The following is a 72,089-nucleotide window of genomic DNA, read 5'->3' on the forward strand; positions in this document are numbered from 1 at the left end:
ATGAGTACTCTGAGTATCCTGTTGTTTTTTATAGACCACATTATGCAAAGTTGTTGGGTTTTTCATCAAGTCTCCCTTTAAGAGGCTTATCAGAGTGAAACAAAATGCTGTAGGGTCTAGTAAAAATATGCACAAGTGCCAAAATGCTGTGTGTAAGCATTCATAAGAATAGCTCCTTTAGTTCAGATACTGAAATATTTGTTGATAATGAGGAAGAAGCTGTAAAACATCCATTCATGTTCTCAGACAGATTTTCCTTGAAGTCAGTAGGCATTTCAAAAGGGTCAGACTGTGTATGTATTTCTGTAAACTGATCCTTCAGTTTAAAAAAAAAAAAAGGAAATACGTAATACCAAAATAGCATTTAATGAATATTAGCCCATATCCATTTTTCTAATTAGTAATTTAGAACGTGTTCAAAAAGGATTTACTACAGACTTGTGTTTATACATCACTGTTAATATATGTCTTTTTTACTTGAAAGCCATTTTAAAAGAGAAAAAAGGCATGAAGAAAAAAAATGTCCTGTTGAACACTTATAGCTCTGTATGGGATTGTACAGACATCTTTGGCATAAAATTTCTAATAAACTGCCAAGTATGAGCTCAAGGTGTCTTGTCATACCCTGTGAAGTTAAAACACTTCTTGTACGCAGTGCCACGGACGGTAATGCAAAGAAGCAGTATTTCTCAGCCAAATCCAATTTTGTAATCCCCTTTAACTTGCTTGTTACATTTTGTATATTCAGGTATTAGTTCAGCTTTTCCATTAGTTTATATTAGTGCCTTGTGATGTAAACCCTGATGTGAAGCTAGCACTACAAATGAATACTGTCCCCTGATTTTCTGTGTATGACATGGTACAGATAACTTTATCCATAATAGACAGTATCTCTATTTTAAGGAGATAAGACCAGATGATAATTCTTTATATTGACACACAATGACTAGCTGGGTCAGGGTGAGTTTGCATAGTGGAATGAGCTCTCTAAAATTACGTCCAGTCACCTTCATAATGAGAAATGGCATAAATGTTTAATTCATTCATTTCTTTCCACTCAGAAGGTCAAAATGAACTGGTATCTTCATTTCTGTTTCTATTAGTTTTCAAATGAGTTTTACTTTTCCGTTTTCAAGTAATATTTAATTTGAAATATCAAAGGAACAAAATTAAACTCTACGTGTCTATACAAAGTTAAGAGAATGAATAAAAGATAAATTCAGTTCATTGTAAATTTCAATAACAACAGTCTTAATTTTAATGCAGCTTAACTATTTTAGAAGTCAGTTGATGGTCAAAGCCAATGTTACTGTAAAGCAGAATGAGTGAAAGCAGTCATCCTTGTGGTGACTGGGACTGATGATGACCTTTCTGCATTTATCATGTGATTAGAAAAGCAAAGAATTTTCTCCTTCCAAGGACAAGAAATCAGGTATATCAAGTTCTGTTCACAAAACCGGCGAAGGTTACAGCATGCTTTCACCTTATCTTAAACAAAAAAGAATATAAAGAACTGACTAATTAATTTCCAGTGCAAACAACTGATCTGAACTATAAATGACTGGGCTGTTTAAGGAGTAGGTAGACAATTTAAGAAGTTCTTTGAATTCTAGGACTTGACTGTGGCTTAAAGCCAGGCCTCCTTTGGAAGACCGGTGCTGCATTAGAGTTAGAATTCCTTCTGGACAGCATGTGCTGCAACAGGAGCTCTACCAACCTGCGAGATGGAACAGCATATCCCCATCTGTTGCTGGCCAGCTGTCCTCTACATCCCCCTCCTTTTCACGAGATCAGCCTGACAGCAGTAGTTACGCTCTCGAGCCATCGTGCAGCAGAGCCGCAAACGTGAAACAAAAGGGGAAGGTGCACGTCTTCGCAGTCGTTTGCCTGTCTAGAATTCAGTCCCTGGGTGTGTTGGGGTGTCTAGCTCTGGTCCAGAAAAAATACTTAGCGTGTGTTTGTGCCACTGAATCGCTGAGGAGTCTTTTCCTAGAGAGAAGCTTACAGGAGAGAGAGTGAGATTGTTTACTGAGATTTGTTATAGGGAATATTGTTGCAAGAATTGAGTGCTTTCCTGGTAACTATTGGTTTACAATGCTTAGTAGTTAGCAAACTATTTTATATTTCATTAAATTTACCATTGCCTTGTGTCAAGAGACTCTAAGGTCTAACTCCCACATTTGGGAATAGTAATTACTCTCCCTTTTTCAAAATGGTTAATTTTGCAATATGTTCAGGAAATACTCTGACAGTGACAGCAAAATGTGGCAGTCCACACAGTGTCTTCTGAAATCTAGACCTGTGAGAGAAGGGTAAAATACCGAGAAAACACCTCTTTAATGTTTGTTCTGAGAGAAAGGGATGGTGACATGACTGTTAGGATTATTTGAGGAGTAGGATTTCTAAGGGAAAGGTAGTGGTTTTTTGGTTGGTTGGTTGGTTGTTTTTTTTTCCCCCAGGTTTCAGGCATGGTTCAAAGTTTATTTAGGGAAGTAGAATGGTATACCATTCACTCTTTGTGGATTTGCCTTAAAAATATGCATCTTTAAAGAACCTACCTGATCATTTCTTTGAGTAGCTCCTCATCCTTGTATTGTGAGAAATAGCAAGTAATTGTTACCTGCTAACCTTCTCTACATCATTGAGTTTTTACAGCATCACAGACGTAGAGCAGCAAGAATATGTGATTGATATCATTACATCATCTTTAGATTGACTGGGGAGAGCCTATTTCACTTTATTCTGGGCGGCTATCTGTGGTGGCTGTATGAAGCGTCAATTCATTTTTCCATTCTCCCTCCCTGCTATCAGATTCATTAAAGCTGAAGCGCTTGCCCTGGTTGACAATAAACCTCAGGTATTTGTGAAAGAAGAGCGTGATAGAAATGGATATTGCAAAAAAGGGCCTGTTATCATCAGATAACATAGTGTGAACGTTTTTGGCTTGGTCTTTGTGTTTGTTTTGCAGCCTGCACTTCCTTGGGAATGCAGACATGGAGCCATGCCGGTGCAGCCTGGGTGCCCAGGTTGCTGGCGGAGGGGCAGCCCCTGGCAGGCTGTACGCAGCAGCCAGCGCTCCCAGAAGAAGTTAGGAGGTAACTCGCGCACACGCCTACGCTGCTGGCTAGCCCTTGCCTGAAGACATCGGAATTAGGGCCCCAGGAGAAGAAAAACTTAATCTACGTTGTAAATGGCAGGTTGATGTAACTTCAGCCTGAGGTCATTATAACTTCAGCTGATGGGCTGATGGTGGTGTGCAACTCCAGCGATCTGCGCTGGTAGTGCACTAGGTCGAGAGAAGGAGGTAGGAAAGCAAAACTACAACAGCTGATCTGTGGGAAAGTGTGTCTTTTTGAGCCCCTCAGGTTTTGTCCCTTTGCACAAAGGGGACGATGACGGGCGTGAAGTGAGGTGAGACCTTGAAACATGCAGTAGAAAGGCAAAAGGACTGAGGAGGTTTGTGGGATGAAGAGAGTATGATGTACGTGACCATACAACATGAAGAAAGCTCCATGAGAGGCAGCCAAAACCCCCTTCTTCTTGGTGTTCTCTGGATTAGGACAATTGAGATGGGGCTACAAGAAGGAGAATCAGCTCTTTTGGGGCATGGTTATCTGAGCTGAGCTACTCAAGCTGTGAGAGGGAAAGCCATCCCACTTCTCCCCACATATTTTTATAACAACCATTCGTCTTAAGAGTAGAAGTCAACATTTGAAAAGATCTGTTTGAATGAGGGTGAAATTACACCTGCAAATCAGAAGACTAAGCATAGTGTGAGGAGGAAGCGATTTTTCATTTTGTGCACCTTCATCCCCACAAAACAGGCACTTAAAAGAAAGATATTTAATAGTGAAATAAAGAAAAATGGAAAAAGGAGAAGAAATCCCACCTAATGACAAATCAGGGATCTTTAAAAAGTATTTTAACCAAATCTGGCATTACAGACACTTTAAATCACTAGTCATAAGTAGACCATCACTGTACTAAAATACTGGTATAATGAAACAACCATTTAAGTGCTTTTGGGTGTCTTTTTCTGTATCTTAACTGCCTTGAATTCATTATTTATTTTTTTGTGAGACTTTTCGGAGAGTATGAATTGAGTTTTAGTATCACTGTGATACATCAAATTACTGATATGTCCTCAATTTTTAATACCAAATGAGTAATTTTTAACTTGGAAATAAGAAAAGAGGTGAACAGGAATGTAACTCTATAGAGTAGGAATTTTTGCTTTAGTAATGAACTCTATTCACATATTATTAGGAAACTAATTTGTATCAATCAGTAAGAGATACACCATTGGAACAAACATTAGCATTTTTTGCTTAGTAATTCATCTCTGACTTATGAGGAAGACTTTCTATAATGTATGAAAATATTAAAGAGTTAATTACAGTCTATAAAAAAAGCCTTGTGGGATGCATTGCATCGTTCACACAAGACACATTGTTTTCTGTCCCTCAGTAAGTACTTTATTTGTTAAAAATGATCCCATGATATTAATTTCTGACTTGGCAAGAAAGATATAGATCAACAGTATGTACTAACATCTGGCTGCACAGTGCAGCTGAATTACTCATGCGATAGCAGGAAGAGAAAAAAATGGCATGCAAATATACATAATTTTAGGCTCAAGGGCCCAGTATTCTTGTGCAATACTGGTTAAACAGACTGACAAAGCAGACACAGTTTGAGATGTGTTAATATGGGAAAATGTAATTAGTTCCAAAATAAAAGTTACTGTAATTCAAGCAGTAGATACAAACTGAGGAAAATAGTGCTAGCCCTGCGTGCAATCAAATCATACTGTAAGGCTGATGATTTGATGGGTATTACAGAGTGGAAACAGAAGACATGAAGAGAAATTACAGAAGCAAATCCTTCACAAATAGAAGTATTATACATATCACAATGAAATATATCAATGACAGAAATGCAGCTTTGTTAGTTACTGCAACTGTCCTATCAGCTGAGTCGCCAAGTTGCTTTTGAAGACTGGGGTAACATTTGATATCTATTCTTGAGGAGCATTTCATTTCTACCAGAAAGGTGTCTGAAGGGCAATTTAACCTTAAGTTAATAGAAAAGTAGGTACGCATTAATTTCCTTATGCCACTAGGGAAATGTAGTTCTTTGGCTAAATATAATTCCCTCATCTCTCCTTCCCTGCTAACCATAATAAGGAAGAAGTTAAAACTGTTTTTCCTTGTCTGCCAATACTCAATGAAGAACAATTAATTTTCTTCTCTCCCAGTTATCACTTCAACCATCTTTCTTTCTCTCCCTCACTCCTTCTTGCACGTTCTATTTCTCTCTCCCTTCTCTTTCTCTTCATCTAAATACACACATTCATGTTGTCCTCATCCAACCATGATACTCCTAAAGCTGTTTTTCCAGATGCCACACAGCCCAGTGTGTGGGTGCCTGGTAATAGAAGCCAGTGTCATGAAGAGATGGATGTATTTATTGGCTTTTTATATGAGACATGAACAAGTGCAGACTATCCTGATGTCTGTATCCTGATGGCCACATGTACAGAACATCAGACAAAAAACATTGCTGATGAGTCTGGGGCTGATTTTAAACTGGTGAGCTAGATCTTGACCTCTGAGGTATCTCAGCGTGGTATCTTAAAGTGGCAGGTAAGGGAGAGGCGTACTTTCACACGAAGGCTTGCTTCCACTATGTCCTCACTGCTTATGAGGACAGTATCTGAACTTGCTTTCAGAGCATTGCTTGTTCATTTATTCATGGTGAGTATTACAATTTCTGAAATATGTTGACTCTGTAATGCACTGGAAAGAGGGTTTTTCTGAGCCTGTAGCATGAGTCAGAAGTGCCTAGCTACTGACATTTAGTCACTTCTTAATCTTTTTCTTCTGTTGCACAGTATGAACAGTACAAACATGATTCTGCCTGCTCAGAACTGGAAAGGTTTATCCAATGTAGAAGTGCTAGATTTCCAGAAGATTCTCCTATCTTCATAGACAGTATTTCTGGAAGGAGATGTCAGGGAAAAAATCTGACAGCATTACAAGTTACAAAAATTACTTTGCATTACTTTAATATTGCCCCAAAGTAACCTGTTGTTGTATCAGCATATTTCCTCTAAATATTTTATGCTGAATTTCATCTTCTAAACTCCTGTTCTTTTTTTTTATTTTATTTTTGTCTTGATTTCTCTTTCTTTCATCAAATTCAGACATCTATATATTAATAGCCAGAAGGGCCTTACCTATTTAAACAGATATGGGGATAAAATGCAATTTTGTTTCATGGAAGTCCCAAAGATGCATCTACCTTTTCCTGGTTTTGATCATCCTAACATCTTTATGAATAGAGAACCAACTTTCTTCTCTCCTATACCCTGTAAGTGAGGATGAAGTCCTTAAAGATAATAGATGAATGCTATCATGATATAATAATCAAATATCAATACATTCTTCTAGCCTAAAGCCTGCTTTACAAAATTCTCATTTCAGCGTCTCATATCATGTGCATACCTGTAATACTAATAAAAATTATTTTATTGCGGAATTAATGTAAGGTACAGACTAACAAACAGTCCTGGAAATACTTGAAAGAATAGCAGTAGGCCCAGCTTCAGGGAAGCAATTATTTACTGTGACTTTCCTTTCAACTTTTGTCACGTGTGATTTTCACAAGGTTTCTTTTATTACCCTGTGCAGTTGCCATAATAACAGCATGTCTGTTGTTGGAAACCTCAGGCTGTATTTGTCTCAGGCATGCCATGCAAGTAGGAAAATTGTATTTAAGCCTTGACATAGTATGGCATGACTTGGTTCATTTATCTGGATTCAGCCAGCTGAGGGTGGTTCAGCTTGTTACTCTGTTAGTATAAAATGTACTTCCTTGTCATTTTTGATGGATCATTAATTACCCCTGTCAGGTAGCAGCAAAAGGTTTTGTGGTTTAAGTCCTGCAACAAGTTTTGTAAAATGTAGGGTTATCTCTGAGGTGCGGTGTGTGGAATAAAACTAAAATAAGGCTGGTTTTGGTTTGGTTTGGTTTTATTCCTTTTGGCAACATTTCCAATGTTTGTCACTGTGTTTTAGTTGCCCTGTTGCTCACGTTTCATAAAATACTACCTATCATATGTAACATGCTTAGATTGGGTTTGCTACATATAAATCAATGTCTTGGATATGAAATACTCTGATCCTGTTCTTCATTTGCATTACCAAGGTGACGTTTCATATATTTCCTTAGAAAGAAAATTTTAGCTTTGAAATTGGAAAGTGAAGTGGACAGCATTGCTGCTTGATGAGTTCTGAATTAATAGATAATTTCTAAATAAGATTCTTTTGCCTTTTCATAAAAGGAAAGTATAAGGAATTAAAACAGAAAAAAGTGCAAAAATAATTCTTTCTAAATAGTATTTATTTCTTATATGACAAAGTGATGAAGAAAGGATGAATGATGGGAAATGACATTGCCAGAAGCAAATTAAAACACAGATGATAACGTGAAGTGTATAAATATTATCCAAACTATTAGAATAGATAGAGGAAGTGTTCATCTATGTATTTCACTGCAATTGGGTTATGTCTTAGTTCAGTACATCTAGAAGATATTTGTACCCTGATGTGCAGATCCTTGTTTCTCATCTGGAAATCTTTTCAAGTCAGAATTTTAGGACTTTTGGCAATTATGCAGAAATCTCAGAGATGTCTGTTGTGGATGCACAGTGGTCTCCTGCAGCTCGGTACCTGAGACTCACAGCTTCTTTGTCATACAAAGCAGATGCTCATATTTCTGCCCAGAAAATCTCAGGCAGAAATAAGCCAGGCCTAGGCAGCATTAATCTGAAATCTGGATATTCAACCCATAAAGAGTCAAAAGTCTTCTTTAAGCCTAAAGCTCCTGTAATGTTTGGGATCAGAGGATGGTGGGACCTATACAGATGCAGATGTGTTTGCTTTCAAAATACATTGAATTTTATTACTTTCTGTATGAGAAACTTGGTCAGTGCCTTGCATACACAGAACTAGGTTCCTGTTGCCTTATGCCCTAACTGTACTGTGTTACTTTGCACAGTGTAAGTTTTCTGCAGTTTCTGAAAATGAATCTTTTTTTTGTCAGAGTATGAGTTGATTACTCAGAAATTGAGATTCATTAAATAACTGGCCAATTTTAAAAATCATCCTGAGTCCTTCTTTAAAGCTTAACTGTTGAGAGCAATTCTTTTTTCTAGAGCAGCTTTTTTTTATTTGCATGCACAGGTGAGACAGACATGCTTCAAATAGAGCATGAATCTGGAGAATTTATTCCTAGGGTTTTAGAATCATATTGATTTTGTTTGTTTACTTATTTAAATCAATATCTTTTTCTTCAACTACTTTGGCATCAGTATTAAGATTTCATATGACTTTTGTCTCAGAGAAGCGTTGGGGGAAAAACGAATCCAAAGCCCCAATTTCATATAGATTTAATTCTTAGAAACTGCTATTAAAGGAATCTGTGAAAAGTTTGACATAATTTTGTTCCAGTAATAAAGACTGGTAAGGTTGGTTTCCCCCTCCTCCCCCTTTTTTCCCCCCTCTGGTGTATAAGACCTCTGAAATTGAAGGAAGAAAAAACTTTTATGGTAGATTTTCCTATCCTCTGAGCCTAGTTATAAACTCCTCTGTCTTTCCTCTCTAATTTGATTCAGGATCTGATTGTTCTAAGATAAAAAACAATTTTGTTGCTGTGTCTTCTTCATTGTAGTTGATCTTTGCTGTGCTCATACTACTCTGTTGGCCAGCAGTATTTTGGAAAAGAGGATCAAGCCCATGCACCTGTATTTTTTGCAGGAAGTAATGAATCTGATCATTGCAAAGAAACAACTGGGGGTATGCTGGATGCCAGGGAACAAGCTAAAGAGTAAGAAAACAGTTACAGAGAATAGAATTTTTTTTATATTTGCTCCTAAAACTAGTGTTTAATCAGACCACTTCATGAAGAAAGTATAAACTGTTGAATTTCCATGAAATTCTGTGTTGATAAATTCTATCAAATAAAACCCAGCAGTTTGGCCCCGATCTACATTTTTTCCGAAATCTGTTGAATGATTTCACAGTTGAAAGCTGTTGGGTGTGGCAGTTTTTCTCCAGAAATGCTGTGGCATTCTGTGCTGGTCAGCTGAGGCGAGAACAGCTATTGGAAAAAGTGCTGCAGGGTGATAGCAAGCCACAAATAGTTTTTTAAAATACCTGTGACTGTGCTGTACTGCACAAAAAAAAGATACCTTATTTATTTGTGTGAAAGCACAGAATTTTTCCCTGGCTTGACTAGGAAAGAACAGAAAGGAAGAGGCAACTGAAAGACCACAGAGAGAAGCAAACCCTACTGAGAGAGGAGAGCCGAGTCCTTTTCTAAGAGGTGCATATGGTTATACACGTTACCGAGCCTGCCCACATTTTCTTGCGTAATCCTTCTCACCTCCTTGCATGACTTAACTCGGAATATAGTACAGGCAGGCTCAGTGAGGGTGAACCAAAACCTCCCATCATGAGGCTAAAAGGTGACCTTGTTCTGCTGTGATGCCAAATATTTCATCTGAAATTTCAGCTGAGTCCTCCTGCAACATCCTTCAGTGTGAGCACAGGTATTAAAATATTGGAGAAATAAAAGACAGTTTAAATAAGATAAATGTGATGATGCAGAAGGCAGAATGGATGACAAATACAATCAAGGCTTCAAAAAATACTATGCATGCCATGCTAATCCCCCAGAATGATTTCCTGGTTTGTTTATGGCTACTTTTTCTTTTTTATGAGTAAATTCTACTTTGGCACAGAAAGTATGCTAATCTGCTCCTTTTTTCCATGTCTTTTAACAAGCACTTGCTCATGCTGCAAAATACAAACAGACAATAGGTTGGCTGTTGCTGAATGTGTGGACTTTGCATATATGATTTCAGCTTAGTGGCATGTAACAGCAAAGCCAGCACTGATTTTAATTTTTCCACTAAATCCTTACATTTCAGGATGACTACTGGGTTTCTTATGGATTGCTTCTTTCATTTGCAACAAATAAAAGGAAGAGGTTGTTGCTGCATTATGATTTCAAATTTTCAAAATCAAGATGTCATATTTTTCCAGTAGAAGAACTTGGACACTGGAATCTGTTGAATTCAGAATAATCAAAAAGATATGTTTCTTTGCCTACAAGAGAGAAATAATCTGAGATGAACTGTAGAGAAGCTGTTTCTATCATATAATCAGCAAATTAACACTGCTACTGGGCTTCACTCACTCTCAATTAAAAATGTGATTGGCATTGAAATTGCCAAGTTTATAGTGAAGACAAAGGGGAATATTTTTGCAAAGTCTGAAACATTAGCTTTAATCTTTTATGGTTTCTCATATCATTAAAAATTCTCCTCATCTGAAATGTTGACTTTAAAATGCTTTTTGTCTCTTTTTCAGCTAAAAAAAAGACTTGCTATTGTTTGCCCTGCAAAATATATACATCTATAAATCTTGAATGAGTGTGCTAGACCAAATAAGAAATTTGCATTTAAAAATCTTTTTTTTTTTTTTTTTGAAAGAGAGAGTGAGAACGAATATTTCTGAAATACCCTTTTTCCCATTGAGTTCAGGTTATTTGCATAAATAAACCTTTGATGCTTTTCTATGAATATGGGAAAATAAATAAATAAATAAATAAAAATATCAAATATTGTTTTGAAATTTGGGATGCCCCACTACCACTCTTATTTTGGAAAGTTTTGTGCAGAGCCTAATTTTTTTTCTGTCTCCCTTGATTGTTCCAGAGAAACTTCATGGTATCACAGCACTCAGAACACATAGATTCCACTGCTTACCTGCAGGTAGCCTGCCTGTTGTTTTGTAATCTTTGTATGGCACTCTGGGGGCAGTGCCACAGTGATAAATGCTTTAAAAATGCAGGTAGGTTAAATAGGTTTTGACATGGGCTTGTGCAAAAGGCAGTTCTAAAGGGCAAAAATAATACAGCGTTTAACACCTTGCCATTGAGAAGCATATATATTCTCTCACACTGAAGACTGAAAGAGGAAAGAAGAAACCGATAGACAATATATTCTACAACAGTCCCACTGACTGCTGAATTCCCTTAATGGACAAAATAAACGTGATAAAACTGATCGTATATAGGCACTTAAGTGGAGAGGTTTTCATGGCTGTAGAAAACAGTCTTGATTGCTGTTTTCATCAGAGACGTGTATTATTTGGTCAGTTCTCATCATCCCTCAATTCACTACAATAAAGTTTTATACGGAAAGGAGTATAAGCTTCATATGTAAGCTTGATATACAAGCTTCATATATCCATGATAATAAATGTAAGTTTATATATAAACTTCAGTAATCAAAACCTCAAAGAGCTGCTGCATGGTAGTGAAGCCCCTTAAATTTCTTTTCCTAGTTGAATCAGAGTGTTAACATTCTGTTTCTTGGCGTGGTCAGGAGTGCCCCAGCCTTGATTGTGCGGGATGCCTTACTCCCATCAGGGTCTGTTAAGTAAATAACATGCGGTCATTTGATAGGTCTGGACTGTTCTACAGTTTTAGAGGTTTACCTGGTCAATAGAGTGTCACACTGTTGGTTGTGTTAGGTGACACTGACACTTCCTTTTCAGGCACTTGCTCAATAAACAGAACATTACCTAACGTTCAAGTTAGTTTTCTATCCAAGAAAATTCTAGCCAATGTATTTTCCATTTCAGGGGAGTACTTCATTTGTGAGACTATTCAGGAGGACATTGTCAGTCTTGATAAAACTGTTCTATTTGGGAGGCAATAATCTCGTATTCCTTGGCTGCTGAAGATTTGGCTAACAAAATTTAGCCTAAGCAGGAGAAATTGCTGCTTTGGAGGTGGATATGTAGACGTTAGGTTTTCCTGAATTGATTGTCTTTCCACTACAGACACATTAGATGGCTGTAGCCAACAACCAGTTTGCCAAGCTCTTGAGCCTAAATATTTTGTTTGAAATAAAAATGGATGTATGCGTGTTCTTAAGCTCTTTGTTGAACTGAGACGTGAAAGACTTACCTAAAATTACAAGAAAAGTTTGATGCAGAATGAGAGAATGGGTCCATGTCACCTGAAATGTAAGTCATTGCCTTGACTGGAAGACTTTGATTCCATGTCAGGCATGGAGTTAAAAATAGTCAGGTGTATACTTACTATTATTGGTGCACTCATACAATAAATAATCATCATGAAAAATTCATCATTAAGAGGAAAGAATAAATACAGTGCAATCCACTAAACCCAAGAAATTGCAAAAAAAGGAGGGATTAAATGTATCACTCAACCTGACACATACCAATCAACCCATACAGAAGTGGAAGTATGCTCATGTACACCTTGAAAGACTTAATACATCTCTCTGTTTCATGTTTCCTGTCCTGGGTACATCATCCTATTTGTAAAATAAACATCATACTTCAGAAAGGCTGTGTATTTTTCACATTCATCTACTCAGCACTGATATCCAGAAGAAACGAAAATCTACAACCCGTTATTATATTCAAATTTATCTGTATGTCGCATTCTTCTGTGAACTGTAATATCCTGGAATGCACATAATAATACTATTTTGGATAGTGGTTTGTTGATAAAATACATCTTTCCTTGTAATTGATAAGGATAAAGACTCCATTTCGGATTGTATAGTAGCCATTTTATGCCAGTCCCATGGTGCAAATATGCCCTAGAGCCATCTTTGCTTTGCTTAAATAAGCACTTTATTTCAAGTGCTTTATTGGCAATTAACAATGATTTTGTAGTTACTTGGCAGCAAATGGTAGAGTAATATTACATTATTTCACATCAGAGCAGGTATGTATGATATAATTGAGCAAATAAACCAGCGCTTTGCTCTGTTAACAGACAACAGTAATCATTTTCAAGTAAGGCGTAGCTATGCATATCTTCATCATAAAGACTTGTAGATATGTAGTGTATGTGAAATATATAACTGTAATTTTTTTCCTTATGTAATTATGGAGGAGGCACAAGTACAACCTTATTGTCTAGCTCATGTCAACATTATTACTATTTCTAAGCCATTTTCACAATTTTGAATGATTTTTGGCATTATATAGTCATTATTCATAAAGGATATTGTCCTATTTCACTTTCTTAAGTTTTTAGAGAAAGATACTCTTTGTAATGTTTTTCTTTCAAACTGTGTTAACTTGTAAATAATTATGCTTTTATTATAATTTTTTTTAAAAAACCTAAATGATTCTAGAGTAGTTGTATTGAAGTATTTGTCTAATGGACCTTGGAGGTGTTCCTCATGCAGAAGCCAAAATACAATGAATTTCAGTGAGTGACATAAAAGCTCTGAAGAGGGTGAACGTGGGTGATTCAAGGCTCAGGTAATGGTCAGAGTAGCCTTTTACAACACTTACTTAGGAGCAGCCCGTAGCAATGAAATATGCAGATAGATAAAACATATTCTTCAAGAGGGTTTTTTCTTGATCTTTTAAGAAATCAGGATAAACAGGAGTGTTTATAAAAGCACAATTTATATTAGGTGATCCAGCCACTGGTCTGAAATAGATGTGCTATACATTAAGTAATGACTAATCACTCAGTCTTACCCTTGAGTCTACCAAAGTATTGCTTTAGTATCTGTTTTACATGTAATTTTATCCTATGTGCCTCAAAGGAGTTGAGTACTTTGTTTTATATGTTTTCTTATGGATCATAGAAGGCATGCAACTTTATAGGACAGGAGTGCCGGTTTGTTTATTTATTTACGCTTTCTTTTCTTACAGTGCTTCTGGTCACAATTTTGGTCAAATTGTCTTATTAAGAACTATATTGTACCTCTCTGGCTGCTCTAATAGTACAAATTCAGTGTAACCGAAGAAGTATTCCGAGTGCAGAGCTTCAATCTGTTTCTTTTATACCTAAGGACAATTCAAGAGTTACAGTACCTGTTCTATTTAAAAGAGGTTTAATCTTTTCTTTTTGTGGGACTGATTTTTTGTGCCAGCTTTCCAGTTCAGAATTAGTTGTCAAATCCAAATGAAGTTTGAGGGAGCTTTTTTTGTGGGAGATAGATTCATAAAAATCCACTTGTTAGAAACCACCACCTGCATGTGCAAATGTGGGGTGTGAGAAGTGTCAGAAGTACATAAAAGTTTGCTATCATTCAAAACCAGACTTTTGCATTCTGTTCTATTGCATTTCTGCTGGTTTACTGAATTGGCAGATTGTAATGTACAGAATCCCCACTCTGTCTCTTCCAGAAATACGACTGAAGGAGTGTACAGTAGAAAATATTTTATTCAGTTATGTACAGAATTTGTACATCATCATTGCATAGCTATGTTGTTTTCATTTAAATAATTGTAAAAAATCTATGAACTAGCATATGAAAAAATCCTACAATAGTCTTATTTAGGGAAGGTGCTAGAAAAGATTAAGATTCTCCTTTGACTGATGGAAAATTAAGCAGTACTTTGTGTTAATTTGCCATTTGAAATATGCACAGCTATCATAATAATAACTATTTTGTAATGTATATGTGCTGCAAATGTTTGCATGACTTTATAGATTGCAGCTAACCCTACAAGGTGGGTTTAGGTCTGATGCATAACAGATAGGTGCGAGAGCCAATTGAAAAACTCATAAATAGCCAGAGCTAGATGACATCTCATGCACTCCTCCTCAAAGTCCTATTTTGTTTTGCAAAGAAGATGAGTCATAGCTTTATTCACATTTTAGGGATGAAAACAACACTATTTGCTTCATCCTTTTGCACACTGATATCTGCTCAGGAAACCTGAACAGGTACATTCTGTTACTGTCCTTTTTCACTTTCTAAACATTCAAGGTTTATCAGTGCTCTTTTAAAAGTCAGCTTTATTCTGCAGGGGCCAATCACACATTTCCCCACAAAGGGCAAATGACAAATTCTGTGCATTCAAATTTAATTTCATAGGTACTACCACCTACATGCATTGTACCATCATCCGAGAAGCACAGGCACAAAACCGCAACTTAAGTATGTTTTTCCATCATATGCTTCTTTTATCATGTAAACAGTGCAATAAATGTATGCAGCATTTTACAGACATAGTTTTTGAATCAGTAAATTATATGAGGGAGAAGAGAAAGAAACAACCCATGCTTTTTCTATACATGAAAGCCATACAGATTTTTTTGGAGTTAGGGCAGAGTTCATTTTACTCAACCTTTTGTCTCTTAGTATAAACATTTTGTTGACTGAAGAGATGAATCTCACCCTACATAACTTACAGGGGAAAAAAACCAAAACAAAACCCAAATTCCATGTTTAATATACAAGATGAAAAATATCGTGAAAAAGGAATAATAATACTAAGGTTGAACAGAACACAGATTTTGTGCTTGAATAAAACAGATTAAAACAAGTACAATGTCCCATTGGGATCACCTGGTAGTACATCCAGTAATATTTTGAGCCATACGTGGAATATTGAAAAGTGTGTTTGGAGAAAAACTGTAAAGAAAAAAAAAAAGCCTACTTAAATCCAGTCATCCCAGAAGATGGTTGTTGTTTCATCTGCAACTATTGACTGAGAAAGGATCTAGCTAAATGACAATTAGAAATACGGATTTGTAGTTCAAATCCATCTAAGCCCATTTGAAGTCAGTTGGGCTGTGTGTGAAAGTAAAAGTCTATGTATAGGAAGTCTATGCATGGCCTATGCATACCTATGGATAGGTAGGATAATAGGATAATAGACTTCAGTAGAAATGACTAAAAGACATGACTTTAAAGATTTTAGAAAAACATATAAACTCGAGAGCTGGGTGTTTTGTACACAAAGAAAAGTATTATTGTCTTGAAGACTGAAAGAGTAATCTTCGGTGGACTACAAGGCTCGTAGGCCATGAATCCCAACATTGTATTGCTTTCTCAAGGAAAACCTTGAGATTTACAAAACTCTGCTGCTGCTTCCTTGTCTTGTTACCAAGACAAAATGAATAGATATGTGGAGTGTGCTGTACATGTTATTTACACATATAGAAAGTTTGGCTAAACTCGTTTTATGTGTAAGTGGGCCTTCAGTATAAATCATAAGATAAAAAGCAAATGTATGTATCTGCTTTTCACAAGGAAAAATACAACTCGATTTTTTGCCTCTGAGCTGATTAAACTTCTGTCCTGAAAGGGACAACAGAGTCATTGCTTAGATTGATGCGCTCATTGCCCTACATTCAATATGGCTTGCTCTTGATTTATTAAGCTTCCAGGTAAATATGATTTAACTAGTCTCTTCTGTGAATATTTTTACTGTGCCCTTTTGCTAATTGGAAGCATGCAAATACCACAGAGATCTTTATATTTCTTGTCTCATTTGCTATATATTTATGTAAACTGTACTGCTGTTTCTATTGCAGCTACTATAGTGAAATTTTGAGGATTTGAAATATTTTGATCTAGATTCTCAATAACGAGAATAATGAGTGTTATGTTATCTCAGTTCACAGGAGAATAATCTGAAGTGTAAAGATTTTCTTGTGATGATACAGAAATGTAAAAGCTAATGCTTGTGAGTCTGTTTACTTTGGTGTAGTTTTGGCAAAGAAGGGTTTTGTAGAGCAAAGCACTTTGGTATGTGGGAGAAGTTTTACAGTTAGTCCAGCATATATCAGAAGTGCAACTTGTTGTGAATTTATCAGGTTACTTTTGAGCAATGAAGCAATGCTACCCCATGTTCTCTGTCAAAAATGAGTAATTTACCAGCTAAACCAGAACTATTGCAATAGCAAGCTCATATTGCGTAATTAGCAGGCTGCTGCAGTTCAGGACTTTGGTTTTCAGGTTTACTTTTTGGGTCTGCAATGCAGAAAGTTGCCTATTTGGATCATCCATTTGTAGTAAGAAAAGGAATTCCTCTTGTCTTAATGTTTGAAAGGAGCACTTTCGTAACAGGCTAAGATAGCTGGTAAGTTCTGGTCAAAAGGCTTGGGTTCCAGAAGCCTTGTGTTCCACACTGTAAATTGGGGAAATGGATGTTGTATAAGGTAAATGCATAGTGCTGGGATTAAATGGCAAATCTATAAAGGGAGATTCAAATATGGTAAATATGAAAAAAATATGGAAAGAAAATTGGATTTCTAGATTCTTCAGAAATTCCTGATGCCAACATGAGAGGGGAGGAGTTTCAGAATGATGTAGCACTTCTCTTGCATCCTTCAGTGGTTGGTCATCTCTTCACTTCATCTCTTTGAGTGTATTGATAAGCACTAAACAACTTTTCAGTGCCGCTGTGCGAGAGCAGAACCACAGGCTTCATGCATGTATTCTGGAAGTTCAATGGGGATTTAGTAAAAGGCAGAATAAAAACGTTGCAAATGATACATGTATAAACAATATGATTTATATTAAACTCTTGATGAATTCTAAAGCCTGTTGCAAATTAGTTGAAGATTGTTTTAGCCGTAGCATTGTAGAACTAGTCTCTGAGAGGTACAGCAGTATGTCGTACTCTTTGGGTGTTGTGTACTGTCTTAGGAAAAAGTGTCGTCCATAATAGGCAAGAGAGGTTTTTTGATCTCCCCATGTCCAATTTCTCACAATGGGTGGAGGAGTACACATCAGAATTTGATTAAACCATCTTGGTCTTTAAAGTTGTTTTGTATACATATCAGCAGGTCACCTTATTAACACTTGGACAAAGTACATAGTAAGTTTGTAATTAAACATCCTTTTCCTTCCCATGGAAATCAAATACAATCATAACTTCTTCCTTCCCTGTATTTGTTTATGCTAAAACGTTGCCATTGCCTAAATTATATTAGTCTTGGTACATACTTCAAATGAATCTTTGATCATCATGTTCCAGACTGGACAAATAATCATCATACATGTACTTATTTTATGTAGCACAATGCCATGATACCTGAGTAGATCTAAGTTGCCTCGATGGGATACTAAGCTAACACAGCTATTCAACTCCTGCTAGCCACGTTTAGCCATCAAGAGATGGCATGAGTATCTGCATAGTACGACACTGTCCTGTGTAAATATATACCTCCCCATTTGTTTAGCTGTCTGCTCAAATTTACAGGCTATCAAACAAGAATAGAACTTTGTTTACAATCTTTTGCCAGCATAAATATCAGCATAAGAAAGGCTGAAAGTTGAGCGTGCTGGACATAATGTCTACTTCAATGCTAAGTGGTTAGAGATGTTACCTTCCCCTGCACAGTCCTCAAGGTGCTATTAAAATCTGATTTCTGTAGTTAAGAAATGGCAAGTGCATCTTCAAGGATGGCCCCTGCATGGCCCCAAACACGAGCACTGTGTTAGCATATCTGCGTGACGATCTATCTCCTCGGAACTGGAGACAGTCGGAGTGAGGAACATACCTGCTGTCATGTTTGGCTTTTTCAGAGCCATGGGTATCACTGGTCATAAGATTAATAAAATGAAAATTAATGTCTCTGGCTTGAGAAAACTCTCAGATAGAATATGTCTGCAAGAAAAATGTTGCCATTTTTAGAATTCTTCCACTTTGTTTTATGAAGCCACACTGATTCAGTTCTAAAAACATTTTTTGTAAATGTATAAAAAGCTTTCACCTCTACTAAATTCTGTTAAGGCAGATGAAGTTCATTTGTTCATTCTTTCTTCTTTCTTTCTACCGACCTAATATGTTTTAGTAATTCTGGAAGGACCTCTGGATTAATTATCTTTTGGCTATATTGTGCTTGGAATCAGTGGCTCACATTTTAACTTTCACTGGCAGAAAGAGCTCACATCAAGCCTTTACAGGCACAGCTGTATTGACTAGATTTTGCAGTTTGAATTAGCTGTATGTTTTTAATTTTATTTCATACAAATAGATGGCTTACTTGCTCTACTCTCACACAGCTTTTAAAATCTACATTAACAGAATAGCTTCTTACTTATGACCTAAATCCTGGGGAGTTTTTTAGACTGGATACCTACAACTGCAGAAACTCTTCTGGCTTTTCTAAGATACAATGGCTCCCAAGTAATTTCTTTTAAAAGCTATTTTCCTCACTGAAAGTTGTGGTGGTTCTGCCCATTCCCTTTTTCCCTTATTTATGTAATTTTCTATATAATACATAAGTTAACTGTAGCTTTGCTAACAGATAATTCATAATTCATTAGATTTCCCAGTTCAAACTTCTAAAAGTCTCTATGTCATCAGAAGTGTTCCTAACTTTTTCCATTTTACTAACAATACAGAAAATATTTCTTAAACTAGGAACAATTTCCAGACTGGCAGGAATAGATGAAATGTGAACCCCGTATGAGCTTTTGCTGTCTGGAGTTATTTTCCAGCCTTGGCTTGTTATGTGTTTCCAGTCATATGCTCTTAGGAACAGAATCCAGATCAGTTTACTTCCTATTACATAATCTAAGTAGCTGTCACTGAGACTTAAGCATTCGTAACTATTTCCACCCATGGGAGTCATGTGCTTCACAAAAATAGAAGAAAAATATTTTCCCAGTATGTGTGAGATGGTGCTTCCAGGCCAGGATTTAGGCGAGTGGTGGGACACAAACAGAAAGTACACTGGGCTGTAATAGTGAAGTAGAGAAGACAGCCGGGGGTTGGATTCTAATCTCAAGAGCACAGAGTAACTGATAAAGTTTACAGAAATTAATGTCAGCAGAATTTGAATTGGAATCTATTGCGTCTTCATAACGTCAAATATTAAGCTGGTAAATGGATGTGAATATTATCTTCAGCAATAAATGAATTAAACATTGCCACTTCCAAATTATATGTTTATGTAAAAAGACATTAATTTTGATTTTGAGAACCTTAACTAATAGCACAGCCTAAGAATAGACTAGCTTTTCCCATCATTGATATTTTTTTTCTGCAGCTTAGTATTGAGAGAATGATATTAAAATGAATATCTGTTATTATTGATAATGGAAAATCTGCTGCTTTGGAAAGATTATGCTATTTATTTTTCAAGCAATGTGCAGCAGCTGTGCAGACAACTTTATTAACACTGACTTGAAACCTTAGTTCTTCCATTTATAAAATACTACAAATAAGTGAAAATATAACTCCCCATCTTCCAAACATCAGAACTCTTAAAAATATGTATCAAGCATACAGCTCCAGATTTACATGACTTTTGTTATTCCAGGTATTCTTCTTTTTTATAATATTCACTCCATGTGAATTTCAAAGAAGATGAGTGTGCTGATGTACTGAAAAGGCTTACATTAACAAATATGGTTCAAAATTGGTCTACACAGAGTTAAAACAATAAGCTTATACAACAGGTTGTAAAGCTGGTAACTACCATAGTTAAATATGAGGGAGCAGTTCTAGAATTTAAAGGGTGGTACGAGTCGTTAAAAATGAATAAGTAGATCAATATTCTTGCAGTGTGGGGAGCCAACGCTTTGAGTTATGAAGGACAGGTTTAGCTGAGCTTATTAAAACTAGTTTTTTAATGGCACAACAAAGTTTTGGTTTGGGTTTTTTTGAAAGGTTGATTAGTATGATGGGTTTTTTTTTCCAGGTATGCAGAATTTTTCATCAACCTCAATCAACTTATTGTTAAAACTGGTTAATTCTTCAGACTGGATCACTGGCATTTTCAATTTAGCCATCAACATTTCATTTCAGTGCACTTCAATTTGGGTGGAGTGCCAGCCTCTTCAGGCTAGATTTTCTATTGACTGCTATTTTGAAGTAATTAAAACAGAATTGCAGTCACTTTGGTTGGAATTCATTTCACTTCACTTCACGTCTAGGCATTTAGTCATCCAGAGTAAGCCAGTCATTTAGGTTTCCCTTAAAATCAATGGAAAAAAGTAATAACAGAAGACATGATGAATGGAAGTCCAACCCATGACTGTCATTGTGAATACAGATTATGGTTTCCCAGGAGAATGTGGCAGCACAACATGGGAGGTTAAAAAAAAACCCCCCCCCCCCAAAAAAAAACCCCAAAACCATCCAGTGAATTATAAATGCTGCATTGATATTAGTTTTCACAAATAATGTTAGCCATCTCACTAGTGACTCAGCAGCGCTCAGAATCTGATTTCAATGATGTAACAATTCCAGTATAGTTTCAATGTAATTTTTTCAGATGGGGGTTCCAGTTCTGTAAAAACCTGACTTCAGTGACTCGCTTAGTAATAGCTTTTGGCCTCAGCCTCTGTTTAAATGGCGATGAAGTAGGGCCTTAGTGCAAATGGGATTTTAATTACACTCTCACAGCATAATTTATACATTTTTGCTTTTTATAGGGCAATATCTTACAGGGCTCACTTCTGTCTCGGTAATCCTATTTGAGTCCTCAAACAGGAAGAAGGAATTACAAGACATGTGCTTTTATTCCAGTCTTCTTGGTAAAAGTGAATTAGACCTCTCATTATTCCCGCAGCCATCAGGAACTCACATCTCTAATCGTCCTTGTTTAACTCCGCAAACAGGTTTTGCTTTTACATCCAATTATCTGCTCAGCTGATGCTGTTACTACGGATCAGCCCGCTACAGTGCCAGACCCTAAGAAGAAAGAAAGTTATTGGGATTGTTCATTTATTTTTGCCTTGCAACATGTGCCTTTGCCTCCTTTCTGCTTGCCTCCACAGAGCCTGCCTCTGCCAGCCTCCTAGGTATTTGGAAGAATGATATTAATATACCCGCTTTGGATGTGTGAGGGGCTATTAGTTTCCCACACCATCTTGCTACTGCCTCAGTGGGATGACAAGCATACTACAATATTGCTTCTTAACTGTAAATTATGGATCGGTTGAACAACTCCGTGTTTGTTTCATAGATGTGAATATTTAGAACTAGTTCCTTCATCTCCCCTTCAAAAAAAAACTTTGTTTTTTTCTCAATAAGCTATAGCTTTATACTTAAAATACCTGTAGTAATATATTTTAATATTGATGGATATTGTGCTATTAAAGACTGAAGTGAAATGGACTTTAAAATTAAGTAAGGCTAGTGATTTTGGTCTTTTTCTTTTTTAAAGATTTGCTTAGACTTCTAGCAAAAATCCTTAGTAAATGTTAGTAAATCCTAACATATGCCCCATAAATACAATTTAATCTAACAAACTATATGTATAATTAATTTTATTGTCACATAAAAGTCTGGAAAGCATTCACAGACATGGCCCTTTGATTCAAGCCTGTTGGAGAAACTTTACAAAACCCAGCATGTCTCCGAAATGCTAAATAGCCTGGGCCCATTTTGGCAGTTTTGGTCTCTTGGTCTCACATAGGGTGTATTTGTGCTGCAGGTTCGACCCTAGTGGAAAAAAGGCAGTAAAGTCAGATTCCGAGTGTATCTTTCATCTACCTGGGCTTCATTTCTCGCATACCCCGCAGTCACTGAATACAGACATTCAGGCAAAATGGAGAGTATTTTCCTCTTTCAGGATGATTAGCCAGTTCTTTTAGGTACCAGAGCTCATTAGGAGCTACTTGCCTCCAGAATGGAGTGGTTAGAGCTAAAAGCAAAGAACAAGCTCTCTTGATCCCTTCAGTCAGAGCCTTTCCGCATCTTCCTGTTCTCCACAAAAGAAAATCCCAAGTCAGAGCAAAACCTTGTTGCAAAACTAAGATCTTTTTTTTTTTTTCCGGTACTGAATATTGCTCACAAGATAATGACAATAGCTTGTAGAGGCTAGTGAGGCAATTCCATCTGATGACATGATACCTATCCTGCCAACCTGCTTGGAACTTGTGAAAGAGCTGTTAATAAAAATAAGAAAATGGAAAGTTTTGCAGCTTTTAAGCAAGGATCTTTTGTAAGAGTATAACTCCTCTATAGCTCATTATTTTACTAATGCTACCACAAAGTCATTTATTTCAAATACCACAATGTAATTGACGTTCGTTAGGGGTAAGTTAGAGCAGCAGACTATTCAAAGCTATAAAGCAAACATTGTATCCCACCTGTGCTCCTAACTCAAGTATTAAGCGGTGCAATTAATCTGCATTTGCTACTTAATGAGTTTCTAAAATGCAGATGTACTTAAAAATCTCAGTCATAACTCACAGCTTACTTGGACGTTAGTCCACATCCCAGCTCTGCCACTGATTTGGGACAAGACTTAGGTTATTTAGCCTGTTAGTGTATTTGTTTCCCACGCCTGAAAGTGGATGATGCTTCTCGGTCACCCCACAGGGATGTTCTAAGACTGAATTTGCTCAAGTTTGCAAAGGGTTTTCAGGTCCTTGGCTTACTGTGTGGAACTGGAATGCAGTACACATGTGCCAAATATTCCTACTATCCTACGGCAACTGGGGACAGATTTTTCCCATACCAGCTCTTTTATTCTGGGACAAATGGCTGCTGAGTCAAGTGGTGATGAGGCACGTTGAGGACAAGGCAGACAAAATGCAAGCAGAAAAGCAGTTACTCTAATGTTGCAGGAAAACAAAACTAAAACTCCCAGTAAAATCAGAGTCTCTGTAAACAAGAGAACGACATAACCCCTTCTCAGAAGAGTCTTTGACAAGCTGTTGTATTGATAGCTGATTCTGGCAACTGGCAACTGCAGAATATTAATGAAGCATTGGTACAAGAGCAGTCTGAACGGGTTGATCATCACTGGCTGAAGTCTACGGTGCATGGTATCAAGATACATTATTTGTCTGTAGCATTTGCTCTTAGTTTGACCTTGTGGCTTGCTTGCTGCTTTCTCTCTTCCTTTTTTTCCCTTTTAAAATCTCCTTTCCCTTCCTTCCTCCATCCCTTCCTCCTTCTCTCCCTTTCTTTCTTTCTCATTTGCTTAAGTAAGTTCAAATGTGCTGAGACCTATATAATAATGTTGCATATCAGATGTTTTAGAAGTGTCCTCTCGCTCTGTTTCTCTCCTATTATTTGTTAGTAGACACACGCGGCTCTTACTACAGTAGGCTATGTTCTCGTTCACTGCTTACATAAATGGGATTTATACAGGGGAGCTAGAAGGAGCTTAGGAGAAAATCCTTGTGCGCAGTCTGACTCAGGGTACGGAAAGGCTGAGCAGCCTCTCTGTGTCTGAGAGAAGGGAGATGGATGGCTTTGCTCAGGACACGCTTCAGTCGCTATTTCCCTGCTGCTGCCCTGGGCGGAGGGCAGGCAGCGTTCCTCACCCGCTGCTTGCCTATAAAAGCAAAGGTATGAGCAGTGCTCGCTGGCTTTAAGCACATGATGAAATTCATATGACTGACAAAAAACACTGGTGGTGACCTTTATTTACTCAAGTGCTGCTTTTTTTTTTTTTTTCCTGGTACCATGTCCTTCACATGAACATCATCACACATGTCTGTTTTTATGCTTTCTACCGTGTTCTTTTTATTTTTCACAGCTCATAATAAGCTGTGAGAGGTCTGAAAAGGCATTTTGCTTGTCACTGCTTCATTCCTCCCTCTTCTGCCTCTTCCCTTGTCAACATTTACACCCACTGGTCTAAAATGCTGGTTTGTTTTTGTTGCTAATGGATTTTGCACTTGTCCATATATTACCTGTACTACTAAAATCTTACTAGTTAGGCTTAGATTAGAGCTAGGTATGTTAATGTGCTAGACTGTTTAGGAGGATTTCAGTTTCAGGGATATTAAGTATAGATTTTACAGCAGAAAGTTGCTTTAGCTCCTGAGCAGGTATGGGATGTTTGAGATGTTGGATCTAATGTTCCTGACAAAATGAATACTTTTTTCCTCTTGGTGCAAACATGGTTTTTTTTTTTTCCTTTTCACCTTTTATTAACTGAAGCTAAAATTAGCTATCACCATCATAAAGGAACATTGGGGAAGCTATTATTAACTCTACTCTGTGGAATAAACAGGAGGTGTGAGACACAATGATCCAGGCTCTTCTTTGTGACAGTGTAATGTCTCGTATAGGTTAGCAGCCAGGCTTTTACTGCTGCAGCGTTACAAGCTGGCCATGCAATGGACTTTGCAGGAGTTTCCCTCTAGGCTGAGGCTTAGGAGCAGCCAATGCCCCTTTGCTCCTCTCCTTAATGCTCCCTTAGTTTACTATGAAGCTTTTGAAGGGAGGAAAGCACCGAGCTGGATATAATGGGATCTTTCCAAAGCGTCGATGCCTTAGTGACATTCGGGAACCTTCAGCATTCTTCTGACTAATGTGGTGTCAGTGATTTTTCAAAGTGGTTGTGTATTATTTTAGGAAACGGAGTGCTTCCTCAATAAAATGATAATCCCTTTGCATTTTTATGGAGAGAGATGCCTTGATGTTGTGTGGCATTACTAAAATTTATAATAGAGCTAGAAGTGTTGTCATATGAATATGAAATAGGAAAACAAATATGCTCAAACCTTTGAAGTGTAAGAAAACAATAGTTAACCTTTTTTTAGGAAATAACCAAAAGTTTTCTCAGATGAGCAGAACAACAGCTTTCTGGGACAGATAGCAAACTTTGTTGTTTACTGTCACTCAGTTCGCCGAAATAGAGTTCTGCTTTTCATTCCAATTTGAGGTTTTGTGCTTTTGAAGGCAATCGATCATCACTATGTGTGTTCTAAGTTACAAAAGGCTTTCTGAGATACTCTTTGTTCAAATGGGTCCTGATGCAGCAAAACAAACTGGTATTTAACTGCTTTGCCAGAGTTAAGTCTCAGCCACCAGAAATGTCTCTGCTCGTCCAACTTCTTCTAGTGGCAGGCCCAGGTTTTCCTCACTGATGTACGTCAGTGGACTAATGTTAAGCTGAGACTAGGATAAGCAGAAACAAAGTACGTGCCAGAGGTTCTTTCTGGACATGCATATAAAATGATTTATATGCTCTGTGTACAGAGCAATAGATATCTATTGCTGCCAGCGGCAAATCTGTGTGATATGATGCAGAAACCAAACTACCTGGGCTTTTGCAACCTTGCATATACGTCAGATGTTTTAATGGTTGATTTAGCTTCCCCCAGAGGTCTGCCAATATCAGGGTGATGGCTACAATCAGCTTCAAGAAAGTGGAGATGCAGAAGTCCAGTGGGTTTCTATCCCAGGGCTAGCCTAGCGATAGATAAACTTAAAAGCAACATTTTGCTCGTTTTGTGGCATATATTGCACGCAGTGCTACATGGCGTTTACTCAGAAAGTACTCCAGGCACTATCCCGAGAGATTAATATAAGCTGACACAGTTTGGCTTTTAGATTTTGTTAAGGTAATCATATCACTCCCACTGTTAATGCAGTTTGCTGCCAGAAATTGGAATATGCCGTTAAGCGGCATGGAAGAAATCACATAGAGACTTGCTGGTAATCATAAGCATAACAGCAACCTACACACTGTGATCATCCACAGCTTTCGATACTGGTATGGCAGGAGACCAGTCGAGAGTTGCCTAAATGCCCAAGAAAGAAACAGAGAGGAAGGAGGAATTTTCAGTTCTTGCTGTTTGTGTAGGCTGGATTACATAGAAGAAAACACAGGACTCCAGCTCTGTGTTTAATAATAAAAAGGGATTTGATAGTGGAAAAATCTCAGAATTACCAAATAGATTCTCACTATTGCATATTTCCTAAAAAGGTTGTGAAGAATGTAGAAAGCTTAAGTTTTTAGGTATCAGGATGATAATAACAGTATGAAATTTATTTCAGGCCTAGGAGTTTTAAGTGAATTACCTATGATTTCTTGAGCTGCCTGAATGTGTTGGTTGCACCTCTCAGAACCTCTGTAAGATATCACTCTGGTGGCATCTTTTATGTTAAATTCTGAATTAGAGAATAGCTGTGGCAAGTTTGTGAGGTTATTAGTGAAAGACTTCCTAATGTCTTCTGACATGTGGAAGCGGAGCAAAAATAGTACTATCAAGCCCCACCTTGTTCCTACAAAGTCATATTGACATCAACTAATGTGAAGATGAAAATGTTAAAAATTAGAGTACAATATGGAATTGTAACATTTTGTATTTATTTTATGGATACACGGGGAATTTTATATCTCTGTGTAGAACCCGCTTTTTAGATGTTCTCATGAGATAAGCAAGAGATATCAACAATCATCAAAAACTGGATAATGACAGCATATGGTAAAAAACAGTGTAATGAATTTATTCCTTGTTGTCATTGCTGATTATTTTGCTCAGGTACTGCTAAATCTTGCTAACACAATGGCATTTAGTGATAATTTACTGTAACTTTTTCCCATTGTTTCCTGTAAATCCAATTTCCAGGGTTTTTTTCTGTTTCATTCCTGTGCTGAATCCACACTGTAGATAGTAGAGCTACATAAATTAACCCCCACAAACACGTCGCTTTCCAATAAGTGACTAATTGCAAATACAAGTTCAGTGACTGAGATCAGTGATTTGTAACAGTTGCCACATACTGAATAGGATATCGCAAATATTCTTGCCACGAGTTTTTTTTGCAGAACAGATTTTGCTTCTGAAAACAGGTGCTCGTGTTCTGTGGTCCCATGAAAGCTGGAAATTGGTCTCTGCTCTGAGATTTCTTTATAATCCCTGCAGATGATGATTGAATACTGCAGCTTGATAAAGAAAAAAAGGAAAACTGTTTGAAACCTTGCTTCTTCTCTTCTTTTTCAGCCTAGTTGGAGAAGAGACAAAGACCAAAAATGCCACCAGCAGCAGCGCCACAGTACCCACCTCCAGATGGAGGTTGGGGATGGGTTGTGGTCTTCGGGGCTTTTATCTCCATTGGATTTTCCTATGCATTCCCCAAAGCCATCACGGTATTCTTCAAAGAAATACAAGAAATCTTCCACACATCATATAGTGAGATAGCTTGGATATCGTCGATAATGTTGGCTGTCATGTATGCAGGAGGTAAGATACTTGTGAAATTTGCAAATACCATCCTTTGGGTTTGGTTTTTTTCCTATGGTCTTAAAGCATTTAAAGTTAATTCCTACGTGAATTTATCATTATTACCTAAAGAATTTAGCAAAATACATGCTTCTTTTTGTATCATACTTTATCAGAGTCCTGGTAGCCTCATCATCATTAAAGCATTGTTTACTTTCACTTTTAAAACATTTTATATACTTTTCCTTTTGGTTTTCCCCTTAGGGCCTTTTGTTTGTTCCTTTACCTAATTCTATTTTGCAATTTTGCCCTAAATTCACAGTTTCTGAAAGCCACATTTTCCAACAAAGCAGTGCCCAAGTAACTTCTCCTGGGGCTGGGGGTACAGTTGCCTGGTTTCCACTGCCTCGGTGAGATCTCTCAGTAGATCAGATGATGGAGCTTAAACACAGAAAATTATTATGGCAACAAGGGTTCATTAGTCAGGCACAGGTATTCCTCTGTAGACAGGGGGGTTATATCTCATCCCTGTTTGTTCTAAAATAAAATCCTACTTTCCATTTAGGCCAAGAGCCATGTTTCACACATGCCATCTGTATAAGAGCTAAGATACAGACAATCTTATTCTTGGGACTGAAATAAACAGTGAACATGAACTCTCTAATATCTTTTTTTCTTGCGAGCAAGGAAGTAAAGAACAAGTAAAGAATTTTAAAATATAAAGCCATGTTTAAGTACTGTGTCAAACCTGCTTTGGCAGGTTTTGTGTCTATCAACCTCAAAGACTAACTGTTAAATTCAGCTTGATTTCTTCATTCTTTCAGAATATTTTTTTAAGTATTGGTGGGAGCTAGCTGCTACTTAGGCAAAACACTTTTTCAGGCAGTACAGAGGTCTGAATAAGAGGTTATTTCAGGCAATAGAACTGTCATTGCCCTTTCTTTGGAACATCTTGGACTGTTTGCAATGATGGATCAATTAAATGCATACCTTTATATTTATGTGTGTGTGTATGTGTAGGTACATATGTATAAATGTATATAGATAGAAATGGAAAACATTGTGCCAATAGGACATTGAGATTCAATATCTTTAATCACTGAAAAGCATCACTCCAACGTTTTTCAGAAGTGGTATCTGTGTAATAATAAAGTACGGTATTATCAGGTCCAGTAAACAACCTATTGAAGGAAGCAAAAAGTCTCATTTTTAGCATGGTAGTTTTTTATCTCTGATTTCAACCTACCTAAGTTTTGGCACCTGAATGACCCTCGCTCCTTTAGCAGTCAGGGAGAAGAGATAGGTGCCTGTAGAGAGAAATTCGGGCTACCTGAGTTGTTCTCTCTAAGTACCTGTTTTTCCCCTCTGACTATAAAAATGAACCTGCAGCCAGCATAGCATTAGCTTAAGTACCTCTGGTAAATATTTTTCAGTTAATGGGGTGGAAAAGTGGATCCTTTTTTCAAATGCTGGCAGAGACAGAGACCTTATAAAGACGTCTTGACCAGTGGAGTCAATATCAACAAAAGCTTGCTGTTCAGATATTTTGATCCCATTTTTATTCATATGCTAATAAAGAATCATAAATTATTCATACACTAGTGGAGAATCATAAAGGATTTTATAGGACCAGCAGCAATAACCAAGTGATTCACCAAAATTCACCAGGTGAAGTAACTTGAACTTAATGCAATCCAGAGTGGAGTAAAAGAGCAGGTATGTCCCATCACTTTCGGGTCCCTTCTAATGTCGTTGCTTCTTAAGGATGCACCAGCACTTGCACTCGGGAGCGTACATGTGTACATGTGTACATGTGTACGTGTAACTGTGGAGGCCCCTGGACAAGTGCTGGACCCACCTGGAACAAGGGAAGAGCACAGATGTTGAAAAGCTGGAGTTTGTTTCTGCTTTCCCTGTGCTGTGACTTTTGACCTGGACCCTTTTTCACCACGTTTTCTGATCAGAGCTTGATTTTCTACGGGCAGATTTGCTTTATAGTGCAGGTGCTGTTCTTCTGTTTTAATCTTTGAATAACATTTAATTTATGCCGGTTTTGTCATCTCAAAGTTCACCCAAGTTTTATTAACAGTACAGATGCAAACCACAGGATGTTTAGCTGTCGTCATTTTTATCTCCAGGGTTCAATGTGCACAACTTTTCGTGTAAAATGCAAAGCATTCAGTACTTCTGCCTTTTCTCTAATACCTCTTTTACTGTTCTGAGTCCCAGCATACTAACTTCACCTGGACATTGACATTAAAAATTACAAAATTGTTTACTATTCATTCTGCTAACACCTACCCCAGTCACTATGAAGATTATCCGCACAGGAATAGTAGGCAAAGTTGTTTGGATATCTTGTTAGAGACTCGTGGTTTTAAAACGCTGAGAGTAACGACCCTGCCTGATATAAACACTCTTTGAAGCCATAGCTTCTCTAGAAGCACTTCCTAAAAAATAGGCCATTTAGACAATCACTGGCAGAATATGAAATAGCAATCAGGAAAAACATTTCTGAAGGAAATCACTCCTTTGTTTTTACTGTCTGAAGGTGGTTTGATTCCTCAGCATTTGATGTGCTCTAATATGAAATACACGTTCAGACCATGAGTACAAGGTGTATTGTTTACTATGAAGTGCGATACGTACGTCTGCGATGAACACTCTGTTCATCATACTACTAATTAAGGTAACCTGAAAACATCTAAGATCTGTCATCCTCATTAGAGCTTAGCATTCAACTTATTAATCATCACAGTGGGGTCAGTGAGTAAGTTAGAGTCTGTGCAGACACTCTTTGCTTTGGAGGCTGCAGCCTCTTGCAGTAATTAGCTGGCATCTGTGTTTCAGTAACAAGGTATTAACTTACCTTTCAATGCCTGAAAAAAAAAAAAAAAAGAAACTAATAAAAGGCATCCAGTAAGGAGCTAAAAAATGTTAATTATGTTTATCACTTACTTCATACTTAGAATAAATGGCATTAAATTATAGCAGACCATCTGGCAATCCATATGGTCTCCTGCAGTCCTGGTTAATTCCAGCAAATAGGTCAAGCACAGCATTCACCCTGTTAGGAAAGCACTAAGCAGAGGTGACAAATCTGATAAATCAATATGAAACTCTTTTCCCCTCTCAATCTGGCATAATATGTGTTTTCATACTGGTTTTTGTTGGGTTTGGGGGCTTTTTTTGTTTGTTTTGTTTGTTTTCTCAAGCTCTGCTCTTCCCCCCCCCAATCTCCTGGATGTTTGTTAGTGTTTACTAAAAAGCCATCCCAAAAAGCAAGATCCTGTGATGTGATCAAGGTTACAGGTATTGCACAGCCTCTACTGTTCAGCCTGTGCTTGAAAAAAGCATCCTCTGGAGAAGAGCAATAGTTCAGTCTCCATGGCAACTCCTTCTTCTGCCTCTCCTGAGCAGAGACTGTCAATTGTATTAAATTAAGGGTGATGGTTTTGTGATGGGCTGCTACACCCAAGGGACTGTGGCTGAGCCCACCAAACTTGTGTTACTGGAGGACAGAAGCTGGGATAAAATGGAATTAATTGAGTTATCCTGACAGGGCAACCTGTGTTTCTGTATGTGCATGAACACATATGTATATAAAATATGTGTGCGTGTATGTATTCTTATATGCATAAGCTATATATGTGTTAATACATTTATAGAGCCGTATTTATGCTCTAACACCCACAAGCATTAAGGAATTCAAGAAAAAGATCAAATACATTTGACCTCAAGTTCTGTCAGTTCATTCTTCTCTTTTTCAAAACTTCACCTCTCACACTGAGCAGCGGTAACAGCCAAAGGTGATTAGAGAACTTCTTATCGGAGCTCAATCTGTTTCCAGTAAAAATGTTTTCATTGCTTTCAGTGTAGGTTTGATAGGAGCCTTAGTGGCAGCTATGAAAAAGCCATGTGACAGGTCCGGTGATTTCAGACACATCTGACCTTGAGGTTTAGATTTCCTTGGGGAAAAAGCAGTTGGTTTACTCGTCTTTAACTTGTTTTCTGTCATTTTTCCAAGGACAATTTCAGTCTGGGGTTTTCATTTCTTTGTTTTGTTTGTGGGTTTTTTGGTTTTTTTTTTTTCAAAATAACTTTTTGGGTGTGACACTGGGTTATAGAGATTAGCCTGAGAGCTGCTAAATCCTTCAAGCCATACTCAGCTGTGAAATGTGGGGTAGTTTTGCTGGTCTGAAGTTCAAAAAAGAAAGGTCCATTTAAATTCTAGATGATATTTCTAAGTAAATAATTTAAAAAGCACCTTTGGACCCCTTTTGAAGAAAAATGCTATATAAGTGTAAGTAGTGGCCATTACCATTTTTCAGAACACGCTTATAATTAAAAAATGCAGCATTAAATAGCTTCCTCTCTCTTCTTCTGTATTTCTTAAGTTATTCAAGTTTGAGGTTAAATATTTCCAAACAGTACCAAACCCTTAAAGGATTTTTCAGGTGACAACATAAAGGTAACCTATAGACAAATCCTCATTTTGACTTTGTCAAATACTAATTTGGAAAATAACATATCATATGGTATGTTCAAAATATTTGTGATTTTATCTCAGTGGGTGTTTTGGTGATATTGCTGTGAAGATGAAATGGCGTGCACAGTGGAGATGACAGTTGCAAAATCCATGTAACACAAACAACAGATGGTTATGGATTTTTACTTTTGGACAGGACCTGGGCTCCTACACTTCTTCCTCCCTGGTAACATTTTCTTATGTTGGTTTTACAAATACTGGCACAAGGAATTCAGTGGCCATGTATAAGGAGATGGAAAAGCTTTCTTAAATTGACCTATGTCCTTTGTTGTCAGGGACAAGCATTTTTCTCCATCAGAATATGCAAAGTGTTGAATTTTAATAACCTCATTTAGAGTGTCCTTGAAAGCAGAACTTATCAACTTTCCAAATGCCTCATGGGCATGAGGGAATACTTCACATTTAGCCTAAAATATATGTAAAACATCTATGTCAAGTTAATTTGAGACTCGCAGATAAAGGAAAAGAAGTCATAATGGGGTGACACAAGAACAGGGTATTTTGACTCTTACTGGCAAGCGGAGATAAGCACAAAAAAGAGGTATCAAGAATAACAAAAATATTATAAATTTACAGTAGTTCAGTTTTTAAAAAAGAAGACCTGAATGCTAAGGGAGCCTGGTAAAGCCTCTGAAGGATAATACAGCCACTTCTTTCGTTTCTTGGAAGACTCTGAGTTTTAGTAAAACTGTACTTTCTAGGGCAGTGTTCTGCAGGAGCAATGGCTGTTTTAAACAGAGACCTTCCCTAATGTTTACAAAACACTCTTTAAAGTAGTCATGGGAAGGGAGATGAAAAAAAGCAGATCTGTTGTAGGTGGTTTTGTACATTGTTTTCAAACAGGTTTGTCGTCCTATCTACAGGAGCAAGCTGGTTTTTGACTCTGCAACTTGTTATGTTTGGCTGAACAGATAAGATCTAATTGTTAAATATTCAGTGCCGTTTGGGGATCTAATTTTGTCAAGTTTTCATGAAACATAGTTTTTACTGGGATTTACTGAGACACCCTCAGGAAGCCAGTCTCAAAGTTAAGGACATGCTGCCACTGAGAGAAATAAGGGGGTTTTGTCTGTTATTGTACACTTACATTAATTTTGAATAATTGTCAGAACTACGTGATGAATAGTTACCACTGTGCCTCTGCCAAGCTCTTTCTGTATCCAAACCATAGGTTATTAGTAATGATTTGATGCATATCAAAGAAATATAGAAATATATAGAAATAAATTTAATTAACTCGAGCCCTTTGCTAAAACAGTTTTCATTTACATACAAGTAGGCAATATGGATTACCTAATGAATGTTAGTTAAGCACTCTTTTCCTATTTAAGGCTTTGTATTTGTCCTGATCTCCATTTGGTTTCATAGCCAGGGATTTCTATAAGTAAAGTAATGAATATTGACAGCTTTTTTATCTGCAAAGAAGATTTCTTTTTTCTCTCCCACTTAGTTTCAAGTAATGGGTCAAAGTCAAACAATAATAAATAACATGCATCATAAAATACATTTTCTAAGGGGCTAAAACTTTGGGTTTGTTTAAGAAAGATATCAAGGGACAAACTTAGGCCTTTGATATGTTCACTGAGCTTGTAAAACTTTGACAAAAGAATGCTTATTTTGTGTGTACTAATAACGTTGGATTAGTTCCCATATAGTTTTTCATATCACTGGATCATACAATGGTTGTATTTGTGATATGTGCCGGGTAATTCAAAGGTAATGAAACAATGGTCTAGCACAACTGGGTATCATGAGATATTTAAGCAGATACCAGAGAAGAACTGTGGGGAAGGAAAAGTCTGTGTATACCATTGTAGTCACACCAGCACTTCAAATGAAAGAATAAACCCAGCACTTTACAAAGAACTTATTATAGAATTTTACTGGTCCATTGTTTTGGAATGTCTAAGAACTATTCCCTTGTTTATTTTGAAGGGAAACAGAGTTGTACTGATACGTTTAGAAGATATTCCAAGCCAGCATCAAATAGCAACAGCTGAGACTTTTACTGTGATTCATAAAGAGATGTAGACCTATAGTCATCAACAGACGTAAGTGGACCAGGGACTTAGTGACAGGTTTATGCTGATGCCAGGGGAACTACAGAGATCAAAGAATGAGGTGGTTTTCAATTGTCTTTTATGATTACTTTAAACACTCTTTTAATTGATTAACTGGTTTTGAAGATTTTTGCAGAGAGCACATATGACACATGTAGATAAACATATATACCATACGAAGAGTTTTTAATCAGTCAGAACCTTTTCATCCAACAGTGACATTCTATTAAAATTACATATGTCAAAGAGCACAAACAAACACAGCTTTAGTAAGTAATACATGTTTCATTGGTGCATACAAGCAAAAGAAAAGCTTACCTTTCTTTTCCAGAAATTTTGGCAGGTTTTTTTCAATTGTCAAAAAACAGTTAAGCATTTTCACACAGTTTTACCTGACTTTTGTTTGGGTGAATAAGTAATGTGACTAGACAACCAAATGAAAGAATGTGATTAAAATAGGAGACTGTCTTGTGAAATAAGACGTTGATTTCCTCATCTAGTTCAAACACTTCTTGCAATACTTTCCCACTGATGATGGGAACAGGTGCCTGTTTGGTTTTCTATGTGTACTGCTTTGGAACACTTACCATTAAGTGCTTTGACTTTTAGGAAACTTTTTAACAATAGTCACTCAAGATTATATGGACAGGATTCATGTATTTAGTCTTCCTCAGCATAGGCAGCTTCATCTAATCCAGTTGTCTCGACATCTTCTGTTGTCATTCGGTAAAAATGAGAGTTTCTGATTCAACCCTTCCTAAATTACATGTCCAAAACACATCAAACAAATCATGTTTTAGAAAGACCTCCCTGTCTTTTGAGTGCTAAAGGAATCTAGAGGAAGGGTTCAGATGCCCATTTTGCACAAGTCTGAGGTGATGCCACCCTACATGATTGTCGCCCTATACTAATACATCATATTTAGCTCCCGAGAGACCTTGAAATCTAAGAACGTTCCTGTTAGAGATATGCACCCATGTGCATCAACAGATCCATTGAAATTCACAGTAATGAATGACAGCTTTCACTGACAATGTTATGCTCTTATCAGAGACATGTAAAATAATTGCCTGGGACTCCATTCCAAGTATGGGCGCCATGGTGCTAATCCTTCAACATGTGCTTAATTTTAAATACCTTAGTGATCTCATAAAGTTCAAAGTTAAAATAAATTTTTCACCTGCTTAAAGTCAACATATAAACATGTTTATATATTTATGCAAATATGTTTATCCATAGGTGTTTGTAACATCAAGATCTCTTGACAGTGTACTTTCAATGACTTAAGTGCTCCCAGAGGCACTCATTAAAATCTCATTTTTATTTATGTCAACCTTAAAAATACATTATCCATAAATGATTCATGTCTTTTCCCCAAAATAAAATATAAATAAAATATAGAAGATTAGCTTTGAGGATTTACAGTATTTGAGCAAAACTGACAGTGTTCATTTATTAAAGTAATCATTTGATTAAACTTTTGACTTGTTTGTCAGTAAGCTTATCTCTGCTTCATAAAAAAACATTTATTTTCTATTATGGACACAGTACAATTTGATCTTAAGTGTGAGTCTCCTACCTTCAATTTTAATTTATTGGATTCCACAGCGTTCCAGTGCTGCAAAGTGCACTGAGGAGTGGAGAATCAGGCACGGTGACTGTAAGGATTGTTCTGATTATTCACTGAAGCAACAAACTATGTAACAAAACACTTTCAAATAGTGACCTGAAATTGTATGATCCTCACGTGAGGAGAGAATGTAGTCAACATTAGAGGTGCTTGTAAGGGGCTGATGGCCTGAATAATCATTTTTGATTAACACATTTTTATTGTCATAGAAAGTTACAGAAAATCTAAAAAAAAAAAAAAAAAGTTTCACAAAAAAACCACAACCCTCTCCCTCCTATGGGCTGGACTTGCCGAAGGACTACACCTCCCAGAATGCGATGGGGCAATTCGTCTTGGAGTGAGGTCCAATGTGTGTTATGGGACTGCATATACAATAATGAGCAACAGAGCCCAGCAATTTGGCTTATACTAAATTAACAAACTGTAGAGCTGCAATTCTTTTTAAGACGGTTTGGTAATGAAATGCAATATAGTACCGAATGACCTGAAACAAAATGTCTGCAATTATTTTGAAAAGCTAAGTGGAAGAATTAGATCATGAGCATGCCAGATAGTTAGTTATATTTTGAATTTGTTTATTTGTATGACAGAAGATGTCTGAGATATTTCAGAGTGAGTGACTTATTTGAAGAGTTTTAATTCAACTGAAAATTCTGAGACTTGAAATTTTTATTTCAGCTCGGGAATAAAATGGATGTTAAAGCATAAGAGTGTTTCATGCAATGCTAGTTCTAATTTTATGTATTGTTCCTTAAAAATCAAATACTGTGTCACAAAGATGGTACATGTGGGAGTGATTCGCTTGTCTTTCATACAGCGCCATAGTTTATACCTTTGCGAAGAGTGTGCAAGGTTATATAAACCATTGCCATTGTGATTTAGAAGCTTTTCATATTTACTTACTCAAATGTAAACAGTAACCTGAGTGCAAAGCACTTGACCCTGTGCTCAGAGAAACAGAGCTGAAGTGGCATATGGGATTAAGGCAAGAACAAATTTGTGTCATAGAATTTCTTCTGGATCATTTCTCCCAGTGTTATAAAAAATTTACTTGACAAGGTGTTCAGATATACATATTGCCTAGATCAGTCAACTTTCTAACCAATTGCTTCTCAGTAAGATGTATTAAAACTTACTCAAGAAACACAGTTCTTCCTGTGGGAAGAAAATAATCCTTTCATTAGTAAACCTAAGTAATATTCTCCTCACAGGCACACATGTTAAATCCTTGCAGAAGCGGGTATATTTTATTGGATTATTTTAATATATTCTGGCTGAAGAATATCAACATAACTCCTTAGATGAAAGGTGGCTCCAGGAATGCATGATCTTCAGGCAGCATCTGTAATATAAATCATGAGAAGCCTGTATTTTAATGGGCACTAATTTATTTTGAATTTATGATGCATCACAATCATTAGAAGTAAGTTCCTTGACATTACTTGGTGGAGAATAAGGTTTCTGCCAGTGGTGGGTTGTTTTACTTCTTCACACTGGGTAAGAAAACACACCTGGTTCAAAAGCCACGCAAATATTATCTTCAAGTGCAATAAGATGGCACTAGGTCACCAAACCGCTTCATGTTGCTTTGTGCAGCAGAGCTCAAATATTCCTTGTTCATGCAAGCAGACTTGATCTAGACTTCCCCTACCCCTCCACCCCCCCATTTTCAGAAGACCTTGTCTGTGGAGATGTGTCCTCTGCTGCTACAAGGGGAAGGACGGCGTACAGAACATCGTAGGTGTTGTTTCCTCTCTAGTCCATGCAAAACACAAACGCCATAAAGGCATTTCCCCACCTCCTTCATAATACATTCCTTTTCCACTGCTTAAGTCCCAGCCTTCCTCTACTATTTTTTCATGATTCTTTCACTCTGCACTTGGTCATATTTTATGAAATACTGTTTTCATAGGGAAAGGCGTACTTTCCCCCTCATTAAAAGAAATCATCACGTCTTTGTTGATTACAGTCCATGGAAAGTACATTTGTTGATCCAGTCCACAAAAGCAATGGCATGTGACTATACATAGGAAACATCTAAAAAATTGAAAGACCAATCAGGTAAAGCTCTTTCCATTGTAGATGGAAATCTAAAAGTGTCAACCTGATGACAAAATCAACTCTGATGACAAAAAGTATGTGAGGTGGGTATGGTAATATGCAAAGATAAACTGACATCTGCTCAGATAATGTATAGAAGAAAAAAAGTATCTGATTTCTCTTTCAATTTTATTGGGTAGAGTGTTAGTCTCAGGCATGTGTATTTTGCTGTAAAAGGCTAGGGAGAAGCAAGGAAAAAAAGAAGGAGGAGAGACGAGATTAGAATTAATTCTTAAATTATTGATTAATCAGTAAATATTTTCCTGAAGATTATTATTTTTAAAAAGCAGTTAAATGTGGGTAGTCCAAAGTGTAAGGGAATTGGAAAATGCTCTGATCTGAACCTGTGGGACACTTTCCAAATTCTGGACCTGTTCACTAAATCGTCTCCAAAGGTTCCACTTCCTCTAGGGTGTAATAAAGTCTACTGATTCAGGCACAGCTGAAATAGAGAAATGCATTGAAAGACGGAAAACATGACATAAATCTTGTACCTATTGTTGATCAGGAGGATAATCTGTTGGTAACTTTTGGCTTTTCATTATTCTAGTTTGGATTTTTTTCTTCATGTTTCTAGCCATTTAACACTTTATATTGCTTTTAGTCTTTTTGACCTGGAAGACAAAATATTCAGTGTTACATTTATATATCATTCTATAATTAAACAGATTTTTCTCAATGTACAAATATGGGGTTTTTTCACTTGTCTGAAAACAGGAAAAAAACCTACAGATAAATCCACCCAAATATTCTCCTTTTAATTGACAGCTGAATGTAGTTGTGTCTCCCCTCACCCCCACCCCAGTTTCTCAGTCTCCTCTTTTGCAAAATACTGGGAAAAATGCACATTCTGTACCTGGTATGATCCCGTTAATATACTATCATTGTCTGCACTTACACTCTAAATGCTTCAGGTGCCAAAACCTAATGACAATGCTCAGTTCCCAGTTTGTATGATATCTTTGAAACACAAATAAGTTCCTTCCCCCTCCTCTTTCCTTTTCCCTTTTCCCTCCCCTCCCTATTTCCTCTTCCCCCTTCCCTCCCTCTTCCCGTTCCCCCAGTGTGTTGTGAACTAAATATTATTCACATATATTTACCTTACACAGTTCTTCAGACAGGATCTAATTTACGGGCTGTAAAGGAGTTTGGGAAATTCCCACCCTTTTCTTCTAATTGTTACCACTTAAAGTCACCATATGCATTTTATTAGATATTATTAAAAATACAATTATAATGAAAATAATGATAAAATAATGTTTTAGAAAGATTTTTCTATAAAGTACATTTTAAGCTTAATGATTCATAAGTGTCAAATAGCAAATGGATTTGGAAATAATCTTACAATGTTATTGGCAATGACCTAAATATGATGATTTCTCAGGACACTTCCAAGTTATAAATACATCCAGATTTATACTTTGTGTTACATATATTCTGAATATGTAGATGAGATTTAATGATCCACTCATGATCCATAATTCACAGTAAGTGGTCCACAGAAACATCATAGGTAGTAGACTGAGTATTTTCAATTTGAAGTTTAATTATACAGTGCAAAATTGAGACCAGAAAGGAATATGATAAAGGAGGAACTAGGAAGAAACATGTATCTTGTGCCTTCTGAAATTACATATTATTGCCTGTAACAATATATAAGGAATCATTTCTAAGTTGAGTTACTTATGATATTATTCTGGAAGAAAACAAACTGTAGGATGATGTGCAGCGTAAAAATGGGATATTGTGGGAACATTAATATGATGGGCAATTTGTAGAAGACAGAGAAATCCAAATGACAATATTAATCTTAACTGGAGTTGGCTGAATTTTTCACAGTGAATGCGTTATCTGAAAAATGTAATGGTTTGAGTTACAAAGAATATACCCTACATTCATAAGAATTACTAAATAGCCTGTGCAAGGTCCTCTGAAATTGTTTGCTATGACTTTTTCCTCTCTGTGATGTCTGCTAGCCTTCCAAATGATGAAGAATTGTTCTGCTTCCAGGAAAAGTAGCCAGAGTTTTTTAGGAAGGTGTATAAAAATCATGAATGATAATAAGGAATAAGAAATAGGAAGTGGTGAGTAATTAATATTTATGAATATTGTGTTCATATGTGCATACACAGATTTGTAGAAAAGACAGTCATTACTCAAAGAGGAAGAAAATAAAAAGGGAAATATTTGTAACTAGCTAATAACATGGTTTAGGAAAATGTCTATGAAGAATTAAAACAAATGTTTGCAAGCACTGTTTGTTCCGTGGGGGTTTTTTCTTCCCAACAATTAGCTCTGAGATTAACAACACATCTCTTATTTTCAAGTTGCTATAATTGTAGTTGTGACAATGGTATGCTGTAACCTCTTGTCTTTCTCTTCAGTTTTATGATCTGCAACAATACAGAAAATTGTCCTCCCTTTGTAACAGCAGAATATGCAGAACTTGTTTGGCAATCTGGTGCACACAGTTAGCAAGCTGTAAAGACAATTTTTATAGCTAAAACTGTAATCTGCTTTGGCAAGACACAAAGTACTAAACACGAAGTCTTCTTCCATTACAAATTTTCAAGTTCTTTGAACTTGGAAGAATGAGTTCAGAAATTTCCAGGTGAAAAATGCTTACAAATGGGATGAGTACTTTCTATTATCTTAGGAACAAACAACTCATTTATATCATTAGGAGTCCAGAAATCAGATGAGGAAAACTGGTAGGGTTTGGGGGCTTTGTGTGTGTGTGTGTTTGTGTGGATATGTAGTCTCTGTGTCTGGGCATAGCAGTTTTTTAGTAAGATTACTTTTGAGATAGATAGAAAAACCAGAAAAACTAGAAAAACTAAAAACTCGGTTTAGTATTAATTTTCCTTCGTTCCCTGAAAACAGACATATTGGACAGGATTTATTTTAATCTTTTCAGAAATGTGATGCTTTTTTCAGTACAAGGACTCAAACACGGATATTGCCAAATGGAACAAAGTCTTTCACTTGCAACCATCCACAGAGAAAGAAGGAACAGCCACTGAGATGAATGGATAATACTTCAAGGATGAGACCTCTGGAAGAAAAATCACTAAATATTTTCATTGGAGCATAGTTAGAGTTATGCCTCCTGAAGTTCCTGGTGAAAATCTGAATAGGATGTAAATTTAGTGAAGTTTATTATTAATTCCTTCGTATTAACTACTGCTATAAAGGATTACATTTACTAGTGTGTATATATATATCAGTATTATTATCTTTAGTGTATTTCTGGTGAGGACAAATGAGTAAGTCCTTATTTGGTTTTTCATTTAAAGAAGTAACCTTTAATGGCACAGGTTCATTCTGCTTGTCAACAGCATTATTATTTAAGTGAAATCCTCAACACATTTTTGGGGTCTGAAAAGCTGTTTTAAATTTAGATACATGCAAGCCTGTGAAGCCTATGAATACTAAGCTTTAAAAATTCATTGTCTTTTCTTCTGCAGGAAACTTTCATTAATTCTTCCCGGTACCTCATATTTACCACTGAATTTTCTAATGTTCATGTTGATACACTACGTGACATTTACTGCTTAAGTTACAAGATGGTTGCATAGGTTTTCTGAGAAGAAAAGACCATTTATCTGAGAAGACCATTTGTGATGCACATATTGTGCTGATGCTATTTCCAGCTATCCCCATTACAGAGGCACGCAGGCCACTTTGTGAAAAATACGTGCCTGGTGTTACAATGTCTCTATTTATATACATCTCTCTTATAGGTGCTTTGGTTCCATCTCCTCATTAGCTTGTTCCCTCCTTTCTTCTTGTTTCTTGCCTTTTTCCAAGTTGGCAGACTAGTTTTTGCAAATGTCTATGCACGGGCGTCACTTTATTTAGTGATACTGAAGGTAACAGGAATACAAATATAAGGAAAGTTTAAAAAAGCGCTGAAATATTTTGCTGCATCTGACTTCATTTCACAATAAATGTGTCAATGTGAAATCTGGGCAAGCAATTTTGGGACAGAAATTTTTTTTGTCGTCAGTGACTATAAATGCTTCTGAACACTGCTGAGATACTCATTTCCTATTAAATATTATGAAGTTTCATATTGCTAATTTCAAAAGAAATGTCATAAATCATCTTAAAGTCCTCTGCTTTGTGATCAAGTATTTTAGCCTTTCATGAAAAAAAATTCCGTAGAAGAGCATGCAAAAGATAATTAATACAAAGCATCGATATGTATCAATGTAAATAGTAATGAGCATGGCTCCTCCTTGATTAAAAACTGGGCAGTCTTCCAACTTTTTTAAATTCATAGATATAGAGTAATTTTCTAAATCATAGATGTTTTCTAAATTACATGGTCCATAACTCCATACACATTGGCACCCTAGAAAACAAGAAAAGAACCAGTAAGCCAGTCAACAGCTTTAATCAAAGTACGTAATGTCCTCAGTTCCTGTCTCTGATGTATTACTGGGAAAAAAAAAAAAAAATACTAAAACAGATCAAGGATCTCTCATTTCTACAGAAAAGCAATTTATTTAGAGCAAGTGCCAGCACCACTGATCACTTATTTTGTTTCTTCTGAACATTTCAGGACAAAGGCAGCTCATATTTGCAGCCAGACGTACGTGTTCCTGAGTTGAGCACATCAGTTCAAAATTAGCAGATGTAACCTTTTGGGAGGAGAAACCATGAAGCAGCAGCCCGTGTGTTGAGGCACTCTACCACCAGCCAGGCTGTATTTCTTACAAAAGTCCTAAGGAATAGCTGAAGGTCAAATTAATCCTCATTAGTAATCAAAAGATAGAAACTTAATAGGATTCAAGGATCCTTCAGGACACAAGTGAGAATGTGTGCATGACACTGAGGAAATATAGTCAGAGGAGGGGAAGTGGTGAGCAAAGTGTGATGGATGGTCAGACGACCGACTGCTTCTCGCCCGGCATGCTGGGCTTTCAGCTGCCGAGCTATCTTAACTCATGGTTTAGCAACCCTAACTCAGTGTTAGCCATTTCTTTTCGGTGATATTTATTGCAAAAGCATTTTCTTTTTTTCTTTGCTTTCTGTCAAGGTTACTATATTATCTAGGTTTATGGAATCAGTGCAGCCAGTTGTAAATGTTACATGAAATAATAGAAAAAAAATACTGCCAAATGCACAGGGGAAGTTTTCCAATGACTGTTGAACTACGTTACCTTCACTGCTGTTACACAAACATATAGGATATGTCCAAAATGCAGGTTACCATTCCCAGAAATGGGATAAAGAATCTAACACAAAAATAGTTGCATGACATTTTAATACTTTCAAATTCATCGATACTTTTTTGGATTTTTTTCTGTCTGCCTTCTCTAGATGCCTATCCAAGAGTACTAGAGTTATTTAGCTGAAGGTTTTTGAACTAGAGATAAGACTGTCATAGAATGCTCAGTATTTTGACTTAGTCCTGCTTGAGAAAAGCAGCATATTTTTAAAGCATTTTCCAACTTAATGAACAGGTTTTAAACATGATCAGAATCGATTTTGAGTTGCTTTTCCTCTGGGTGCCAGAGATGACATTCCAGCAGCAGAACTAAGTACTTGCTTAAAGTGTTTGTGGTTGAAGGAGCTGTTTTAAAGTGAAAGATAAGGCTCTACTTTAGCAAAATATTGGGGATTCTTTGCCAAACAAAGCAAATCAGCTGCTGCAAGTGGATTTTATATTTTGTAAAAAAAAAATGAAAAAGGAAAAGGAAAAGGAAAAGAAAAAGAAAAAGAAAAAGAAAGAAAAAAGAAAAAAGAGAGGAAAAGAAGAAAAAGAAAAAAGAAGAAAAAACAAAAGAAGAAAAAGAAAGAAAAAGAAGAAAGAAAAAGAAAAAAGAAGAAAGGAAAAACAGAAGAAAGAAAAAAAAAGAAGAAAGAAAAAAAAGTCTGACTGATATTAACAAGTAGCTTATCCTTATGTTAATTCTTGGAGCTCCTCGGGCTTTTCCAGCCTTGTAGGAAACAGAAATAAAAAGTAAAGCCGGACTGGAAAGATAGCTGCGTTGTCTCTGCAGAGCAGATGGCTAAAAATGTACTTGTGTTTAAATCACTTGACTTGACAGGATGCAATCTACAATATTGCATTAGTGCAACTTGAGATATTATTATTGCATTTATTTTCAACTTTTTTCAGCAATTCCCTTTATTTAAATAAATGTCTTATTGTTTAGACTGAGTCATTTCAGGTTGCTTTGTATCAATGACACTATGAACACTGTGTGACATAGTCAATGAATGTTTAAAAAATTACCTCTATATCAGGAAGGTTCACCTCTAGTTCCATACTAAAAATAGTGCAGGTAGCAAAATAAAAAGCATAAATGCACTGGCTGTATGTGAAACAAATTACAGATGTAGATGGTCTTTAATTACATCATTGTACTACAGCAGTGAAAAATCAAACCAGAACAAATAAATTAAATACTAAAAACAAGGTTATATACTTTTAAAAGAAACTTTAATTCCTACAGTGAATATAAATATAGAATAGACCCAAAGATGACGTCTTTATGGACATAAAAGACAATTATGGCAGCTTGATACTGCTACAATCCAATCCCTACTATTGCAACCATTCTGGCTAGTTATTACACATTTAAGTTGCAGAACATTTTGTCATCCCTCACAGAAAGTGGTGTCTATTTACGGGAGAACTGTCTAAAGTAAATATATTCTTTTTCATTTTGGTAAGAGAAAAACTGATGGAAAAGAGAAAAGGCAGCAAGAATTCTAGTGTCCTAGATTCTCTTCCTTTTATAAATTAATGGAGTGTACCTAATACGTTTGGACTTATAAATGTTATTCTACCTGAGAGCTGAGCAAGATACAGATTTTATGTCAAATAAATCTTTTTTATTCTATTTCATGGCCTTAAAACTGATCTGCCTCTACTATTACCTCAACGTATTATGAAATGGAAATATTGTTATCTGGTTTGCATCCTTTAAGCTTTTAGAGACACTAGATATAAAGTTGTTGCACTGTCTCCAGAGTCAGATCATTTTTTGAAGTGTATGTTTTCTCAGGGCTGAAAAAAGTGAATAAATGGATAGATGTGCGTACATAAGTGTGTGTATCTCTGAAAGTGTAACTATATGAGAAAGATTATTGAATGTATAGTGCATAGTCTGAGTCCTGTATTCATTTCTACAAAAATACCAAGCAGTACATTTCTTTAAAAAGAAACTTTAATGTTCGAGCTATGTTTAAACTGTATTAGCACAATAAGCATCTTTTAAGGGGAAAAAAAGTGATTATTTCTTCAAACATCTGCTTTTTAAATCTACTTATTATTCAGTTATGTAATCTTTTTTATAGCTTTTCATTTACAACAGTATGGCTTAGCAGAAGAAGGAAGATTTAAACGGTGATTGAAAAGTTAAACTTGAAAGGGAGAGGCAAATATGGATAATTGATACCTTTGTTATTATACGAAATAATTAATCTGCTTTGTAAGCAATATATTTCTTCCTAGAGGTCTTGGTATTCACTGAAGACCAGCGAGAGCAGCTTTGTCCTCACATTTTGCACAATACAGATGTGCAAGTGAACGTTCTGCTGAGCCCTCAAAACAGAGCGTGGGCGTCGCATTATTATAGGCTTTGTATCAAATATCACAAACAGCTCCCAAATGCATGAGCCAGTCTCTGCTCACATAGCTGAAATGGCTTTTGCCATCTTGCCCTTGACATATGACAAAGAATGTGAAAAGCTGCTGTTTTTTCTTGTCTTCTAAAGCATTTGTCCCCTGCGCAGCCCTTCCTGAAAGGGTTCTTCAGTGGCACCCGTTACGGTCGCTCTCTTATTCCTGCTCACACTCTGGTCATTTGCCTCAAACAGAAAGATATAATCCAAAAATACAGCCAGGAGATTCTTAGCATATTATGATAATGGTCTTAAATTTGGTTTAGGGAATGTATAGTCTTTTGTGGCTGATGGTTTGTAGGTGCTAAGGGAGAGATCGGAGTAAATATTCCTGTGGGCTTCCTGACTTAACATCTGTTGCGTAGTTACTTCAGGAAAGTAGACTCAGGGATCCAGCAGTCCTTCAGTGCATTAACATGCATTAATGTATAGCATGATTTTGGCCAGGTTACAGTACTTAAACAGCTTAATCTTCCTTCTGCTAAAAAGAAAAAAATATGCAAGGAATATAGGTACCTGCTGGCATGTAAGCATTACTTAAATAATTATAGAAGCTGTTAGATGTGAAAAGACATTTGTGCATGGCTAAAAAATGTATGATGGCAGGCAAACAGCTGGAATTTATGTAGATTCCTATATGTTAAGGTATGAATATGCATTATTTTATGAGACTCCAAAACCAAATATATACACAGATGTCACAAGAAAATATTTAACTGGCTGATCAGATTGGAAGGGTTCCTAGGTAACTTAAGGAGTAAGCTTTAACTAACTGTATGGCTTATAGTAGAAGTAAAATTTCCCACATGCACAAATTTTAAATCAAAATACTGGAATATACTAAAAGAAAACCCCAAATTAAATGGAGCTGTGGTGGTAAATACACAGCATTAACTTAAGGAAAACATCTCCAAGAGAAAATTATGTTTAAAGGAATTTTAAATTCATAATACATTCCAGATTGAGGTCATTTAAAAGTACAGAGCTCAGACCCATCAGACAGCTTTGTCTTTCCTCTGGTGTCTTCATCCACTGCCTACCTAAATTAATCCATCCATATTTGACCTCAGCTAACAGGTCTCTTAGGGGAGGCTAACGCTGCATGCTTTGATCTGCAAAGCTGTAACTTGGCTTAAGTGCCACCGCTAAGACCTGCAGAGATGCAGTTTTCTTGGTCCTGGTAAGGAACTGTCTGCAAAATGAGTTCCCTCAAAGGAGAGGGAAACTTGCCATTTCTGGACAACCCCCAGAAACGTGACCAACCACCCACTAAAAAGAAACCTCTTCCCCACACCCCTAAACAAGGAAGAATCTGGCTCATTTTCCTGTCCTACAGGAGAAGGAAGGAAGGATTGATGGAACAGTATTAAAGAATATTGTAGTCAGTACTCCTTGGGAGTGAATATTAACAGCAGAGCTCATCTTTGTCCTTGATTATGGTTGGAAAACCTTGTCAGTGCTGTGCAATGCAGTCTTTTTGATCTATAATTTTATTAAAAATGCTAACAATATAGCAATATTGCACAACAATCTTTTTTAATGCCATTCCTCCCTTTCCAACACTTGATAGTCTGCTATGTGTGGATTTACCGTATCTTTTTCATTTGGTCTCACACCTATCCTTCTGGCTTTTCACGCTGTCTTTGTTTAATGAGAAAAGAAACATTGCTAACAGGTCTATCTCCATCATAACTGAGGTATTTATCTAAGGGTAAAATTCAAGGTGCTGCCTGTAGTGAATAAATCTGTAAAGAGTGTGGTCAAATATTTCCCTGCTATGATGCCTCTTTCCTACATTTTTTTCTAAGGATCAGCAAAAGAATATTTTCAGTAAGGCTGCAGCAAGGCAACGTTTATTACAGCAGTAATTTGGGGGGAGGTCAGAATGTTGACAAATACTAACCAAATTTTTCATTTACAGTTTTGTAAATACTTCCATTTCATCACAGGAAAAAGAACTTGAAAATAATTTTAAATATCATTATTTTGATATCTTTGAAGTGAAATACTGGTATTGCGTTTAGCAATGGTAACTTTTTTTTTTTTTTTTTTCAGAAAATTGCCTTAGATTTAATTTATTTTCAAAAGTATAAATATTATTTGATATTGAGATGAAACTTTTTGCTTTGAGTTAAACAAAGAGTTCCAGTTAAAAGGGACTTTTTTGACCCAGAGAAAATATTTGTATTGTTCATGTATTTCAAAAGGGCTTTCTTTCTAATTCAAACACGAGCCAAACTACTGATTGTCCAAACATAGCTCTATAAATAAAAAAATGGTGATTGAACTTATGCTTCAGCATAGTTATTGGAACACAAGTTTATTAAGACAGGAGAAGTAAGCATGATATATTTGGAAAGCGCTTGGAGTGTGATTTGTCCATCCTTCATGTTTCACTGCTTGCTCCATATGGCCTCAAAGGACAAAGCCCACCACGCCACTGGTCTGCTCAGTGGTCCCCCCCAAATGGAAATAAAGAAGCGTTAGCTATCTCATAATACAAGCTGTCGGTGAAATGTCTTAGTGCTTCATAGGTGATTTAAAGTCTTTTAATGATTCTCTGGGCTATTGTATATTTGGTGGGCCATTCCGTGCTGGGGATGTTGGTTTCAATATCCAGTTATGCTCAAGCTGCAGCTCAGTGAGCAGCAGAGCTTGATCTCCTGTGCTTGTGTGCGCGTGAGACGAGCCCTAATGCCTTCGCTCTGAGCATCCTTCACCTTCACAGTAAAATTGCCACCCTGTTTCTCCTCTGTGCCCCCACCTACGTGAAACAGTACAGCTGCCTGGGCGAGAAGATAGATTGCCTTTACTGGTGAAAAACGGAGTGTAATGGTCAGTGTCTGCGCTGCCCGGACAAGGAGCCTTCTAGGAGCTTCCCCGGGCTCCTTGGGACCCAAGGTGTTTAATGAATGCACAAACCGTAAGATCTAAACATCACTCAAACCTTTGCCCTTCAGTCAAGTTATTTTCAAACTGACCTCTGGATTCACAAGCTATTAGAAAAGACGAGCGGGCACAGGACAACGCTGTTGGAGAAGCTTATTTCTGTAAGGAGCTAAGCTCAAAATTGATCGTTTGGCATATGCTTAAGTCTTTTGTTGTTGATATGCAAGTAGTAATTAACATTTACAATACAGCCCTAATAATACTTTAAACATTCAAGGTAATTCAAACAGTGGAGTCTAAAATAACACTGTACCTATGAAAATACACGTTTAAATTTGGTTATATTTGGCTTTTTCATGGAGTTTCTGGCATTTATTCCTTTAGATATTTATAAAAAGAGACTTAAAACTGTCACCAGTACAGTGAATGATTTGCAGTGAAATCAGATGCAGAGCTTGGCATCCCACTTTATGCCAGGTGCCGGCTTTATCTTGAGTTTGAAATATATTGCTTTTTATTATGGTTTTTTTTATTTATTTATTTTTGAATTGGATAAGTTTAGTTATTGCAAAAGCAAGACTATTCGTAATGGTTTGGGCCAAATATAGTGCAGTCAGATGGTATGCAGGTTTACCTAAAGAGCTTTGACAACCTCTTAATCTTGATATGTAGCACACCGTCTATTCTAGTCACGGTCATTTAAAAAACATATAATGCATGTCATGCTAAATTGCACACTAGCTGTTTGTTTAGTATGGATGTAATTACACCATAAATTGAATTGCGGTTGGAACTGAAAAACAGACCTGTAGCAATATTTTCAAAGTTTATAGGTCTTTTTGCTAAACCGCATCTTAGATTTTCCCAGACACCCTATAGTCATCTTACTGCCCATTAACACTCCTTTCTGCATGAGGTAAGGGAAAACGAGCCTCAGGGGCCAGCGATTTACATTCTGATTTGACAATATTTTTAAGTCTATGTGTAGTTTTAAGTAGGAGTCCAGGACATGCTACGGTACTAAGGTCAGTTATTAGTTTGCTTGTCTGGAGATTCCTCCTGCTCTGTGGAGTTTTGATATCTGTCTCATACTTGAAATTCTTCGGTCCTTGCACTTTCAAAACTTCCATTGACTGATCTCAGTATTGATTGCTTGTGAACTGTAACAATCCCTCTTGCTTGTCTGATGTCTTTAATCTTTTTATCCGTCTCCATGACTAATCAATATTTATATTGTCGTGGAGGCAATATATCCACATCCAGGCTTATGTGTCTGCAAACTCACAGAGTGTGTTTGTAAGACAAATTGGTGTAGAAACAGCTAAACGATTTCTGGGATGGAAGAGGAAAGCATTCCAACATATCCTAAATACAAAGACGTGTGATGGAGTTACCTGTTACCTGTTAATGCGTTTTCTTTCTACCAACAGGTCCCATAAGCAGCATTTTGGTGAATAAGTATGGTAGCCGGCCTGTGATGATAGCAGGAGGTATCCTGTGTTCATTTGGAATGATTGCTTCTTCTTTCTGCAATAGCGTCCTGGAACTTTATCTATGTATTGGTGTCGTTGGAGGTAAGAGTCCTGTTTAAAAGGTATTATTATATTATATTATGTTATATTGTATTATTCTATATTATATTATTTCTAATACTGTTCTACAAATGAGCCTTACTGATCAAGAACCCACTGTGCAAGGCATTGTACAAACGTAAACCAAGAAGGTACCAAGATCGGTTCATTTCAGCTACCTGAACTATCTAATCCTTTAAATTAGCTGGTATGATGTTAAATTATTTCTTAGGATAATTCAGGAACAACTGATGATTTTATTCGATAAATGCTGTATGTATGTAGTGTTCCACACTGCACTGTAATTATGGTATAAAAACTGATTGGCTTGTGACAGCACTTATTACAGTCATTTGTGTAGAATTTCATATTCATTCTTTTAGCTTTCAATCATGTTGCACTTCAAACAGGGTGGCAGAGGCTAGCAGAACTCTAGTAAAAATGTGAAAGCTAGTACCAGCTTTCTGTAGGTTTGTAGATACATATACTCTCACAGAAAAGTATAACAACTTCCAGCTCAACAGCTTTCTGTTTAAAATCCCCCAGGGTCAATCCCCAAATAAAATTATTCATATATCATCAAAGGTAGGGATATTGCCTAAGGCAATGAACAACAATGATCATAAAGCCAGTAAATTAAATAACCTGCTTATCAAAAGTTGTGAGGTGTTTTTTAAACTACCTCCTTAGAATAAGGAAGGCGAGATGAAATATTTGTAGGTAATAAATGAATGGGGTAATACTTGTTCCTACATTCAAGCTCGTCTTGTTTTATGTTGGGACTAAAGGAGTCCTTCTTTGTTCAGTGATTATTTCTTAAAGCTCTTATTTTTTACACCCTAAACTTGGGGCCCACTGAAAGGGTGGGTGGTCTGCTCCGATGCATGTCCTCTACAACACTTCCTTCCACCTTTAGTTGTGACTTCCATACCTGGGGAAGTGGAGCTGAATGTGCTCCAAAATAATTAGCCATCTTAAGCTCCACTTTTGTATACAGGTCTGATCTTAAACAGAGCTGGAAATAAGAAATGAGGAGATTTATGCATTTAAATACACCCTGAATTCATTGTAGCTGAGGTGACATTTAATAACTTTTGTGAAATGAGCCAAGAGAGAATCGCATTATAGCTTAGTAAATATAAAAATGGTGAGTCAAGGCCCCGATACTGTCATTCCTCTGTGGATTCCCCTGTCTCTATCATTGCTGAAACACAACAAGGAGTTTTGGGTTTTATTGCAGTGTTACGGGGGGAAATGGCAGAATGCCACCACAACACAGTCTTGTGTTAACACACATAGACAGCAATGAAGCTGTATTTCATTCCCTGATGCTAGTTGGTTTCTGTCTTCGTTGGAAACCACTGGATTAGATCTTGGTCATTTTAAAAATAACTTGGAAGAGGTGTGATATGTTTTTCAGTGCATGACCTGCAATAATACTGTCTTTTATGTGTTGTTTAGGTCTGGGTTTAGCTTTCAACTTACAGCCTGCCTTGACCATGATTGGCAAGTATTTCTATAAGAAGCGTCCCATTGCCAATGGATTGGCCATGGCTGGAAGTCCAGTGTTTCTGAGCACATTGGCACCTCTCAATCAATTCCTCTTTAATGCGTTTGGCTGGAAAGGAAGCTTTCTCATTCTGGGAGGACTTCTTTTGAACTGCTGTGTGGCTGGGTCACTTATGAGACCTGTTGGACCGAAAACAGTCCCTCCTGTGAAAAAAGATGTTGAAAAAGGCACAGGAGATTCTACCTTGCACAAAAACAACAAGAAGTCTTTTTGGCAAACTATGAATAAATATCTAGATCTGTCCCTCTTCAAACACAGAGGGTTTCTGATCTATTTGTCAGGAAATGTCATTATGTTTATCGGTTTCTTTGCTCCAATAGTATTCTTGGCTCCTTATGCCAAGCACAAGGGAATTGATGAATATTCTGCTGCTTTTTTGCTATCTATCTTAGCTTTTGTAGACATGTTTGCTAGGCCTTCAATGGGACTTGTAGCAAACTCCAAGTTTATCCGGCCAAAGATTCAGTACTTTTTTAGTTTTGCTGTCATGTACAATGGCGTCTGTCATATCTTGTGCCCTCTGGCAACAAATTACACTGGCTTGGTGATATATGCTGTATTTTTTGGGTTTGCATTTGGAATGGTTAGCAGCGTTCTTTTTGAGACATTGATGGACCTCGTTGGGGCTGCCAGATTTTCCAGTGCAGTTGGACTTGTCACCATCGTGGAATGTTGCCCTGTGCTCATAGGCCCTCCTCTAGGAGGTAAGAGTCTCTTTTATTCCATTTTTTCAGACATTACAGCATAATCATGCGATTTAGCATTGAATTAATATAAACACTGTTCTTAATGTTTAATGTTTTCGCTGTGACTGTAGCATCAGTTATCTTTGGGCTTTACAGCTGCAAATCCACACGAGAATCTAAAGGCATACATTGTGTGCTTGTGCAATAGATAGATTAAGAGCATTCTCTACTGGCCCATCAATCCAGGTGATAAATGTGTGTTTTCCTGATAGCACATCGTGCTAACTTTGCAGCCTTGATTTACGTGTATTCAGCTCCAATTTGCTGTTTGCCAACACAGTTCTTACTCTCTTGAATGGGTCAAATCCACCGGTCAGTTGTGAAGATCTCACGGAGCAGCTTATAGTTTCTCTAACCTAGTGGCAGCACGAGGAGCACTTGCTTAGAATTAAAATAGCAACTTTAGTTTGTCTAAACGGAGAGGACTGGCATTTCCAGAGAGAAGAAAGTGGCAGGGAGGTGCCAGACAGGACAGGGCGTGCTCAGCAGCCTCGGCAGGGTGCACGCACGGTGGGATTCCAGCGCGGTGCCGTGGAGCGTTGCGCCCTGGCGCGAGTTCACACCACCGCAGCCGGTCCTTTAGCCTCTTTCTAGAGACAACACATACATGTAAGGCAATTCAGAGTGCGAACTGACTGAAAGATGGCAATGTTGCCAGCTTCACTCTTTTCAGTGTAACGGGATCTTAAAGGGAGCCTGAGGGTATAGCTTGGACTATATTCATAACTTTTGGGCCTCCAGCACCCAAAATGATGAAGACTTTTGTCTAAAGTTTTTCTGTTTGCTTGCTTTTTAGTCAGTACTTAGTAATGCTGTTAGTAAGTTTTATAATCTTAAGGTTTCTGATGATATAAGAGACTAAAGAAATAGATGCTCAAATCTTATTGAAAATTACTGGTTGCTTGTGTATGTGTCTATTGCAGTGTAAGCCCAACAGTATGAAAATAAAGATAGTGAGATTACCGGCCTTGTGAACATGCACTATACCCACATAAACAGTGCCACAAAAGACAGCAAGATTACGTGTCTCCAAAACCATTTATACATATCAAAGTATTTTGAGGGTTAGTCAGTATTTCTATGAAAATAGCAATATGTCGAGTGAAATTTTAAATATGTGAAAACAAATCCACTCACTTCAGTGCAATAATATTTGTCCAAGTGCATGTTTAAAAGTCCTCAAGATATTCCATATTTCCCTCAACTTGTAAGATACAAATTGAATTTGGTAATGGCAGAACAGCATCGCTTCTCACACAGACTCTTCCTATGCCATCTAGTGGGGGGAGGGAGCCTGGGACCACCAGAGTCCAGCCTCTTCTGTTAGGTTCTGAAATCAGTATTAATATTAACTCTAAAGATAGTAAATCTAATATTTATGGAGCAATAGCAAATGCAACTCTTTACTTTTCAGTATATTTGCTTTGCGGAAGTTTTGAAAAGCATGTGTTTGTGCTATAAAAGTATGAATTGATTTATCATGTTAAATAGAGACACCAAAGGGGATGAACATGTGGAAAAGCTGAACTCCAGTTTTGACTAGTTTATATCCTTTAAAATATTATTCTGAAGTAATGTTAATGCGGAATTTCATTTTTAATCATCAGTTTTATGAGACTGCTCACTGATAAAAAAACAGTAAATTGTACTGTTTACACTAATAGGTGAATTATGCACTTGCAGTGCTATTTGAGTTTTTCCTAATACGGGGCTGGAGAAATAAAGAAAAGACTAAAACAATTTAATGGCTTGTAAATGTGTATTAGGTGAATAGGCTGGCATTATGGCTTCAACCGAGTAAAAGCATCTAAATACACACTAAATTGAAGCGCGTGGGTTATCCTGTGAAATTCAATGACAGTGTAGCAGAGTTCAGAGCTAAATACTTGGATACGTACGAATGTTGATTTGGGAGTTGGGAAAATTTAGAAAGAATGGCTCACAAAGTGGAAGGACAGTTATATTTTATTTTCCTTGTCATGACCAAATTAATCTCAGAGGTGTGGATGAAATTTTTAGGGGCAGGCTTCATAGTTTAAAACTCAGCAGTTGAGCATGAGAGCTGAAGGGACAAGCCTTTCTATCGCTTTCACCAGTCACAGGAAAGTAAAAGTGAAAAGCAGGCAGTTGATGCACAGTGACAGCAGCCTAAAAAGGCACATACCTCTTCATCCTACTGTCTGTATGCAGCCTCCGTGAGTGTCAGACAGTCACTCCAAAACAATAGGAAACAAAATTAGGAGGTGAATAAAATAATAAGGCTACGTAGGAATGAAAATGAAAGAACTAAAAAACTGTCTGTCATTATTCGTTAAGCTTTACTTACTTTGTTCTTCAATATTTTATCATTGTCGGTGATTCCAATAACAATTGCTATCTTGACTAATCCAGATTTCATTAGAGTTCCTCTATATATGTTAGACAATTTGAACACATTGAAAATGCTTTTCTGCTCCAACTTCAAAACCAAGCAATATATAGCTCTTTCTCCGAGGGAAAGATCTAGATTGTATTGGGTATCCTATTCTAAAGATTCAGTTTCTCTCTTCTCGTCTTTGTATTTCAGGCTGGTTAGTGGATGTTACCGGTGAATACCAGTACATGTATTTTGTCTGCGGAGTGATTGTGATTGTGGCCAGTATCTGGCTGTTCATTGGCAATGCCGTTAACTACAGGCTTTTGGCAAAAGAAAAGAAGTTAGAAGATGAGAAGCAGAAAGCGCAGAAGAACGCTGACTCAAAGGAAGCGGAACCATTAACAAACAATGAGAATGAAGATGCTGCCAGCAGAGCAGAAAAAGGTCTTGAAGATCCTTCAGAAAGAGAAACCAATATTTAATCTTCAATATAGCTCAGAAGGCAACATTTATGACTTCCATTAGAAATATGTCTTCAAGACAGAGGCCAGGTTTTGTGGTAATAATGATCAGTCACAATATTGGATGGGAACAGATTTTTGCCCCATGGCAAGACTCTAAGTTAAATTACTATCTACCGTTTATTTATTTCAGTGATACAAAATTGAGATTACAGAGGTAGTGACTCCATGCAAATGAGTCCATCAAAGTATGAGTCTGGACAATCAAGAGTCAGGTAAACCAGACTATAAAGCCTTCCAATGAAAAACAGTTTTGTGTCAAAAGTATATCTAATGCAAAAGTATCTCCTAGTCTTATTTGGGAAGATACTTTGTGTTCATCTTTAGAGAATTGTTAAAGTCTGTTGAAATAATCTGCCCAAACTGTACTTACCACTAATATTAAAAAGGATATAAGCTCAAACATTTGTTTCAAAAGAGACAGAGTACCTGAGTGAAGCACACTGAAACATTTTCTCTTTTGTATGCCCACTAGATCAAAAAGATACATTATGTCTGTATAAACAATTATAATATGGATGTAAAAGTTAAGGCTAGAAGATGAACAATTGGTGGGCACCATCTCTAAAATACAATAAACAGCTGAATTACAATATATTCCAGAAGTTGTTTCCTCCTGTGATAGGTGACTACATTGTACTTCAACATATACATTTGAACACAAAGTACGTTCAGACCTCGCTAATTCAAACTACGCTAAAATCTGCCTGTACATAAGAAGAATTTAAACCAAGATTTACATCCCTAACAAGAGTGGCAATTAGTTTGTTTGATTAGGTAATCCTGTATGGCTGAAGGACCTGGGCTGTGAAGCCTTCTTCCTAAAGGGACTAGATTCAGAACCTGTTACGAAGTCAAAAAGATACTCACCCTTGGATTTTGTGGCCTGAATCAGTTTCGTGGCAATGACTTCAAAGTAGATGCTTGGGTTTATTGGCAAGTCATTAGTTGCTCTGCTGAGAGGAGATTTAGGGTCTAACTTCAGGTCTTTGCAGACAGGTAACTTCATACCAGTTCTCACCTCCCTTTCCAAAGTATTTAGTGAAAAGCTACTTCTTTTTTGTAATGCCAGTTCAAGCAAAAATGCTGCAAGGCACATTGACAGTGCCAGTCTGGAACCTTTGTACTGACGTATCGTTTTTGTGCAGGATATTTGGTCTTGTGTCTACAATTTCACACAGACACCCATATAAATCAAAATGTACATAATTGTTCTTCTTCCTTTAGGCAAAAGAAAGCATAAATATACAATTTTACTTTCAGAAATTATTTAGCATTGCACTTGAAAGGTAAAAGTGCAAGCTTCTGAAGGTATTCAGTGAAAATATTTCTGTTCTATTTGTAGGTGAGGAAAGGTGCTATTCATTTTGGAGAGATGCATATACATGCCTCAGAAGTTGTGAAAATTAAGGGTCTGATTCATAAAACATTTATGCACTGTTTATGCAGGATACACATACCCTCAGTTCCAGGAAAAGAATATCATTCATTTTAGCCCTCTTTTAAATCTCAAAAAGTTGCAAATATATTGGACAGACAACTAACTGTGCTAAACACACTTTGAAGCACCAATACCAAAAGAAAAAAAAATAGTAAAATCTAGCAGATTTTAAGAAAGCCATTTCTTAAGAGTAGTGTTCAATATTATTATTTTCAATCTTCTAAAAATTTTGGTAGTGCTTGCTTCTATTTTGCTGGGTTATCATCTTATATACTATGAAGTTCCACAGTAATGCTGAACTTTTTCATTATCTCAGCACTCTTTGGGGGGAGAAGCATCACGGCTCTTCTCACAGCATGGTACAGAAATGAATACCTACTTTTTACCTAATTATATGCAGGAAAACCAAACATCTTCTACAAGTCCTGTAATTTTATAGGCACATCAGCAACAAAATATGTGCATTTCAGAGTTTGGGGAGAAAATACGGGTTAAATGCTCAGATTTGAGTGGTGAACTGTGTAAAGGAGAGTGATTTTGTCCCAGTAAAATTAAAGTTCCTCTCCTAGCCCCCAGCTTCAGAGAAGAAATAAATACACTGCTCCTCCTTCCGAACCGTAGCCCTGCCAGCAGCCCACGAGGTAAAAGCATTGCTCTGTTTCTGGCTAAACAAACATACAGGGTGATTCCAGGATCTGTGAAGGCCCTACGTGCCCAGAGCCAGAAAGCGATTAGGAGTTTCATAGACACAAAGCTTTCATACAGTGAGGAATATCAGTTATAAATACTGGATTGTAAAAGATGAACTGAAATTTTAGCTAAAGAATAGTCATCAGGAACATCACTCTGCTCTTGACAGCAAGCGGTAGAAAGGCAGAGGTTATTTGAAAAGAGATTAATATAGAGGCTGAACCAAAATGGCTGAGGCAAAATTCTAGGTGCTTATTATCTCTTTGCAAAAAAACAGCGTCATTAAGAATACAAGGTAGAAGACAACAAGTGTCAACTTTTGACTTAAGTCTGCTGAAAGTTGCTGTTGAGTAAATAAAGGACTTAGGAAAAAGATGATAAAAAAGGGCTTTCAGGAAAAATGAAAGCAACTTACCTGTTTTATGCAGGATTAGAGAATACGATGCAACATGGCATAGGAAATAAGGGAAAAACAATGTTCCTCGAGCCATAGACACACCTGACCACCAGGAAGAAAAATTATGTTGCTATCTCAGCAGAAATAAAAATTTGAATAAACACAACCTTCTGCAGAGATACTACTCTTTCATCTCTGGTCAATTATGTTAAAAAATAATGGGAATAAAAGAGCTGCTTTATCACCACTCACAAAGTGCAATTTTTAATCCCAGAAGGTAAGATGATGTAGCAGGCAACTGGAGCAATATAAAGTAGGAACTGAGGCAAGTGAAACATTTCCTTACACCTCCTTCATTACTTTTCCTCTTATTACTAGCAGCAAAATAAAAACCATCAGAATACTCTTGATATTACTGAATGTTAAAGAAGTTAAAATCCAGAGATGAATGAAGAAAATTGGAACCATATCTATGCAAAAACTGCCTGGAATTAAAAAACTGTGTCTTCCAAATAACAGGTCCTAAAGGGGCAATTGCCTTGTATAGGTAGCTCTTATTTCTAAAAGTAGTAATAATAAAAAATTGCCTTGAATCACCTCTATACTGAGCAGTAAAGTAGCAAAATGAGTATAACTTGCCTTCTAACCCCTGAATATCACTCTTACTGAGTTGTAATTTATACTGCAAATCATTTCATCATTTCGTTTCTGCTTTCAGGATAAGACCCGGGTATATACCATCCCTCTAAATTCCCCTGGTTTCTTTTAATTGCCTCACCCCCTGTCCGGACCACTGCACGGTCAGGACTAGGAGATGCCCCAGCCCTACGATAAAGAACTGTACTCTCAAACTTCACGACGTGCCACATGCATCTGTTACGCGCTATGGAGTCTGTAGTCTCTGTCAGTCAGCGCAAGGAAATCCTTAATTGGTCTTAATCTCACTTATACTCATGTACAGTTCATCCTTTCCATTTCTCTGCCACAATATCACTGAGCCTAATTACCATCTTGCTCTTATTTGAGCAATCAAGAAAAATAATGCCAAAATTTTAAAATTAGTAGGAAAGGGGATAACATCAATAATATTTTTCCTATTTAACATCAAGGTTAAATTTCAAGTAGTTTCAGAGTACACATCCAGATACTTTTATCTCTTTAGGGGTTTTTGACATCATACTCTCTAGTAGCTGAAGAGTTCTTCTGTATTGCCCTTTCCAACTCCAGAGAAAGACTTCTCACTGATAATTCTCAGTACTTTTTCAGGAACATATCAAAATTCCACCCCTCCCACCTCTCCCTATTGAACTGTGGTTGCAACTGTTGCCAGTTCTGTATTTCCATTAAGTTCACAAAAGCATCTTTTTATGTGAAATCCTGTAGCATAAGTAGTCAGACTACAATCCTTTTATTTCAGGAGTGTGATTTGTGAACTGTTTTGACGGAGTTAGGGAAAGTCTTATTTTATCTTCAAAGAGATTTTTTTTTTTTTTTTAAATTGTGTTGTCCTTATGAGAGGGAGTTCAACTTCTTGCTGAAGTGAATGGCAGCAGTTTCACTGACATCATGATTCAAAATTCACATGAATTTTAATGGTCTTCTCACAAATCAGCATCCAGTGTGCTTAGAAAACATTTGGCAGTGTGTACCTAATTGTTACTCCCAGAGAACTCTCATTCCTCTTGAAGGTCCCCCACTCCCACCCCCAACCATTTTGATGTACCACAGAGAATTTGGACCTGGAATATAGTGACTTTTTTCTTAAATGCTTTCTTGTCATTCTCTTTCCTCAAATGCCTAAGCAACATTTTTCACACGCTATTTTCAGGTCTGGATGGTTGTGAGTGTTAGCGGGGAGATATTATTCAGATGGATGATAAGCTACAGATGCCACATACAGCCAGATTTGGGGCAGCCATCAGGATTTCACTAAACAAAGCCAGTGACCAGTTTTATAGATGAACATGCTGTAACCGATAGCGACAATTTTGCCTAGAACAAAATTGAATCAAGGCGACTTTTGTTAGTTTCTCTATAGATGACTATTTTTCTACTCACAGAGAGGAATATAAAGGAAATTTTTAAATAATTATTTTCAGAGATGACATACCAATTTTAACAAGGCTCTCTGGATTTTTTTGGGGGAGGGTGCTTTTCTGATATTTGTGCATTTATATATTGAAAGTGTTTGCATGTATTATCACATTTTTGATCACAATTTGCATAAGCATTGCTATGTAATTTCAACATAATTTGCATGTTGTTGTTTTGCAGTTCAAATTTTTCTCTTCATCTACCTCTCAGTTGAAGTTTGGAGACTTGCACGACCCTGGAAGAATACGGTTAACAAAAAGTATAATGATAATACCTTTACAGACTATTAGAAAGTCTCCCAAATATTTGAAGCTACCTAGCAGTTCTATTTTTAAGGCAGTGCATATTTATGACCAAATTCTTTGTATCAATTGGCATAGCTTTATTAAGTCTAAAGACTTAACCCATACTGGTGTAGTTTTTATATCAATGAACTGGTATAAAAACTCAACGTGTCATTTAGATATTCAAAGTCTACTGCCCTTTCTGTGAAATACTGGCCTTCCTTTTTTTTTTTTTTTTTTTTTGTTTGTTTGCTTTCTTTCCATTTCTGAGTTAGTGGAATTAAATGGAAACACTACTTAGTTGATACATCAAAGCAGTTTTAAAAAGTATTACAGAACACTTTGCAATTTGCATCCCTGAAAAAAATGTTTCTTTGGTTTAGAAATAACACAGAGTTCTAGCTTGCTTTCCCTTTTGTGGGGCAATTGAGGGAGATGGTTACAAAATGTTGGATCAGGGACAAGGTATAATGATTGTTCTTCATATGCTCTTTACAAAACCAGAGATGATGATTGTTTATTCAAAGATATTCTTCTTTTTAGTCTGCAAACCATTCCTGCCTTCTAGGACCTAGTACAAAGTCTACCGAAGCCAACATAAAAAAAACCCTATCATCAGAGTCAAAGAGCTTTATCAGACATTGGAGGTGATGTGCCTTCAGTGGAGGCTTCAGCCTTATTTTCTCCATATCAGATCTCAGGAGTATCAGATATAACACAGCAAATGCAGGATTTGTTGCAACTGGCAAATTTAGCTACACCTGCGTAATATTCCTAATGAATCAGTCCCTAAATTAACGCACAATATGTATTATTTTTATAGTCTATGTAAATAAAAAAACCAAACACCATAAACTCTGAATGTAGATTATAAAATATAGAGGATATATTTAAATAAATATCTGAACAAATCTGTTTAACCCCAAAGGAAATTATCTATTTCCTTTCAAGCCTTCCTTCAGCAGTTTATATTCTTCATTTTTCTTATTTCCAGAGAAAATGGTTTATGTCTTTTGGGAATGTATATATAGACATATATATAAGGGAATATATATTCGTATGTGTGTATGTGTGTATATATGTATTCCCCTATATAAAAAGCTCTAATTTATATATATTATATATATTTATGTATATATAAAATATATATAATGTTTTAGAGTAAGTTGCATACTGTGCCTGATAAATGAAACATATTTGTAAGCAAATAAAAGACTTCAGCAAATGACAGAAGAATTTAAAGGTTTTCTGTAAGAGTGTATTTTATTAATTTTTCAGTTTCTGCTGGCTTTATTTATAGTAGAAATTCATTCAGAAAACTGCAATATTATGTAACACTGGTATTTCAACCATGACTCAGTTCAAAGTGGCCTAAGATCACTGAGAATTCTCCTTGTTGTTAGACTGTAAAACCTACATTGTTGCTGAGGGGGTTGGTTGGGTGTTTTTGCTGGGGAAATGCTAACTAGATGATCTCTGAACAGACTGCAACACACAGGCTGAGTTTTCATCTATTGCAGTATGTATGACAAGATCATACAAAGTATTGATGGACATGATATTCTTGTAAAAAGTATGGAAAATGAGAATACTCAAGGTCCTGCAAACAATATTCCTGTTAAATTATTATGGGCAACTGTCCAGAACATGAGACTCTAAAAACACTGACAATTTTTCATACCTTTTCCAGGTTTGGGTTTTTTTTATTTTGGGTAGGCAACCCCATGAAAAGTCTAGATTTACCTCTGACTCTTTAAAAGTCCTACCTTAAAGTTATTGAGAGATTTTTCAGAGTGGTACATAAAGCACATGTATAAATACCCTTCCTGAGGTGTGACATAGGTGCATTTTCCACTTTATAGCCTACTTGGAAAATTCACCATATCTGCAGTCTACCAACAGAACTTGGTATTGCTATGCAATAATTAAACATGCAGTAGCCATTGTTGTTGACTAACAAATTTTTTTTTCCTTTTTGTATTTTGCAATACTGTACGGTTTTTACTTGAATATATCGGCTAGATTTTTTTTTTTTTTTTTTGACAATCATTTATTAGCTAGAGGTGCTATTTATGTTCCAAAGAGATCTGGGTGAATGATAACATTCTCATTCTAGATGCCAAATTCTTTTTTTGGCCTGACAAAATTCATTGTTCATAATGTATATTAACCCTGTAAAATGCTTATGCACTGCATTACATTGTATTTAAATGCAATTTTGCTCATTAACTTCTATTCCAGGCTTGTACTAGTGTCTAATATGTCAAGTTTGTCCATATATATTTATGGAAAATTACAATGAAAAATGTGTATGATAAGCAATTGAAAAAAAAAAGAAAAATGAAAATAAAATTTCCATGTAAAGTTTCTGAAAGGATGTAAATGGTGGGTTTTTTAGACTCTTTAATAGTAACCTATTTACACTTTTGAAGTGTGCAAATATTAATAGATATATTAATTGATTCACTATTCAAATGTAGGTAAGATCTCAAAATCACTTCTCCTCGCATACAGAAACAGAACTGGAAGATTTCCTGTGTAGGAAAGATACAACTAGCAGCAGAACGGGCTACCAGTCCCTTGCAATTCCTAATTCTACCATAATTATGATTTAATCTCATATGTTACTCAAATACCATCTGGACACCCAGGATTTTTCCCCATTACTCTAACTGGGATGTTTTTTCTCTGTTCCATGTACATGCTATATCATTCATTTGTCACTAATAGTTGTTTTCATACAGAAGAGGAATTTATCCATATGGCTTGAAATAGTGGATGGCGATAACTCTATTTCATCTCATCTTTCTAAGCATTCCCAGATCCTATGTATTTGTCAGTTGACTTAAGGTTATGATTTCTTGCCCTGGTTAAATTGGTGTTTATTTATAGAATGTGATTGGATAATTAAAATTAGACATATTAAGGAGATATTAGAGATAATATTAATATTAGAGATACTAACATCCTTTGCATGCTGTCTACACACCTTTTACACAGAAGCACAATAAGCTACTAGGAAACAAAAGTGTAAAAGATGAACTATTGAATAAGAAAGAAATAACTTTGTCTATGAAAGCAAATAGTCTCTATTTTTATATTTCTAGTACCTGTAAAATCTATTTTCAAAGAATGCTATCTATATGTCATCTATAATCTTCTTGATGTGGAAGTGTTGATTCACCTACCAGAGTATGTTTAGATTTTCCTTAAATTCTCGCCCTTTGTAATATTTCCATATTTGAGTATTTGTAATATTCATAAATAATCCATTTTCAGGCATTGACCAAACAAAAAATAAAAATAAAGTTAAAAATACGTAGTGGTAAAGCTGTCCCTTTGGCATGATGAACGAGGTATGATATTTAACCCTGCTCAAAGACGTTGTTGATATCACGTGCATGCCTAAAGATATGTTGCCTCACAGAATTGATTGCATGACTAAAATACATTGCTGAGTAATAACCTCTGAATTCAGAAAAATCATACCTATTCCTGAGGTTTTGTATTTTGATAGTTCAGTGGCAAGATAGATGGAGACCTCAATCTGTATTTTGTCTCTAAGGTCAGCTGTTACTCTTTTCCCACAAATGGTATTTTATTCTAGTAATGAGGCTTTTTAGCTCCACTGATTATCCCAAACTGAGTTAATAGGTTACATTTACCACTGCAGCTCAGCAGTAATCACTTCCACGGTTTTATTCCACTGATCCTTTACTGATTGCCATTCAGTAAAGTTCCTAATCCGTAAGATGCATATACTTTAATACATACAATATAATTATATCCCTAATAGTATGTATGTGATCATTCTTTTTTCTTCATGCCTCCTCTTTACAGATCCTGGTATGCATGCATTTGCCATAGCACGTTACTCTTCAGTTCATCTTCTTAAATTGAGATAAGACAATCCTCTAGAGATCAGGGATACCAAGTTTATTGTTTAAATATAAAATCAGAATCGTAAGCCAAAGAAAAATAAGTGATATATATATAGTACATTAACAAGAGACATAACTGGTGATTGACATTCACTAGTTGAATAAGTATTTCAATTTTCATTAAGTGACTTCTAATTTCCAGTGCCTGATGACACCAAACTGTAAGTATATTCCATGAGGTAACAAATATTTGGTTAGAATATATCCACCCCTTTGAACAACTGTTTTTCTCATAGAAAAGTCCTGCAGGATCCTATTGTATAATATAATGATGTTTTCACCTCAAAATGGAGATGTAAAGACCTGATTCTGTTGTTTCTTTGACTAGCATGAGCCCTCAGTCTTGTAGTCTTTTCTGTGCAAAGGAACTCTTGACCTGATCCACAGTTACACTGTTTTTCTCACGAGATATAAAAAAAAAAGATGATTTACCTGAAGAAAATCCAGAAACACTCAGGCAGAATGATATTTTAAGGACACTTAACACACTTTTTGTCCATTAGCACATATGGATCTTATAATACCTGGAACTGTACTTTCTTCAATTCAGTTTAAAATTTTGGAGTTGCAGATTCCAAGTATTATTTGCAAATTACCTTAAATCAATATTTCAAATTAGCATATCTCAAAGAAAAGTAACTTGTCAAAACTAACATTCATCTTAAATTATTTTCTTCTTAGCATTTTGTCAAAATTTAGAGTAAATAGGCCTGGAAGCTAATTAAATTACTTCCCCCCCCCTCTTTCCTGTGCTCTTCTCATCCTAACTTTTTCACTCATACTGACCATGCTGAAAAAATATCCATCAAGTACAGTAATACATTTTAGCTGCTAGACATGGATCTTCTTTTAAACAAATTATACCTGAAGAACAGCAACAACGTAAGTAAAAAAAAAAAAAAAAGTTATTTTCCAACTGTTTGGAAAAGCAAAAACTCTCAGATGTTATATGATAAAAAGCATCTCTGAGAAATTTCTTGGAAATGGCCAACTCTCCATAAAGAAAAAAGTGAATTAAAATGCATGACTGGAGGAGATACTGTTCAGCATTTGTAGATATCATCCTAAAATCTTACACCTATTATTTCAATTAAAGATAGAATTAGATGTTAATGTCTGGAAATCGACAATTTTGAGTGTTTTTAAGCATTAATATCTATGCAAGGGTTTCTTTTGTTTTGTTACAAACGCTATGATTTTTTTTTTTCTTTTGATATGTCTATTTTTTTTCTGAATTTAATTATATTTTTCCCCCTGGAAATTGTGTAACTGTAGTTAATCAAGCAATATGTATTTTCTGTGTAAAACTTGCAGATTTATTGTGATAGCAGAAGGGGTTTAGTGCCTTCTATACCAAACTGTATACAGTCCCAATCAGTCTCATGGCTGTTCCCCTTGCTACTTCCCCTTCATATCATTCCTCATAAGCTGGAAATGTGCACAAGCTATTTGAACCCTTTAATGTCTATGAAATTGGAATGGCAAATTTGCTAATGCCATTTTCCTTGTTTCTTAATTTAAGAAGTTTATCGGCACAATCTATTTGGGTTTATTGTCCTCATCAAAGTTCATGGAGACCTACAAAACCAACAAGCATTTAATAAAGCTCTTTATATGGTATTTGAATTCTGAGCACAAAAGCCATATGAAATGTTTAGGAAAACGTGTTATTCAAACATCTTAAAGCTCTCAAAAGTTTCTGTTAAAATAAGTTTAAACTGCATACTAATAGAAAAGATTTGTCTTACATAATCTGGTTCAGATATCCATAACTTGTATGTGCTTGTATTTTCCACAAAATAAATATTTTCAGAAATGGTCCTGTAGAACCCTAAAGCTGTAGCTATGCACCAAAAGAAATGGCAAAGTGTTCTGGAATATCACACATGTATCAGTATTCACTGATGAAGAGTTTATTTTGGAGGAACAGTGATTCATTTTGCCAACCATCATAACATACTTTGATTAATAACTGCAATTCCAGTTTGGCCTGAATGATAGATGAGTAGCAGTTAGGCATGATAATTATTCACTTCAATCACTGAACTGAATAATTGGGGAAAAATAGTTGAGGTTGAACTGAAGGGTTTTTCTCCTCTCACAAAAAAAAGTGTTTCTTTGCTTTAATTACAAAGCAAAGCTTTTCGATTCCATTCTGGGCCTTCTGAGTGGAAATAAAGGCAGAGTTGGAGACCGTTTATGAAACAATAGGATTCGGCAATGATCACATTATTCATCAGACATACGGAGAGACAGATTCAGTTCTTTCTTCTGCCTGACATGAACGAAGCCATGATTCCCTCTTCTAAAGCTGCCGGGGATTCAGGAGCGCGTTGCTGTCCTGCTGATAATTTTCACTGCTGCAGAGACTGGCAATCTTTTGTTCCATTTCACATGGCAGCACTCTAGCACCTGGACTATATGTCATCCAACAGCAAATATTTTATGCAAAGGGAAGGAGCACCAATAAAAGAAATTGCTCCTACCTGCACACCAGAAAAATCCTACGGAATTGTGTTTGGGGATTATCATAGGAAATGCATCGGTTTGAAAAGCTACATAGCTTTTGAAAGACTGAAATAAAGTAGATTGGCATTGATAATCTCCTCTTTCTTTTTACTCAGCTGATGTCCACTGCAAATAAAAGGTTTTCTTCTTGGGTATTAATAAAACCCACAGTCAGCCGTTTTGTGTTTACATGGACACTGGATTTGTTGTATCAGAGGTACAGTCTGACTTGATTGAAAAGGACTGCCTCACAGAACTAGGTATTTGTCTTCCCATCCTCAAACCCGGAGGCACGGAAGTTCCGTCTGGATACAAAAAGTAACTGAAAATGGGAAATAATGCCCCAAAGTAGCAGTTATTTTCCAAGAGAGTCAATCTTTCTAGCAATATTTTTCCCACAAGTAACAGTGTCACTAAATGGTCCTAATTCTGGGTTCCACTCAGGTTTATTACAGCAAGATTTTGTCTTAAAATTAATCAAGTGAAAAGATATTAAAAACTCAGTCTTAAATTCTGCCTTAGCGACCGCAACAGCAGCAACCCGGAGATTCTGGGCAGCTGGCAGAGGGTGGCAAGTGGCAGTTAACAGAAGTGTGTAGTCCCAGGAGCTCAAAAGTGTGACATCCTTAGTTGCCCTCAAGAATTTGAGATTTAACAGGAGTTTGCAGCCAGAGGACTGCTTTAAGTTCTGCAGTTGGTGCAGGGCATCAACAACAAGCACGAAACACCCCAGAACCGTTTCCAACTCCATTTTGCATATCTGTTAATAACTTATTCCCCTACCCGTGTCCTCCGAGTTGGCAATGTGTTTGCTGGTTACCGAAGGGACAGTCACCGAGGGGTGTCCACCATAATCTTTCTCTCACCTTCCTCCAAGTGCGGGGTGGAAATTTTTTGTACGTTTTCCAGATTACAGTTAAGCATCCACAACACACAACGCCTGAGCGATGCCCTTGCTTCAGCGCTGCAAGGTGCTCAGTCCTGGGGCTCATCTCACTGGTTTACGGCAAGAAGGATCTGTTTGGAACGCAGCCCAGATTCTTCCTCTCTCTGCCCCAAACCACACCAAGGGACGACCACAAAACATTTAGGCTGAACAGTTCATGTGGTTCTTTCTCTGGTATTTGTAAGCTTCAGCGTGCATGGATGTAATCCACAGGGAAAATGTAAAGTTTTTAATTTGGGGACTTCTCTTTCTGATGGATTTTGCCAAAAACCTGAAGAACCTCACATGGAACCAATCAAAAAGCTTTGTGAGTAGATTTTTCCACTTCAGGATGCCTGTCCTTAGAAGGGCTTCTCTGCCAAGCAATTTTCAGTCACTTTATGGAAAAAATACATTCTGGAATAATTTTTTTGACCAGCACATGTGACTGTGAAAATTCTAAGCAATCACATTCTGGAAGTACCTTTGGGTGGGTGAAAGGAGCACAAAAAACCTTCAAATATAAGGAGACTCAGGAATAACACATTCAGGAGTCTTTCTTCCACTCCTGAAAAGCTATTCTCTTTTGATACATACTTTATGGGAAAGCCCATATATTTAGAAAGGTGTCCCTTTAAAATAGGGTCACAGTATAAATAAAAAGAAATTAAAATGCAAGATAACTGGAATTTGTTTCACATCTGTCCTATGGATTATTTTAGGATATTTCCAAGCAACTTTCTGGACTTGATTTGTCTCTATTTTCCTACATTTCTAAGCATACAAGAAATCATGTCTAGAAAGCTTTGCAAACAAAGGTGAAACCTATGAAGTCGAGGTGCAATATCAATGACTACTAATATTTTTATGTTCTCAGAACACATACGGTTTTCCTTGTCACCTTTGTAGCAGCTGAAGAACCACTTCCCCTGTTACAGAATTGCAGGCAATAAGTTCTCAGCATGAGGTTGCTAGCATCCCTGAAGAAAGACCTCCACACAGCTACTCACTTTCTAACACCTCTGGCCTAGAAATAACTTCATAGTTCAGCAAAACTCAAAGCCGCATATTGAATTAAAGGCAACCGTTTCTCTACTCAGCTGCTTATTTCTAAGCGGGGTTTATTACGATAGGAAAGAATAGATATGGACATTTGTAACAGTGCTAATGCATTAGATGCTAAAGAACATATAATGGTCTGTGGAGGTAGAAATATAAATCAAGCACCAGAGTTTCAGGAACAGTATCTAATCTGTCTGAAAAGTCATCTTGCTCAGTCAGCAAACTACAAAAATAGGGTTTTTTACTATTTTTACTATTATTATTATTATTATTATTCATTTATTATTATTTTACTATTTTTTACTATTTTATTATTTCTTTTACTTTTTTTTTTTTTTTTTACTTTTTTTTACTACAAAAAAAGTATCTGTAAGTCAGGCTGGTTAGCCCTACGCTGTATGAATTGGTTAACATCCTACAGCTCTGTGGACCTGCAGAAGATGTGGAGCGAAGGGAAGGTCCATACGGCCTCCTGCCCCCCCTGCATGTTCCTAGCTGCTGTGTTGAAAGCCAGACAGCTCCTTTTTGTCACCAGTGGCTGAAGAGAAGGTCATATGCTGCCAAGCTGGTGTAACGTGTTCTTTTCCCGCTACATCTTTTCCTCCATGTCACAAGATAAGGCATGCTCTCATAGCTCCCAGTCTTGAGACAGGATGCAACAAAGGTAAAGGCTCTGCTTTCCCCAAAACTTGTGAGCAGTGCCCACCCTCGAAGCTCGTGAGCGGGGTCTAGGAGCTGGTCCTTACCTGCCCAGCTCTTCTCTCACTTTTTCCTTTCACAGGGGCTTTCCAAATGCACTGTTGTTTCTCCCAAAATGCTCTCTAACTGAAAATATACGTGATTGCTGCCGAGTATATATAATCTTACTGCAATATGGTTCTGCTACTGCGTGACAGGTTGTGACATATTATGTTGTAGTCGTTCAGTGAAACATTTATGTCACAGTAGCCACTTGCTTCAAGATGGAGAAGTAGATTACTTACGTCTCTGCTACAATATCATCCACATCATCTCTGTTCTGCTATCCTTAAGCCTGTCTGATCCACATCACCAAACAAACAGCTCTCTACACCACATCATATTTTGCTGTTTCCACCTACCTGAAAGCCACAACTCCCTGTACAAAGCCGAGCAACTTAGAGTGTGTGTGAGGAGTCCTCCCAGGCAGCGTACGGACTGATTGAACACTTCAAACCAGCTTCCGACTCTTCATTAGTAAGGCTACAAGGTGAAGGGAGAGAGTGGGGTGGTCTTCTGGTGCCACACGCTGTGATTGCTTCAGTTTTTCCAACCCACGTATGCCTGTACGTGTAGCTGTGAGACAACCGTGAGCTGTCTGTTGGGACACTACAATGAAAAAGACGGTGTCTTCTCAGGACCAGGACATAAGCTGATATCCAAAGCCTTCATCTCAGCACAAAGACAAGGAGAAGGGAGGAAGGAAACGATGAGTGCAATCCACAAAGGACATGGTCGGCTCTGTTTGTTTCTCAGTTATTGTCTGATTTATGAAGTTCAAAGTGTAGCAGTCCCTTCGCTTCAGTTAACGATAGTGTTTCTGAAATTTTTTGTGAACTGATGAAAATCACGACTGGCCTCCTGGCTTCGGTTGCATTACATGACAGTGACTCATGGGTGCAATGCAGTGTTTCTGCCTACTGTGCAGCAATTCTGAAGGGTGCTTTTTATTTAAAACATGATTTCCATTACATTATAGAAGAGTTGAAACAAAGAAACCTCTACGAAGCTAGTTTATGGCCCTCTACAGTTAATCTTCTAATACAGAGCAAGAATGAACATGCCTATTTCGATGTGCATCCAAACCTAGCATTGGATTTACAACTGAATTTCTGAATACGTATGAGAACGTAGGGTCTTCATGGGGTTCTGCAAATTTCAGTCTTGTCCAACAGCCTGCTTGACTGCAACCTGTTTTAAATGAGTTGGTGATTCTCAGCCAGAGTTGTCAGGAGCAGCTTTGAAAATATGTTTCATTGGGTAAATCCTACCATTAAAATCTACCAGTTGGGTAGGCAGGTAGCAGTTCTGGAAACTGTGACTTCAGTGAGTTGCAATTTTAAATTAATCCCCGGGAATTTATCAATCTATCTATCTATTTATATTATAAATATAAATAGAAAAAATATGAATACATTTGTAAAAGTTGTTTCATCACATTTGTATACACATAGTATTTAATGTTCAATATCTTGTAAATGTCCCTAAAGACAAAAGAAAGAAAATAATTTGCTTCAGAAAGCAGATACTTCTACAGCTATTTACTTGGTCTCTTTTACATCTAATGAAAATAGGGTTATAAAAAAAGGTCGGACAAGTTTTCACTCAGCACTAAAACAATTTTCTTATCCCAATCAAGTAATTTAAAATCCCAGTACTGAATACAGCTTTTATATCTCTTCACTTTCATTTTCCCTAGTATGTATGTGTGAAGGTCCATAGGAATCTGCTGTACTGAATATACACTTTCTGTGGAGCTCTCCAGGTAACTTTCAGCTGAATTTCCACTTGATTCATTTCCATTTCAGAATATTAATTATTAAAAAAATGTTTCATATTTCAACTTTTAAAGCTTTTCTGCTCATAGGGAACAATCTTCATTTAATTCAGGCAGTTTCTCTATATTCATAATTAACTGTCTATTTTATATTTCATCTCCTTAAGCTCCTCTGTTAGGAAGATTATTAAAAAAAGAGTATATAGGAAAGTGTCAGAAACCTAGTCTGTTTGCACTGATCGGTAAATGAGATCTATCCTTATAATCTGAGTCATCAAGAGAATCTTCTCAGAAGATTAAAGGAATGGCCCTGAAATGTTCTGGTAATCGAAGTCACGTAAAGTCAAAAAGCATACTCACGTCTCTGTTCATGAAATCCATACTTTAACAAAAGAAATGAAAGGCATCCTTGGCCTTCTCAAACTTCAAGACTGCAGCTTAGAATTGAGCTGAAGAGAATAAAAGTTTTGGTTTAAGCCTTTAAAGAGTGATGCAAGTAAGAATTCCAGTTGGGGCTCTACATCTTTTAAAATAGTTTAAAAAGACACAGTCAAGTACAACAAATTGTACCCACTGCAAAAAAAAATCATATTTAAAGCTCATCGAAGGCCAGGTTAATGTGCTAAAGAAGATCTTTCTGCAATGATCTGAGAATTTTCAATTTTAATGCTGTCTACAGCTTTCTGACCCTTCAGCATGTCTCTGTTAACCTGATCTTCCAGTGCGCTGCCCATTGCGCTGCAGTAAATACCTGTGCAAAGTCAGTAATCCTCCAGTTCCGATTCTTTTATTTCCATGGCATTATGGAAAACGTCACCATGATGACTGTCATCTAGCAATAGCTTCCTTGCACCCCACTA

The 72,089-nt window shown here is 36.7% G+C and overlaps 1 protein-coding gene across 1 annotated transcript; it reads left to right on the top strand.

Annotated features, from left to right (window-relative positions):
• Positions 1-27,549: 27,549 nt before the first annotated feature.
• SLC16A7 (solute carrier family 16 (monocarboxylate transporter), member 7) lies at positions 27,550-55,679 on the top strand. The gene is made up of 4 exons (XM_010574095.1): positions 27,550-27,760; positions 50,039-50,182; positions 51,641-52,453; positions 55,062-55,679. Exons 1-4 carry the CDS (start codon positions 27,550-27,552, stop codon positions 55,331-55,333), a joined length of 1,440 nt encoding a protein of 479 aa, XP_010572397.1. The 3' UTR covers positions 55,334-55,679.
• The last annotated feature ends 16,410 nt before the right edge of the window (positions 55,680-72,089 follow it).

Source organism: Haliaeetus leucocephalus, unplaced genomic scaffold (assembly GCF_000737465.1).
Source record: "Haliaeetus leucocephalus isolate CR32 unplaced genomic scaffold, Haliaeetus_leucocephalus-4.0 Scaffold406, whole genome shotgun sequence".
NCBI lineage: Eukaryota > Metazoa > Chordata > Aves > Accipitriformes > Accipitridae > Haliaeetus > Haliaeetus leucocephalus.

What these genes read in the sequence shown, in the direction of transcription:
- SLC16A7 (XM_010574095.1), top strand. Translation starts at nt 27,550, where the DNA reads ATGCCACCAGCAGCAGCGCCACAGTACCCACCTCCAGATGGAGGTTGG. An exon ending in GGCTGTCATGTATGCAGGAG is followed by an intron (nt 27,761 to 50,038) that starts GTAAGATACTTG and finishes TTCTACCAACAG; the next exon opens with GTCCCATAAGCAGCATTTTG. An exon ending in CATAGGCCCTCCTCTAGGAG is followed by an intron (nt 52,454 to 55,061) that starts GTAAGAGTCTCT and finishes TTTGTATTTCAG; the next exon opens with GCTGGTTAGTGGATGTTACC.